Genomic DNA, 72,089 nt, shown 5'->3' with positions numbered 1-72,089 from the left:
TTACATATGAAAATTTACATTTGTTTGAAAATAAAGTTGTACAAGTGTTATACATAAGTATATATGAGCAAAAGTTAAGTCGTGTCTTCAACGCACTCCGTCTTCGTCAAAAGGATCATCGGGTACCTGTCTAATGCGGACCTGAGAATACAAGCATTTTAAAAATCAGCATAAAGCTGGTGAGTTCATAAGCGGTTTTGTTTTCTGAAAGTGTACAAGTTTCCTTTTGGTTTCTGAAAAAGTTACGAACCCAAGAAAATCCCATATTTTCTTATATGTAAAGTTTAGTTAACTGTTTTGTTACACGATTTTGGTTATGTACAATTGTTATCCCAGGAAAATCCAATATTTTCCTAAAAGTTGGTTACCGATCTGAAATGTAATGTAAAAGATGTATACTGAAAACCTGGTTATCCTTATGAAATGTATTAGTTTTAACACTTATATAAAACTAATAATTACAAAGTAAACTAGTTACTGAATCCATTATTACTAAATAGTAAATCTCTTGTAACACTCTAAAAATTTAAGCCAATTTTAAACTTTTCAAAAACATCCCAATTCATTAAGTTATTACAAAAAGGTTTTCAATACATTTATTATCAGAGTATCCCCAGGTCCATAGCATAAAACATAAACATGAGGAGCGGTACGATCACGCCTTCGCCTTGCCACAGTCTCCTGAAGAACCTGAAAAACATTAAACCACAACTGTAAGCCCGAAAGCTTAGTAAGATACCCCCAAAATACCAACCACATATACGCCCTTCCAGGATACGACCTTCCGGTCCGAATCATAATGCCTTCCGGCCCATAACATAGTATACATAACATAACAGAACATAGAACACCCATGCATATCGGGTCTACTGTGTGACTGGTCCGCCGTATCAGGCCTTCAGTCCACCGGGTCCACCCTCCGAGTCTAGTCATGTCCTTTGAGTCTGCAGTGTGGTTGGTCCACCCGCACCGGGCCTTCAACTCATCTGGTCCACTCTCTGAGTCTCAGCACGTCTGGTCAGCCCTCGTGGGGCCTACAGCCTATCCGGACCACTCATTGGGCCTTCGGAACAACCGGTCCGCCCTGGGTATCTTGGCCTACAGCACAAAGCATGACCGCCTCAACCCAACTCCAGTCCAAACATCCATGTGCACATAACATAAAATCATATAACAGTTCATAGTCAGCAAGCCGATCAAGCAGATCACATAACATATCATCATCCCAACCAGAATACCGACCTAACCGGTCACTAGCATAGCATCACCCTACATATCAGGAAACCTGTAACGACGTAAATTTTAAAAACAATTTTTCATTTTTGCAAACATCAAAACATCGATTAATATTTCAAATCCAAACGTACACAAGGTTGTCACAACTGAATACATCACAAAGATCATAAAATAGTTTTTCCCCGATAATGTGTACGATCACACCGGCGCCTTCCCACGGTCCTCGCTAGTACCTGAAACATGTAACACGACAACTGTAAGCATAATTGCTTAGTGAGTTCCCCAAAATACAACCTACGCACATACGCCTTTCCAGGCCCTGACCTTCCGGTCCATGTGTCTCAGGGGACTTCCGTCCCGACTGGGTAAACCTTCCGGTCCTACCCACGTCAACCTTACGGTCCATTTTACAACGCCTTCCGGTCCATAGCATATTCGCCTTTCGGCCCATAATATAATGCCTTCCGGCCCATATCAAGCATATCATACATGGCACATATAACGAATAACTTATCACACATAACACATATATCTCATAGCATATCCGACCTTCCGGTCACAAAGTCAAACCCTTCCGGGTACAGTATAGTGATAAAACTCACCTCGTGGGAAGTCTAAGATCTCGTTTCCTCGCTATCACCGAATCCAACGAAGGATCAACCTCGCCTAAGCATAAAAATATCATTCAATACACGAAGACTTCCACTACTAAAACTTTACCCCTTATCATCCTCCCTGAAAGGGTAAAAGACCATTTTACCCTTCCCTGACCTAAAGTCCTTATGTTGACCAAAACCCTAAAAGTCAACAAGAGTCAACCATGAGAGTACGCGGGGCGTACCGCTAGATGTACGCAGGGCGTACATCGCCAACTCCCCCCGGATCGGGGTCTCCACCCGGTACGCGGCGTGTACTGGAAGTTACGCCCTGCGTAACCACCATAATCAGCCACCCTCCATTTCTGGTCTTAATCAGTTAAGTCATTAATCCAACTTCCAGATTCGACTCCCTTAGTGTGTCTAAACCCATAAAGTCGAGACCTTTAAGCCTTGGCATGGCTGTAAAGGCTCCAACACCACCTAACAACCTTTTATTCAAACTCAAGGACCTAGATCTCATGCATGGTGCAATACCCACGTCCAAGATGCCATTTTTATGAGTCTACAACTCCAATAGATCAGAAATAGGAAGCATCTAAGCTTATGGAGGCCATTTGCACAAAAGTCTCCACCTTTGGGACTTAAACCCTAGAAAATGACATCTAAAGTATACAACAAGAACCAAGTGTCAAGATCCGAACTTTTTACCTGAAATTGAAGCTTTAACCCTTGCAAAGCTCAGATCTACACTTGAGCACCACTTCTTGTCTCTCCAACAAGCTCTTCTTCTCCTTTGCAACCTTAAAATGGCACTACCAAGCTTAGAATGCACACATAAAGGCTTAGGGACGATGGCACACACTATTTAGGGTTTCACTCTGAGGGGTGGTTGCTGAGAAGTCCAGCCACACATTCCTTTTATAGCCTCAACAAAGGAAATTAGGGTTTGGGTCTGAATGAGTTACGCCAGGCGTAACCTTGGGTACGCCCCGCGTACCTGAGGGGGAACGCGTCCAAATGAGGCGCGCGAGTACGCGCAGCGTACTCGCCTACCGTGAAAACCCTAAATCATTAACTTAATCAAAATGCAATGTCCAACAGAAGAATACCTGGATTTCGGGCTGTTACAAAACCGACCTTAACTAGGTCTCTAACATATACCATCCTAGCTACCATGATGCAGACATATCAAAGCAATAACATAACAACAAATATCTGAATCTCAATCCGATAAGGGCCGGCTTGGTGCCTTAGACCCTGTCGATATAGTGAGGATAACTCACCTTGCGAATGCCGATACTCTGAACTGAAGAAGCAGACTCTCGAACCACCAACTCACCGCAAATCCCGAACTAACCACATAACAAAATAAACATTAGGCCAAGCATACATCCACTTATCGGGCCAAGACCAAAGTTCAAATCTTATACAAAGTCCAATATTGGCCCAATTTACAAAATTAGGCCCACCTCACCAAATGGGCCTAGATCCAATAACCATAACAATACTTGGGCCCAAAATACTCTATCCATAAATTCCCAGTCATGGCCCATAAACCAACAACCCAAAAACAGCCCAAATTCTAAGGCCCAATTTGAAAGTCCAACAGGGGGAGTACGCTGGGCGTACCCTCCTTGGTACGCGGGGCGTACAGCATTGATTCGCAAATGGGATCGGGGCTTTGGCCCGCTACACGGGGCGTACTTGAAGGTTACGCAGGGCGTAACCCTGATGCTCAACAATTTCACATAATGACTTAATGGTTTAAGCTCTTAAGCCCAAACTTCAGATCCTTAGGCCAAATATGCCTAAGATTCATAAAGTCTCAAACTTTATCACTTGGGACGTCCATAAGCTCTTAATCCAAGGTCTTAATCCATTAATACCTATATATCTCACACATGGAACAACTACATGATGGGTTTTGTACATAAGAACATTCCTAAGTGCGCATACAAACCCTAATGCTTGGATCTAGGTTTCTCTATTAAACATGCTTTGAATCCAAGGCTTCTAATGACTTATTAGGTGTAAGAACAACACAAAATCAGATCTAGAAACATACCTTTGATTCTCTTGTTTGATCTTGTTGTCTTGGAGCTCTAGAGTCACAATTATCACTCCTCTAATGGCTTACAAACACCAACTAGCAAAGAGGATGATTTGAGAGAGAGGTGAGGGGACGGAATTCGACCAGAGTATCCTTACTATAGAAGATGTGTCGAATTCTCTATCCCATAGGGTCTATTTATACTTATAGACTCCTTAAGGGTTATAGCTTAAACCCTAGTTGGATAACTATTACTCAAAGCAATCCAAATCCTTCCAAGATAATGCCTTGGACGAATTTAGGACTTATCCTAGCCTAGAATTCGTCCAACCCTTTATCCAATAAGGATTTATAGTCTAAACTTTAACTATCAAACAATTGATAGTTTATACCCTCTTATTTAATTAATCTCCTTAAGTCACCAAATTAATACTAATTAATCTATGACTTATATTAATCAAATAACTATATTATTATTCCTTATATTATTCTCATAATATATTAATAATATATATTCTCTCATAATAAATCATCCTACCAAGTTGCTATGGTGAAGGCAACCCAAAAGGACCATGCACAATCAGGTCAAATACTTGCCTAATATAGTTGCAGCCTTAGACACTATTCCAACAGTCTCCCACTTGGATAAGTCTAGTAACTATATGCGCAGTTACACTCCGATTTGCAATCGTAGCACTCAAAGACGCTGTCAAACTCTGATCTAATCAATCTTGTCCTTCAGATAAGGGATCGTACAGTCCTCTGTTAGCTATCATGCTGACAATACTATGGAATAGTTAGTCCAGCACTTGGTTTCTCGATTTCCGATTTATTTGACATAGAACTTAATCGAACACATCAATTCAGTTCTGACCGGGCCCGACACATAAGTCAAATCAAATCATCGAGCGGCCGAGATATCGCTTTTTCCTTCTTAGGATAAAAGTTACAGATGAACTTCGACTTATATGCATTCACTTATTCATTAACCAACTACACACAACAATGCGTTTTATAACATCGAGTTACCAATGCGTTTTCGCATTATCAATGTACAATCAATTAACCAATAACAAACCATATATCTAGGTTTTAAGACTATATGATATTATCGTCTTGCGATCACCCATTTACTATCACATTCCATAAGGTGATTCCAGCAAGCGCGGGTTTGTTCCAATGCTCAAACCTAGTTCATAAGCACTCATGAACGTTGCAGCAATCTTTTGCTATGTCTAACACCATTTAGACACTCTACATACCTATTCATGACAAACTTCATTCATATCTACTTCCAACATATGAACGATTGTGGACTATTTGAACAATTCGATTATTCTTAATAAACTCAATTATTCTGGAAGTCAAAACATGCAAAGTGAAACAATAGTTAAACAATTAACATAAGATAGTAACATTACTTATAAATAAAACTCCTTTATTTAATCATCAAATGTTAATTACATTTATCTATTACACGTTTCTAATACTATCTAATCTATGCTAATATCATCCTTCAGCCCAATACTCCTAGCATGCTGCAAATGCTTAACCCTACTCAGTCCCTTCGTAAGCGGATCTGCTGGGTTGTCTTCCGATGATATTCTCTTAACTACGAGTTGTCTTTCTTCTACACGATGTCTAATAAAATGATATTTTCTGTCGATATGTCGTGATCTACCATGATCTCTCAGTTCCTTGGTCAAGGCAACCACTCCCTCATTATCACAGAAAATCTCCATGGGCTCCTTTATGGCAGGTACAACTCCAAGATCACTAATGAAGTTATTTAGCCATATTGCCTCTTTCGACGCTTCGCTCGCTGCGATGTACTCTGATTTGCATGTTGAATCGGCTACGGTTTCCTGCTTGGAACTCTTCCAAGTTACTGCTCCTCCATTCAGGGTAAAGACCCAACCTGACTGCGAACGGTAGTTGTCCCTGTCGGTCTAAAAACTGACGTCACTATACCCTCGCACCTTCAAGTCATCACTTCCTCCAAGGACTAAGAACCATTCCTTCGTCCTCCGAAGGTACTTAAGGATATTCTTCACCGCAACCCAATGGGCTCTTCCTGGATTCCCTTGATATCTACTAACCATGCTCAAAGCAAAGGCTACATCAGGGCGAGTACAAGTCATAGCGTACATGATTGAGCCAACTGCAGAAGCGTATGGAACTCGGCTCATTTCAGCTATCTCGGCTTTGGTACTCAGACTTTGAGTCTTACTCAACTTGGCATTGCTTTGTATCGGTAATTCTCCCTTTTTCGAGTTTTCCATACTAAAACGTTTTAGTACCTTCTCTAAGTAAGTGTTCTGACTAATTCCTATTAGTCTCTTACTTCTTTCTCTTACTATCCTTATTCCCAAAATATAGGAAGCCTCTCCAAGGTCCTTCATAGCGAAACACTTCCCGATCCAGGACTTAACTTCCTGCAGAGTCGGGACGTCATTTCCTATGAGTAATATGTCATCGACATATAGAACGAGAAAGCTTACTACACTCCCACTGGCTTTGACATATACACACGATTCATCTTCGCTTCGTACAAATCCAAACTCTTTGACTCTCTCATCGAAGCAAAGATTCCATCTGCGAGACGCTTGCTTTAGTCCATAAGTGGACTTCTCAAGCTTACACACTCTATTCGGATGCTTCGGATCCACAAACCCCTCTGGCTGAGCCATGTAAACATCCTCAGCCAACTTTCCGTTAAGGAAAGTGGTCTTGACATCCATTTGCCAAATCTCATAATCATGAAATGCGGCAATAGCTAGCATCACTCTAATAGATTTTATCTTCGCAACTGGTGAGAAGGTCTCTTCATAGTCAACTCCGGGAGTTTGAGTAAAGCCCTTCGCAACTAATCGCGCTTTATACGTGTGTACCTTTCCATCCATGTCGGTCTTCTTCTTGAAGATCCATTTTCACCCAACGGTCTTACGTCCGGGCACATTATCAACCAAATTCTAAACTTGTTTATCACACGTGGATTGGATCTCGCTATCCATTGCCTCTTTCCATTTCGCAGACTCCGGGCCTGACATGGCTTCCTTATAGCTATTAGGTTCATCAAGATTTATTAGTGTACTATCACTAATATACATGTCCCCTTCAGTAGTAATATGAAAACCATATAACTGGGGTTGAAACCTAACTCTTTCGGAATGTCTAAGAGGTAATGATATGTCAATCGGTTCAACCGGAGTTTCCTCCTCGGGTTGAGCGCCAACGGTTGAGGTTCCTTCATCTATCGACTCTTGAATCTCTTCAAGATCGATTTGCCTCCCACTGTCTCCTTGGCCTATGAGTTCTCGCTCTCGGAAAACTCCTATCCTCGTAACAAAGACAACATTATCCTTCGGTCTATAGAAGAGATATCCAAAGGATTTCTGCGGGTAGCCGATGAAAATACATCGCTCACTATGAGGTTCGGGCTTGTCGTGAGTATCTCGTCTTACGAAAGCCTCGCAACCCCAAACCTTGATATGTTCTAACGAAGGAGCTTTCCCCGTCCACATCTCGTGAGGTGTTTTGGCAACCTTCTTAGTAGGGACTCGGTTAAGGATATGGGCGGCAGTCTCTAAGGCATACCCCCAAAAAGAGATAGATAGCGAAGCACGACACATCATAGAGTGAACCATGTCCAACAAGGTTCGATTATGCCTTTCTGCCACACCATTCAATTGTGGTGTCCTAGGTGGTGTCAATTGTGAAACTATTCCACACTCCTTGAGATAATCGTGGAATTCAAGACTTAGGTACTCTCTTCCTCGATCGGATCAAAGCATCTTGATCTTCCTTCCGAATTGATTCTCCACTTCATTCTTGAACTCTTTGAACTTTTCAAAAGTTTCTGACTTTTGCTTGATTAAGTAGATATACCCATATCTACTATAGATATCCGTAAAATTCACGTAGAAGCGGTTACCATCCTTCGTGGTAGATCTAAATGGTCCACACACATCGGTATGTATGAGGTCCAATAGACCCTCACCCCTTTCGCACGTACCAGCGAAGGGTGACTTAGTCATCTTTCCAAGTAAACAAGACTCGCACGTGTCATCTTCCCTAAGGTCGAATGACTGCAACACTCCATCCTTTTGGAGTTGGGCTATGCGTTTCTTGTTGACATGTCCAAGACAACAATACCATAAGGATGCCTTATCCATACTATTGGAAGAATCCAAGTACAAAACATCATTTCCTAAGTTATCAACAATCATAACAGTTTCATCAATTCCATTACATGGTATAGCTTCAAAGTAAAAGACACCATTTAGATAAGCTAAAATATAACCATTCTCATTATTAAAAGAAAATCTAAAACCTTTTCTAAACAATCCATGAAAAGAAATGATGTTTCTAGCCATTTCTGGCGAATAGCAACAATTGTTCAAATCTAAAGATAAACTATTCCTAAGCACTAAAGAATACACTCCAATCTTGGTCACAGGCGACGATCTTCTGTTCCCCATGATTAGATTTATTCTTCCATGCTCCACATCTCTACTTCTTCTTAGTCCCTGCACATTAGAACAAATGTGGTAACCACAACCGGTATCAAGAACCCAAGAAGTATTTTGGGAATCATTAGATTTAATTGTATATATACCTGCGAAAGATCGCTTGATCTTTCCTTCCTTGATGGCTTGCAGGTATTCCGGGCAGCTTCTCTTCCAATCTCCTATCTTGTGGCAGTGGTGGCACTCTGCCTCCTTCGGGTTGGAGCAGGGCTTAGCGGGATCAACTTTGGTCCCACTAGAAGAGGCACCATCTCGGGCTTTCACCTTGCGATGGTTCTTTGGTGAAGCCTTCCTCTTCTTTCCCTTTCCTTGTCCAATTGCCAAGACAGGGGCAGCGGGCGGATTGGGAGTTGGTGCAACAGACTTGTCCTTGAAGTTGCTCTCAACGACCCTCAAGAGACCTTGGAGTTTGCTTAGGGTGACCTCTTCTTTGTTCATGTGATAGGTCATCCTAAATTGATTGTAGCTCGGAGGCAAAGAGTGAAGCACCATGTCGATCGCCAAGTCTTCCCCAAAGTCAACATTTAACTTGCGAAGGCGGTCGACATACCTTTTCATCTTTTGCAAGTGCATGGTAAGAGATTCTCCATGACCCATCTTAGCGGAAATCATGTTCGTGAAAATCTCATAACGCTCTTGTCTCGCGTTTTGATGGTATCTCTCCAATAAGTCTTGGTGCATTTCGTACGGATACATGTCCTCGTAGGACTTTTGGAATTCGGAGTTCATAGTCGCGATCATGATGCAATGCACTTTCGTTGCATCACGCTCGTGAGTTTCGAAAGCGGTGATTTCGGCGGGAGTAGCAATTTCGGGGTTGATTTTCGCAAGCTTCTCATCGAGGACATAGTCCTTATCCTCATAGCGAGCAATCGTGCGAATGTATCTTATCCATTCGTTAAAGTTCGTTCCATCAAAGGTGACCTTTTGACAAAGGCTCATCAAAGTGAAAGAACTCGCAGCAACATTGTTGGCGTTCGACATCTATAAATAGAAAGGACAAAGATAGATTATAATATGAATCCCTAATGTTCACCCAATAAGAAATTAGGGCTAGGATCCAACAACAATATTTACACATTAGAAAAAGGATGCCGTAATCTAACATGCAAACAATTTGAAGGTAAGTGAATGACGATTCATTAATTCTCCACCATGAAAAACATAACTTTAAGTCCTAAATGTATTGAGAATTCCTAGGTTCGGATGAGATTCATTGAAACTTTTCAATGGCATGTTTAAATCTCGATATGCCCCTCTTGTTTGTGATTGGGATACCGAGGATCGCAAAGCGGGTGTGAATTACCATGCAAATTCACATGGTGCCTTCATTGTAACGATCACCTATTCGATGTGCTGGTAAACCACACACGCTCCATCGAACTATGATAAACAATGAATCACCCTTTGCCACCTTCGCTTAGAACCAATTACTGTGCCGGTAAACCACACACGCTCCACTAACTTCTTAGCAAGGTGCAAAGTGTAATTTCATGGGATTGCATCAATTCACTTTTCCTAAAGTAACTAAGATTGGGAAATTTTAATAAAACATGTAGTTACTTTGTATTTCTTATTATACTTTTAATGAGAGGATGAGGTTGCCCTATCCTACCCGTTCGGCTAACGACCCTCCACCAATCAAGCGAGCGGTGGGTGTGAGTGTACACCCATTAAGCGCCATTTTATAGGCCGCAACCTTATACCCACCTTATAAACCAGCTTCGTGAATGAGGCCTACTAACGGTAAGACTAGCATTTAAGTTATACATATATACATATATATATGTATATATATATATATATATATATATATATATATATATATATATATATTAATCTTGTAATATCATATTACTATAGGGTTGTATTTTAAACTTGTAAAATTCTAGGGTTTGAAATTTAAATTGTCTAAATTAAACTTTTAATCACAAAACATAAATTTCAACACTTGAGGACTAGTTTTAAACATTTAAAACATAAAGGATCAAATAACAAATAATCTAAATCACATAATTATCCATATTTAATTAATAATTATCATATAAGGAAATCAAATATTTTATTAATTGATAATTATCTTCAATTAGATCAAAAATATAGTCATATATATCACAAAATCGGATTAGGGTTGATCTAATATGATTAAGGTAAGTTTCCATAAGATAAATATGAAAAAATCCCGTTTTTGGCTAATCCTGATGCTCAGGCCAACTCGCCGAGTCCACTATGGGACTCGCCGAGTCCATGAATCAGAAACATAAAAATCGAATTTTTTAGTTAAGATTCAAACATTCCTAAGTGCGCATACAAACCCTAATGCTTGGATCTAGGTTTCTCTATTAAACATGCTTTGAATCCAAGGCTTCCAATGACTTATTAGGTGTAAGAACAACACAAAATCAGATCTAGAAACATACCTTTGATTCTCTTGTTTGATCTTGTTGTCTTTGAGCTCTAGAGTCACAATTGTCACTCCTCTAATGGCTTACAAACACCAACTAGCAAAGAGGATGATTTGAGAGAGAGGAGAGGGGATGGAATTCGACCAGAGTATCCTTACTATAGAAGATGTGTCGAATTCTCTATCCCATAGGGTCTATTTATACTTGTAGACTCCTTAAGGGTTACAGCTTAAACCCTAGTTGGATAACTATTACTCAAAGCAATCCAAATCCTTCCAAGATAATGCCTTGGACGAATTTAGGACTTATCCTAGCCTAGAATTCGTCCAACCCTTTATCCAATAAGGATTTACAGTCTAAACTTTAACTATCAAACAATTGACAATTTATACCCTCTTATTTAATTAATCTCCTTAAGTCACCAAATTAATAATAATTAATCTATGACTTATATTAATCAAATAACTATATTATTATTCCTTATATTATTCTCATAGTATATTAATAATATCTATTCTCTCATAATAAATCATCCTACCAAGTTGCTATGGTGAAGGCAACCCAAACGGACCATGTACAATCGCGTCAAATACTTGCCTAATATAGTTGCAGCCTTAGACACTATTCCAACACTATAGCACTTGGGACCTCATTTTTCTCACTCAAGACCTCTCCAAAGGTCTGAAAGGATAGATAATCTCGGCCAATACAAACCATGAATCAAGATGAGAACTTTGGGACAAGTAAGATGCTAAAAACTCCACAACACTTAGATCTATGCAAAATAAATGGCAAGCAAGAAGTTTTATACCTCAAACAAGCTCCAAAGGATGGTATCTCTTCAGATCTATAAGCTCCAATCGTTCCTCTTCTTCTTTGACAACGTCTCCTTTCTCCTTCTAGCCTTTCTTTTTCCAAAATGCGCTTTCCAAGGTCAAACACACCCAATAATGGAGGGAATACGAGTTTCTAGGGTTTTTGAGGTTGAGGATGAGCTTATGGAGGCTAGGGTATGAACCAACATGTTCCTTATATAGTGGCTGACCCTAAATTAGGGTTTGGGGTTTCTGAGAGTACGTTGGGCGTACCTCTAGTACGTTGGGCGTACTCACCCGGCTACCCCGCACCTTTCCCTCTATTATGATGGGCGTACGTCCAGCTTACCCTGGGAGTACCCAGCCAAACTTCAAAATACATGCATGCATGGGATCTTTCCCACTTATTTCACAAAGAGCTATAACACTGATCATCTTCTAAAACACCGCAACTCCTCTACTCTAAACCCGCTCCCAAATAACTTTACATTCATATGAGGGTGACGAGAAGCCCAATTCTTCTAACAACATACACCAGCCCGAACCTCCTCGGATGAAACCCATTTCCTGAAAAAGGACCAGAATTACCCTTCCTCTTAAATCTCAGGGACTCCCAATCAAACATTTTAAGAACGGGGTGTTACATCTCTGTTATCCAAATTGCGAGTTCCATAACCATACGATAGACTAGATATGGCAATAAATAGTCCAAATCACTTTATGACTTTCACCCTTGAACCTTTCGGTTCGGCTGTAGCTAGCAGCCAGGTGCGGGGTAGTCAGCCCCGTATAGATCTATACACTCAAGTTACGCTCCCTATCTAAGAGATTCTGGTTATAGTGGCGGTCCTCCACACGCGTATCTCTGTGGAGTGTTCTCCGAAAAAGTGTCTCCAATTTATAGGAATAACAAATTTACTAGTAATAATACAAAAAGATCCTATTACAAATGACGATCCTCCACTCGCGTATCTTTGTGGAGTGTTACCGAGGACAAAACAATGTACTAAGTTTCATGTTCAAAGTTCAAATTTTATGCTTTTAACTATTATTAAGTGGAAAACCATTTGTGAAAAAAATATAAAGTACAACATTTTATAATGTTTTTCACAAATAATATGATAATGTGTTCTGCAAGTTTAAACGGTTATCTGTTATGATTCTCAATGTTAAAAGCATATGTGATATGAAACACAACACATATAAAACAAGTTTTGAGTACAAGTATTCCTTGCACTTTGCTTGTATTCCCCCCCCCCCCCTGAAAACAGTGAAAAACATTGAAAAAGAGTAGGGGTATGAACTCACCAGACGAGAAAACGTGACGGTTTGGATGCTAAGTATTGGTTCGAGGCTTGATGACGCGCGAGGTTCCTATGTAATATCAAAATGATATACAAATGTATCTATTTAGACGTTAAATCACTAATTAGATGTGATTATACACTCCAATACGAGAAAACACTTCAAATCAAGTGTTTGTAGTGACCCGGGTGACATCTACGGACGTATAGGGCTTTGGATAATGTGTTTTCTCTTCAACAGTAAACTCCCTATCGAGTTTTCAGCCCTAAGACCAACTCCACATGAGTTCACGGCCGTGAACTCATGGATGAGGGGTTTTATGTTGCTCAATGGTCAAATATCACTTGGGGAAGGTTGCTATGATTTAATATAAGGCATAGGAATGAATTTAACCATCAAGGACATTACCAAATGGAGTTTAAGGCTGTAAACTAGGATTTTATGGCCGTAAGCTCCTATGTGACCATTCCTTTCAAGATTTGATGGCCCTAGATCAATCACATGTGATTCAAACCAATTTTACAAGCCTTAGAATGAATTTAGGGCATCATTTGACTTGTGTATGTGAGTTTACAGCCCAGGAACCCATTCTTGAGGGGTTTACAGCTATGAACTCCTAAAGGGAAGGTTTTCATCATTTTTTAAGGCCCCTAAATCGATTGTCGTTGGTTCTAGACTTTAATCCAAGGCTATTGGTGTGTTTAAGTGGCATTTAAACACTTGAAATTGAGTTTACTACCCATGATAATGAGTTTACGGCCCAAGCATGCTCTTGGGAAGTAAACTCAAGTTTACACCCCAAAAGTTAAGTTTAAGGTGTTCTTAGTCCGTTCCATTAAGCCATTTAGCCATATCTAAGCTCCAAAGGTGGTTTGGGAGGGTTTTTAGGCTCTAAAATCCAACTTATATGTGTTCACGGCCCAAGAGCATTCCAGGTCCGTAAACACATGTTTATGGTCCTAAATCATAGATTGAACATGGATTTGGAAGCAAGAAAGGTTGTACAACAAGTTAGGAAGGTTACCTTGATGAAATGGAGCTTTAATTTGATGATTTTAGACCTAAAGCTTGGATTTGAGGAGAGAGGTTAGAGAGAGAGTAGTGAGAGAGTGAAAAAGCTTCAAAATGAAGTCTTTTGGGCTTTAAATATGTTCTAAGTTCGGGACACGGTGGAATTCTACCCGATACTGACGTTAGACGTGCCTTTGGTCGCACCCGATTAAGTTGTCGTAACCAGATATGGTCGATTCTAAAATCTTACCGGTTACTAAAATGGAGTGTTATTATGAGTTCTAAATGCGTTTGGACACCCATTAAGTCATAATATAAATCTCAAATTTATGACTTAATTTAATAACGAAACGGAAACAAATTTGAAACGACGAGTTTATTAACGGAACGGGTTACAATAACAGAAAGAATTTCGGGTTGTCACACTGTAAACCCCGAGTCTTCAATGGAATTGGCGGAATCTTTGCTCTGTCGCAATGGTTCAAAAAGAAGGAATCGATCTTTGAAATCTATTCATGTACTAAAGGAAGCAAATTTAAATTTGTTGCATGCACCTTCGGTGATAGAGCCCTGACATGGTGGATGTGACAAGCCGAATATTTCGTATATATAATTTCAGCAGTCTATAACTTCATTTGAAAATCAAATTCATTTCCGCCACCTTTTAGCCCAAATTAAAGTCCGTATTAGTATTCCGAGCAGACTACAGTTAAGGATCAAGTGTTAGAAAACCGCCACTAAAGTCCTAACATCAAAAACCATGCCATAAACTCCATAAGATGGAGTTTACAGTCGTAAACATGGGGTTTACGGCGGTAAACTCCGGCGGTAAACACACTTGGGCAGTAAACTCACCCTATATAAGGGTTGAGTGGCCTTCATTGAGCCTTTTTCCCACTCCTAAAGCTTCTCTCTCTACTCTCTCTCTCTCTCTCTCTCTCTACAAGTCGGTTTTTGATCGAAAAACACCCCATTCAAGCTCCAAAATCGTAAGTAATCCTTCCTAGCTTGTTGTTTAGCTTTGTATGCATGAAAATTCGTGATTGAATCATTTAACAGCCCAAAAAACTTGTGTTTACGGTTGGGGAACACCTCCCAAAACCGTAAACTCCCATAAGGGGGTTTTGAATCCGCAAAACCCCTCCAAAACCCTTCTAATGCTTACCTATGACTTAGAAACTTGCATGCATGAACTTAGAACCCCAAAATCATGTCTTTATGGGAGTAAGCATGAGTTTACGGTCCATGAACATTCATGCACCGTAAACACCTTTTTAAGGTGTTAAAATACCCTTAAGCACCTCCAAAAGCTTGCATAAGTGCCTAGAACCTTGTACCCTTTCATTTGAAACCCAAAACCATGCAAGAATGGGCCAAGCATGAGTTTACGGCCATAAAATGATGTGTTTATGGTAGTAAACTCACCAAGAAAACATTCATAAACCGTAAACTCTATCCAAGGGTCTTTCCAAGCTCCAAACACATCCATAGCCCTTGAATCAACCCTAGGACCCTCCTTTGTGAAGCATAAGACCTCTTAGCACCCAAAAACATCCCACCCATGAGTTTACGGCCGTAAAATCATGAGGGATATGACATTTGGGCCGTACACCCCTAAGGGTTTACACTTGAAGAGTAAACTCCTTATCAAGGCCCTACACTCCTTAGATGTAACCCGTATCACTTCCAACACTTGAGATAAAGTGTTTTCGCGCATCGGAGTGTACTATCTTACTTAATTAGTAGTTCATTGACTAATTAGATACAACTATGTATCACTTTATGTTACATAGGATCCTCGTGTGTGTTCAAGTCCTAAATTGGCACTTAGCATCCTACCCGCCACATTCTCGTCTAGTGAGTTCATACCCCTACACCTTTTTCCGTGTTTTTCATGTTTTCAGGGGGAATACAATCAAAAGTACAAGGGAACTTGTACTCAAAACTTATTATTTCGTATGAAATACTTATATGTTCAACATGCTTTTAACACAGAAAACTGATTAAGAAATTAACTTCTAGAGTTAGTTTTCAAAACCAAAACAAGGAAACTTGTGAATCTCATCATAACATATTATATTTTATGTTATATTTTATAGTTTACAAAGGATTCACACCAATCATAAAACAGAACTTTCCATACTATTACTTGTAAATTTGTTATTCTTAAGATTGGAGACACGTCCTCGGTAACACTCCACAGAGATATGCGAGTGGAGGACCGACCCTGTAACCAGAATCTCATGGAGGGAGAACGTGACTTGTGTGTATAGATCTATACGGGGCTGACTACCCTGCACCTTGCTGCTAGCTACAGTGGGACCGACAGGCCTACGGGTGACAATGTCATAAAATGATATTGGCCCCGTTACGCGCCATATTCAGTTTATCGTATGGTTATAGAACTCGCAATTTAGATAATGGAGATTTACTTATAGTAATAATGAACCTAGTGAACTAACCTCAAAGTAATAACTGTTTTGATTACTAGAGGGTGTCAGTGATCCCTTTAGGAATTAGTTCACTACCTACTTATTAGTTTTATATACGTGTTAAAACTAATGTACTTTTCAAGGATAACCAAGCTTTCAGGGAAACTTCACTTAACAATACAAGTATGGTAGATACTTGTACACTTCATTCCGGATCGATAACCAACCACCAACTTTTAAAGAAAATAAGGGTTTTTCCTGGGATAACTTTACTTTTCATGAACAGGTTGTTTAACAAATGAATAACCAGACTACTTTTATAAGAAAATATGGGATTTTCTTGGGAAACAACTTTTCATAAAACCAAAGGAAACTTATTCTTTTACCATAAACAACCTGCTATGAACTCACCAGCTTTATGCTGATATTTTAAAACTGCTTGTATTCTCAGGTTCTCATTAGACAAGTATCTCGCGTTCTTTTAGAGAAGACGGAGCGTATAGAAGTCTCGTCTTTACTTTTGTTCAAACTGATGTATATATATATATATATATATATATATATATATATATATATATAATATATATATATAACATGTATTTCCTTACTTTCAAACAAATGTAAATTTTCTTACGTAATGTAATGGTTGTGTTTACTATGCTTGCTATGTACATTGGTTGTGATACTACGCATGACGTCCTCCACCGCGGAACGTTTCCACTGTCGGTTTCGGGTGTGACAGTGGAATAGCCATGTCAAGTCACTAACTCTAATAATGGAAAATGTTATGGGCTGGGAAGCTCTTAAAGGGCTAATGATTGAAGAATACTACCCGAGGAGCGAGGTTCAGAAATTAGATCAAGAACTCTGGAGTCTGACCATGAAGGGCTCCAACATAGTGGCTTACTCTACCAGATTCAGTGATCCGGTGGCACTATGTCCCATTATGGTTCCCAATGATGGAAAGAAGATTGAGAGGTACATTTGGGGGCTGGTGCCTCCATTTCAGGGGAATGTCTTAGCTTCAAACCCCACTACTTTCGATAGTCCCAAGTAATTGGCACAACAACTCATCGATCACGGAATCCCTACCCCGACAACGACAACAACCCTGGCTATCTCGGAACCCTCCAAAGTCGTCGACAACAAGTGAAAGTTTTTGGATAACAAGAAGGGAAAGTCAGCGCAGAACTCTGCCAAGAAGCAGCAAGTTGTGGTTGTTCATGCCGTGATTGCGCCTGCTGCTACTGCACAGAGGAAGCAGTATACGGGGAATTTTCCCAAGTGCAACAAATGCACTTTCCATCATAATGGTGTCTACCGGGAAATGCAGTGCGCTAACTGCAACAGGAAAGGGCACGCTGCCTGATTCTACAAGGCTCCGGCGAGGCTAATAAACCAAGTCCCCGGCATTGTTGTGGGCCAGGCTTGCTACGATTGTGGCGAGGTTGGTCATGTTAAGAGAGACTGCCCAAAGGCAGGAAATGTTGGCGGAGTGGGAAGAATTCTGGCGATAGGCCACGAGGAAGCCGTAGCTGATCCTACAATAGTTACTGGTACGTTTCTCCTAAGTAGTTCATATGCTTGCATACTATTTGATAGTGGAGCGAAGAGGAGTTTCGTGAACCAAAAATTTGCTCATTGATTACATTGAGGAAAACTCACCTCAATGTCAGAAAGATAGTAGAACTTAATGATGCTCCAACTACCAGCTCTACGGGTCAAATGTACAACACCCAGGGACCAAACCTTAATCTACTACTCAAAATACCCCAAATAATCTAAAGTCAAACTTGGTCAAATTCAACCGTCAACAGTCAAAGTTAAAAAGTCACTCTAGTTGGTCGCCATGTCGTGGCCACTAAATGACAAAATAGACGAGTCTTAGCCCAATTACCACACTATGGCAGCCTAGGCCATGTCGTGGGCACTTGGCTCCCAACATCTTAATGGGTTAAGTTGTTTTCTTCACCCTTAAGGGATCCAAAACTCAGATCCGGTCCATTCTAAGGTCTAACTGGATGAAGTTTCCAACTTTATCACTTAGACCTTCCAAGAGATAGGGATCTCACTCTTAGGTCTAAAAAGGGCCAAAACATAATGTCTTGGACTCTTATTAGGTCAAAATGAGGGTTTTTTCACCAAAAATCCATGCATGATACCATAACTCACTATTAATCCAGATCCAAAACACCAAATGCCCAAAATGGCCTAGAGATTCATAAAGTTGAAAATTTTATGAGATCTCACCACCTAATAATCAAGAACAAGAAGATCTATGGACAAAACTCAAGATCTAACAACCTGTTATGATAAAAATCGAGTCTTGAACACTTACAAAGGTCCATAGATATACTACAACAAAGGATGGAGACTTGTTTGCTGAATCTTACCTCACTTATTCTTCTTTATTCCTTCAATGGCTTCAAAGAGCACCAAAACAAAATTTAACAAATGAGGAGGGGATTAGGGTTTTCACAAATCTCAAAGAGGTTGATGGAGGTTGAGGGTGAGAAAACCCTAGCTTCCCCATTCCTTTAAATATGGAGCAAAACATGGAAACACGATTTTGTCATTTGCTAGTCATCACGTCGTAGCCATACACTGCTACGTCGTGGTGGCTTAAATGAATATGTGGTTTTTCTTAAAGCGTCACGTCACGGTGCCTTCCCCACGTCGTGGCAAACCTGAAGATGCTTTAAAAAAAATTGGAAACCGAATTACCGCAGTTTAGGTTTTTGGTCAGCAGCAGCTAAGCCATGCGTAGATTAATAAACACACGTTCTTCATGCAGCATCTACGCCCTACGTAGGGCAAAACACCCAACTTCCCATTCAACTTTAAACAACCATAACTTCTTCGTTTCAACTCCATTTTTGTTGTTCTTTATATGAACGGAAAGGTATTGAAGAGCCCATCAAGTATATCTAGTTACTTTTGGCTTAACACATGTCAAACTAAAACCATAAGCCATTCAAGAAGCCTGACATATAACTTTTCCATATTAGCCATTGGTTCCAACACAAATCAAGGGCTTAGATATCATAACCAATATTATCAACCTTCAATAAGATCTAAACTTTACTTCCTCAAAGCCCAAGGCCTTTACATGACCAAATTTCAGTACACAAACCCTGAATTAAGAAATGTCCCAAAACAGTGTGTGTGACAACCCAAGTAATTCCGTTACATTACCCCGTTACCGTTAACGGAATTTTCCACTGTATACAAGTTCCGTTAATTAGAGGTCGCCAATTAAATAAATATTTCAATTATATATGTCGTTAAGTCGTGATAAAAGGAAATAAAAACACATAACACACATAGTCCATTATTCGGAAAAAGTTAGTCTTTATTATCACGACCACTAAATCGGGTGCGACCAAAAGCCCCGTTAAACGACAGTATCGGGTAGAATATCATTGAGCTCCAACTCCCACCCATATATAAAGGGGAGTAAACTCCATTTGCAGACTTTTCCACCCTCTCTCTCTCTCTATACTCTCTCTCTAGCTCATTTTCGACTCCAAAAACTAGGGGTGTCAATTTACGACACGACAAAAATACACGACACGAAACGAAATCGGGACGAAATCAAAATTTGAATTCGTTTACGTGTCGTGTTCGTGTCAAGTTTAAAAAACACGATGTCGTGTCGTGTCGTGTCGTGTTCGTGTTTACAAATCCACACGAAATTGACATGATTGAGCATGTATTTGTCGTGTTTTCATGTTTGTCGTTTTTATCGTGTTATATATGATTAAATATGAATTAAATAAAATAATAGTTATGTAATATTATCTTTGTCGTGTCGTGTCGTGTTGTCGTTTTTTAATTGGTTCGTTTTCGTGTTAGTGAAAAAAAACACGACATCGTGTCGTGTCATGTTCGTGTTACAAAAAACATTGTTGTGTCGTGTCGTGTCAGACAAAAACACAACACGACGGCCCGATTTGACAGGCCTACCAAAAACCGCGATTTCCGACCACTAAACGTAAGAATATCAACCCTAACTTGTTCTATGCGTGCATTATTGTCTTTTTAGCCTAAAAATCACAAGATTGAGACATAAAAAAAGGAGTTTACGGCCTAAGTGCCTCCTTAGACCGTAAACCCCCAAATGGTGGCCAAAATGACTCAAAAATGTCCCTAAAAGCTTAGAAACTAAATGGGGATTTAGCTTAGGAGTGTTTAAGCATCAAAACACAAGATTCTAGGGCATAAAAGAGAGTTTACGGCCCAAGTACAAGATTAGGCCATAAACACCTCTAAACCTTGCCTAAATGTCCCAAAAACACTCCCAAACCACCCTTAGGCTTCATACATAATTTAGGGACTTAGTATTTTGGGTTTAGACAATTTAAACACAATGAAAAGAAGGGGAAAAGGGATTTTACGGCCCAAGTATGTACCAAGGCCGTAAACACCCCTAAATGTGCCAAAAATGTGGTTTTTGCCCCCTAAATGGCCTTAGACTATTTCTATAAAATGCTACGAATGATTTAAGGGCATAAACTCCAAGATTTGTGGGTGTATGAGAGTTCACGGCCAAGCCATAGAGCTTACGGCTGTAAACTCTCAAGGATTGGTCTTTTGGACCATAAACTCTAAAGGAGTGCCCTCTTGGAACCCCAAACACCCCCTATAGCCTTGAATAATTACTAGAAGAGATATAAGGGCTTGAAACTTCACAAAACTCAAGGAATAAGAGTTTACGGCCGTAAACTCCCTTAGGAGTTGTCCCTAGGTCGTAAAATCCATTATGATGCCCTTAAAGACCTTAAACCCACTCATGCCTTTTGGAATTGGACCTAGAAAAATCCCACTATCAAGATTGAAGCCTTAAAACACACTAGAACCCATCACCATGAGTTTATGGCCGTAAACTCATGGTGAGTAGTCCCTGGGCCGAAAACATGGTGTTGAGGGTTTACTCTCGGAGAGTAAACTCCATTCCTAAGCCATACACACCCTTAAATGTTACCCGGGACACCCCAAACACTTAACCAAAGTGTTTTCCGCTCCTTTGAGTGCGTATACTTGTTTAATTAGTATTAAATATACTAATTGTATGTGAACATATGTTATCATATGTTAAATAGGTCTCTAAGTGTGTCCAAGTCCTTACTTGACACCGGACACCCAACCGGCACCTTCGTCGGATCCACTTACACCAGGTGAGTTCATACCCCTGAATGAACCTTTTAAATGATTTTACATGTTTTACAGGGGGGGGGGAATACAAGTTAAACATGCTAGTTATCATGTCAATCACATGTGATTGATAACTCGCATGCACAAGATTTTACCACACTGTATACTATTTTACCGAGTAGGACACTCTAATGACTTTCAAAAGGTTTTCAAACTATTTCAAACTCTTACTTATACTATTTTATTCAAATTCATTTCAAACCGATTTATAAAGTTTCCAAAGATTTCTAAAGGTTTTCACACTTATTTTATCAAAGAATACAAAATGTGATTTTCCTATATATAAAGGTTTTCCAAGGTTTTCACTAAATTCTCTTCCATGTAGAATACATTTACTTGCTAGTTACTGCTGCTTTACTTATACTTATTTTATATTCTCACTTGGTAACGCTTTCACTTCTCGAAATGCTTATACCTGTTATTGTCTCTATTTCACTTACACTTGTAGTCGCTCATACCTGATAAACGCTCTTACCTCACTTAATGTCGTCTCTACTTCGTGATACGCTTATACTTGTTCGACACTCTTATTTCACTTGCGACCGCTCCTACATCACTTGTTACCGCTTCTACTTTGTGATACACTTACTTTTGGCACACTTATACTTCATGACAAGAATCCACTTGTTACACACTCAAGCGTAGTTAAATGTATGTCTGTGCTTGCCTAGATGCATATAAGTAATGATTGAAGGACTTAGGAAGGCTTGTCCGCCCTATTTCCTTTTCTTTGTTGAGATGTGGTCTGGTGGGATCGGATGGCCGTCCGAAGGTCGTTTGATTCATTATTTATGTATTATGTATACGAGCATAGCCATATAGGAATTCTCTAGTCAGTTCAGTTAAAAGTCTCTACCTCTAGTCTACACTTACATTAGAAACACACTACCCACTATTTGGAAGTCTCTACCTCTAGTTCAGCACTTACACACTACCCACTATTTGGAAGTCTCTACCCACTATTTAGGATGCATCTTCAGGACACAGCCTTCTCCGTCGTCTAGTTGTTAACCAAAATCTCCTATAGGGAGAGCGGACATTGTGTGTATAGATCTATACGGGATTGACAACCCCACACCCAGACTGCTAGCTACAGTCCCGGCCTACCAAGCCAACGGGTGACAAATGTCATATCTTAGACGCTTGTAGGGCGTCTGATACTCTAGTCAGTATGGTTACGAGTATCCCGGGTTACCTTATAATTCATGGCCTTAAGGTAATGGTATTTCGCCAGCAATTTACACTGAATGCTGGTAATTCATTTTCAAAGTCACACTGTTTTGACCCTACAAGACGTATCTTTCATTTGATATTTTCTGGGGTCTGTCTCCTCTGTTTTGACCTTACAAGACGTATCTTTCATTTGATACTGTCTGGGGTCTGTCTCCTCTGTTTTGACCTTACAAGACGTATCTTTCATTTGATACTGTCTAGGGTCTGTCTCCTCTGTTTTGACCCTACAAGACGTATCTCTCATTTGATGTTGTTTGGGGTCTGTATCCACTGTATTCACTGTTTTAGACCTGGCTAGACGTATCTTTCATTCGATATTGCTTGCAGTCTGTATTCACTGTTTTGGGCCTTACTAGTTGTACCTTCCATTTGGTACCTTCTGGGATCTGTGTCTCTATTTGTTAGACTGAGCCGGGCGTGTCGTTCGTTCGATACTCTCTGGAGTCTATGATTCCTTTGCCTTAGTCAGCAGTCCTCACTGCTGAGGCATATGTTATTTCCCTGTTGTCTCTTGCTTTCTTTAATAATCAAATTCAGTATTTTGATAATGATAGCAATTAAGGGAAAACCACTTTTTACCACATAACACTGACCAGTCTTGGTAGAAGGCTGCTTTGATTAAAGAAAATATAGGATTTTCTGGAAAGAACTCTAATACACTGTAACACTTAAACTATTACTTTATGAAGTTATTTGAATGAAATGTCACTAAATACTTATGAACTCACCAGCATTTGTAAAAATGCTGATACTTGCTTTCCAAATAACTTGTATTCTCAGGTTAGCATTAGACAGGTTCATCTCGGCGCTGTTGGTGAAGATAGCTTAGTACTGCGTTGTATCTATTCGATTAATTGTATTACTTTGATGTATTGATGTAACCATGTAAAACTATTACTATTAATGCAATGTTTTGCTGTACTTTGATTACTATAATGCATGTGTTGTGATACTTGACATGACGTCATCCACCCCAGAACGTTTCCGTCGGTCCGGTTTTGGGGTGTGACAGATTGGTATCAGAGCATTGTTTATAGTGAGCTAAGTATATCAATTCATAAAAGATATACAACCTATAAACACAAAGGGATAAAACACTCGGACCAAGAATTATACTTTAAAATATAACCATATTTTACCAAAGTATAATAACATCCAGAATCTAAACACTTGAACACAAGTATCACAAGAAGAACAATAATAGATGTCTTCGGATGTTAAGCATTACCGTCAAACCTGGGCAGTTATGTAATCGTAAGCTGGGATAAATGTAACCTGATCAACTACATTTATCTGAGATGCGATGAACATGTGCTTGGGAGTGATAGTGGTGTACAACAGGTCTGAAACTTACCAACAAGGAATCCTAGAGCCAAACATAAAGTTAAAATGCTATAGGATTATTTTGGAACACTAAAAGATCCACACTAATCCCAGAATGAAACTCAGAAGATAAGAAAAAAACAAGAATTAAAATACCATAGGGGTATTTTAGGAACCATAAACAACCTTGCGTGAATAACTAAAAAGATCCTTATTGATATACCTACAACTACAGAGGGTGTACTCCCAAAGTTATATATAATAAGGATCCCATAGGCTAAGAATGCGTGGTTTCGCTCTACTTCCTTTTCCTTGTTTGGATGTGGATTCCGAGTAGTATCACATATTCGAAGGCCTATCGGATCTAAGTTATATATGATTTGTATACCATGTGTAATCGTAGCAGGACTCGATATGGATCATACAGTGAAATGTTAATAATCTCTTAGGATTCTTTAGACATTTCCATTCTCACACGAACCCTGTAGACAACCCTATCCACTTCAGTGCTTGACAGAAGAGTTGATGCAGACCCAGAAGAGGTTCATTGAGAAGATTTCCTGTTCGGAAATAAATGAACTGGGTTGAGACTATTGAATTCACCAAGTGCCTATATCTTTTAGGGACATCGGTGAGAAACTCGCCTAAACTTCGGAGATTCCCAGTCATCCATCATGAAGTGATGACACCCAAATTTGGAATCAGAAGGAAAGTTGAGTAGAAATTCAATATGTCCATACGAGAAGAGAACCCTAGGAAACTACCCGAAGGAAACCAACGTCGATTCCAGTCAAAGATACGAGGCAGACCGAGGGAGCTAGTACATGGAACTCGAGAAGTGTCTTTTCCTCGTGTTCGTCACGCTAATACACCCATAAAATAACACAATTTAGTGAGTTAGTGGTTACACTACTCACGCTATGTGTTAGGTAAAATCATCGTTTCCCGTTGCCAGATACACGATTAGGGCAGATCCCCGCATCTCTATTGAGAGAATTTAGTCATTTGCCCTTGTGAGCCTTTCTTTCTGCAGTTTCATTCCGAACCGTTCTCAAATCTCTCCAGGCCGGAGAGTGAAACCTTTCCTAGTATAAAGGTAACTTAGTAGGACCGAATCGCATCTTGTGGCCTTTTTCTGATACTCATACACCCACTTCGATTACCAGGACTACATCATAAGGATGTAGGTCGACACTCAGACAATCAGTACCCTAGGCACGGGAAAAATTTATGCCTAATACGTTTAGGATAGAAATGTCCAGGGTAACCATCGTCTCTCATTACCTTGTATTCCTTTCCGTGTAGGAAAACCATGCCACCGAAGAAGCGTAACCAATCCACAAGTAAGAAACCTGCTCTCTTATTCGATGAAGCTATGCTCCAAGCTGCTGTCTCAGCAGCCGTAGCAGCTGTCATGGCTCACCTGAATGCTAACACCGCCAATGTTAGCAAGGGCCCTGTCGGGATTTCCATTCCTGGCGATGGACAGCAGCAACCAACACTTTCATACCCAGTCACCCAAGAACCTTCACCGAACCCACTAAAGAGAGAACTCAAGATTGAGGAGGGAAGTACCTCGGCTCAAGGACCTTCTGAAAGGGCAATGAGCTGAGGCAGTCTATACCCCTATCAATCCTTCCCTCCTGACTCCAAGAAGCCCGTACCTAGGAGACCTTCCCCACTGCAGCAAGTGCAGCTACCATCATCATGGTGTCTGACGGGAGCTCTATTGTGCTAGGTGCCACATGTTGGGGCATATTGCTTGCGTTTGCAGAACCTCGGTTGAGTTCATTACATCAACCACCAATGTGACGACCAATCCCGTTTGTCACCTATGTGGTGAAATGGGACATTTCAAGAAGGATTGCCCAGCTGAAGGAAACAACAAGGACATAGGAGGAGCCTGACTCTACTGCTTAGGAAGAAGCGTCAAGGAACTCGTTAGATTTTGGTACGTCTCTCGATCTCAGGTAACTAAACTAAAAACAATAAAAGACTAACTCAAATGTAAATTCTTCTCCAATAAGGCGAAAGTTGTAGCACTGTTATAAAATTTAAAAATTCATTAGGTAAAACTATAATGGCTACACATATACGTTACGGCCATGTATATTTAAGATGGACAGACCTAGAGTGAGCGAATGCCGCCTCATTTCTTGTTCCTCGTTTGGTTGTGGATTTAGGGCGGGGTTGCTCAGTCAACAGTCCTCCCCACATTAAATATACATGACTAGTATATGTGAGGCGATTATAGAAATGCCTCGTGAGAATCCATTCATGAAAAGGTACTCTATTCGAAAACACTTAGAACTCTCTATAGTTCCGCGTCAACTCTATCAGTCCAGGTATCCGCGGTAGTGATACATAGGACGAAACCCGAGATGCTTAGAACTTGTGTGCCTGTTCGGCACATGACTCTATCGATCTTCATTATATATCATGTCAGAGTGTGCCAACTTCAACGACTCTATTGATCATGGTTCGACTTCGTGCAACCATGTGTACATCCTTAGTGTTGTGTAAAAAGAACTTTCTCCGTAGCCTCGTCGGCAAATAAAGGTTCTTCCGAACCTAAACATAACACAAATGATTAAACCTAATGCGATCTGTCAATCGTCTCTCTTATCTCAAACCTTCCGAAGTACCCAAGAGAGGGTACCACACGCTGTTAACCAACCCTCCTTAGACAGATAAGAACCGAAGCGAAAGACACTGTAGATACTTCAGAAGACAACAACCACCCGGAACATACTCAGAAGAATCCTCAGAAAGACCCTTCGCACCTCGCACATCAGGTTCGTGAACCTAGAGAAACGAACTCATGAGACTAACCACTATAACTAGGTATAAGCGTAAAGGTGGCATATGATTGAGATCAAAAAGATTTAAGGTGTGTGTTTCCTCCCTATTCCCTGTTCCTCGTTGGGTTGTGGGTTTGGGGTGGAGTCGCACAGCTGAACATCCTGCCGAACTCAATTATATACTGCTTGCATACACCCGGTATTTGTAGTTAGGCAAAGCATGAGCTCTACCACGAACCTCTTAGGAAAAACCCTTCACCCTATTCCATAACATAGGAGCAGGAGTCAAGAGAATCACTGCGGGTTGAGCTAGTAAAGTTCCGAGTGATGAGACCCTATACTCACTAGATTTGACCTAAATAGAGGAAACTCAGAACCTTCGGAAGAGTAGTGCGGTAGGTGCTCGCACTACTCAGGCACCTTGTCCACCCAGTTATAGACGAGCAGTGCCTATCATCCTCCACCCTCTCGTATGGAGGAAATCGTCGTCGCCCTGTAGACGATAGACTTCATTCTCCGAAGTGAACACTAGAATACCGAGAACCACAGGATAACCTCCGCAGACAAGAATCCTTGATCAAAGTGCAAAAGTAGTTGCGTTAAACCTCGTGACCTAGATCCCGAAGAGATTATCGACTGGACGCCAGCCCAGGTGTCAGTCGAGGGGTTGTGCAGGAACATGCGCTTTTCGCACTAAAATAAACCAAAGTCTTGGAAAATCCTTGGACTACTAGGTGTTCCATGAATACTATCTCACGCAGAGATAGTAGAACCACCTCCCAAGATAGTCCAGCACTCGTCTAGTGAAACCCTATCTCCCCGATCCTCAGGGTTTCCGTATCTCAAGATTCCTTAGTGCAGGTTCATTTTGCACAAGCTTGAGATAGACACTCAACAGCAGACAGATAACCGTAGATACGCAACCCATCCGATGACCTAGAAAGTCTCTATCAGCCAGTTGACAGGAAACGCGAAACCAAAGACCACCCGAGCTTTCTAAGAACCAACCTGAAGGACTACACCACTAGTACGGGAGAGAACGTTAGGAACTTCGGAATGGCGATCACGCCAGTGATGATCTTGCCATAGAAGTACACTATGTTCGAAGTACTGAAAAGCTCTACCATTCCGAGAGCTTAGGACCATATGGGAATCCCCATGGAGACTTGGTCCAACCCTTTTCAGGCCGCTACTACCTTCGGATATACCACAAGATTCACACCTGATCGATCCACTTCTTAGACTTGATATGTGATTTCCCGACATCACTCTTCGTGCCTCACTCATATTGATATAAACCATTGAAAACCCTAATCTCGTAGATACGCCAGTCATAACCCATTAGCTACACGAGACGGAATCCGCATCCCGTACGTGAAGGTCTGTTGGAGTGACAAACACGGACCAGAGTTCACTTGGGAATGCGAAGATGAACCGTATAGGAGGTACTCTCTTACCTCTACTTGGCCATTCATACTTATTTCCTTGCCTAGACCTGAATTTCGAGATGAAATTCCCTCTAACGGGGGGATGATGTGACAACCCAAGTAATTCTGTTACATTACCCCGTTACCGTTAACGGAATTTTCCACTGTATACAAGTTCCGTTAATTAGAGGTCTCCAATTAAATAAATATTTCAATTATATATGCCGTTAAGTCGTGATAAAAGGAAATAAAAACACATAACACACATAGTCCATTATTCGGAAAAAGTTAGTCTTTATTATCACAACCACTAAATCGGGTGCGACCAAAAGCCCCGTTAAACGACAGTATCGGGTAGAATATCACTGAGCTCCAACTCCCACCCATATATAAAGGGGAGTAAACTCCATTTGGAGACTTTTCCACCCTCTCTCTCTCTCTATACTCTCTCTCTCTCTAGGCTCATTTTCGACTCCAAACACCGCGATTTCCGACCCCTAAACGTAAGACTATCAACCCTAACTTGTTCTATGTGTGCATTAATGTCTTTTTAGCCTAAAAATCACAAGATTGAGACATGAAAAAGGATTTTACAGCCTAAGTGCCTCCTTAGGCCGTAAACCCCCAAATGGTGGCCAAAACGACTCAAAAATGTCCCTAAAAGCTTAGAAACTAAATGGGGATTTAGCTTAGGAGTGTTTAAGCATCAAAACACAAGATTCTAGGGCATAAAAGAGAGTTTACGGCCCAAGCACAAGATTAGGCCGTAAACACCTCTAAACCTTGCCTAAATGTCCCAAAAACACTCCCAAACCACCCTTAGGCTTCATACATAATTTAGGGACTTAGTATTTTGGGTTTAGACCATTTAAACACAATGAAAAGAAGGGGAAAAAGGAGTTTACAGCCCAAGTATGTACCAAGTCCGTAAACACCCCTAAATGTGCCAAAAATGTGGTTTTTGCCCCCCAAATGGCCTTAGACTATTTCTATAAAATGCTACGAATGATTTAAGGGGTTAAACTCCAAGAGTTGTGGGTGTATGAGATTTCACGGCCAAGCCATAGAGCTTACAGCCATAAACTCTCAAGGATTGGTCTTTTGGACCATAAACTCTAAAGGAGTGCCCTCTTGGAACCCCGAACACCCCTATAGCCTTAAATAATTACTAGAAGAGATATAAGGGCTTGAAACTTCACAAAACTCAAGGAATAAGAGTTTACGGCTGTAAACTCCCTTAGGAGTTGTCCCTAGGCCATAAACTCCATTATGATGCCCTTAAAGACCTTAAACCCACTCATGCCTTTTGGAATTGGACCTAGAAAAATCCCACTATCAAGATTGAAGCCTTAAAACACACTAGAGCCCCTCACCATGAGTTTACGGCTGTAAACTCATGGTGAGTAGTCCCTGGGCAGTAAACATGGTGTTGAGGGTTTACTCTCGGAGAGTAAACTCCATTCCTAAGCCATACACACCCTTAAATGTTACCCGGGACGCCCCAAACACTTAACCAAAGTGTTTTCCGCTCCTTTGAGTGCGTATACTTGTTTAATTAGTATTAAATATACTAATTTTATGTGAACATATGTTATCATATGTTAAATAGGTCTCTAAGTGTGTCCAAGTCCTTACTTGACACCGGACACCCAACCGGCACCTTCGTCGGATCCACTTACACCAAGTGAGTTCATACCCCTGAATGAACCTTTTAAATGATTTTACATGTTTTACAGGTGGGGGGGGGGAATACAAGTTAAACATGCCAGTTATCATGTCAATCACATGTGATTGATAACCCGCATGCACAAGATTTTACCACACTGTATACTGTTTTTACCGAGTAGGACACTATAATGACTTTCAAAAAGGTTTTCAAACTATTTCAAACTCTTACTTATACTGTTTTATTCAAATTCATTTCAAAACGATTTATAAAGTTTCCAAAGATTTCTAAAGGTTTTCACACTTATTTTATCAAAGAATACAAAATGCGATTTTCCTATATATAAAGGTTTTCCAAGGTTTTCACTAAATTCTCTTCCACGTAGAATACATTTACTTGCTAGTTACTGCTGCTTCGCTTATACTTATTTTATATTCTCACTTGGTAACGCTTTCACTTCTCGAAATGCTTATACTTGTTATTGTCTCTATTTCACTTACACTTGTAGTCGCTCATAACTGATAGACGCTCTTACCTCACTTAATGTTGTCTCTACTTCGTGATACGCTTATACTTGTTCGACACTCCTATTTCACTTGCGACCGCTCCTACTTCACTTGTTACCGCTTCTACTTTGTGATACACTTACTTTTGGCACACTTATACTTCACAACAAGAATCCACTTGTTACACACTCAAGCGTAGTTAAATGTATGTATGTGCTTGTCTAGATGCATATAAGTAATGATTGAATGACTTAGGAAGGCTTGTCAGCCCTATTTCCTTTTCTTCGTTGAGATGTGGTCTGGTGGGATTGGATGGTCGTCCGAAGGTCGTTTGATTCATTAGTTATGTATTATGTATACGAGCATAGCCATACAGGAATTCTCTAGTCAGTTCAGTTAAGAGTCTCTACCTCTAGTCTACACTTACATTAGAAACACACTACCCACTATTTGGAAGTCTCTACTGCTAGTTGAGCACTTACACACTACCCACTATTTGGAAGTCTCTACCCACTATTTGGGATGCCTCTTCAGGACACGGCCTTCTCCGTCATCTAGTTGGTAACCAAAATCTCCTATAAGGAGAACGGACATTGTGTGTATAGATCTATACGGGATTGACAACCCCGCACCCAGACTGCTAGCTACAGTCCCGGCCTACCAAGCCAACGGGTGACAAATGCCATATCTTAGACGCTTGTAGGGCGTCTGATACTCTAGTTAGTATGGTTACAAGTATCCCGGGTTACCTTATAATTCATGGCCTTAAGGTAATGGTATTTCGCCAGCAATTTACACTGTATGCTGGTAATTCATTTTCAGAGTCACACTGTTTTCACCCTACAAGACGTATCTTTCATTTGATATTGCCTGGGGTCTGTCTCCTCTGTTTTGACCTTACAAGACGTATCTTTCATTTGATACTGTCTGGGGTCTGTCTCCTCTGTTTTGACCTTACAAGACGTATCTTTCATTTGATACTGTCTGGGGTCTGTCTCCTCTGTTTTGACCCTACAAGACGTATCTCTCATTTGATGTTGTTTGGGGTCTGTATCCACTGTATTCACTGTTTTAGACCTGGCTAGACGTATCTTTCATTCGATATTGCTTGCGGTCTGTATTCACTGTTTTGGGCCTTACCAGTTGTACCTTCCATTTGGTACCTTCTGGGATCTGTGTCTCTATTTGTTAGACTGAGCCAGGCGTGTCGTTCGTTCGATACTCTCCTAGAGTCTATGATTCCTTTGCCTTAGTCAGCAGTCCTACAGCTGAGGCATATGTTATTTCCCTGTCGTCTCTTGCTTTCTTTAATAATCAAATTCAGTATTTTGATAATGATAGCAATTAAGGGAAAACCACTTTTTACCACATAACACTGACCAGTCTTGGTAGAAGGCTACTTTGATTAAAGAAAATATAGGATTTTCTGGAAAGAACTCTAATACACTGTAACACTTAAACTATTACTTTATGAAGTTATTTGAATGAAATGTCACTAAATACTTATGAACTCACCAGCATTTGTAAAAATGCTGATACTCGCTTTTCAAATAACTTGTATTCTCAGGTTAGCATTAGACAGGTACATCTCGGAGCTGTTGGTGAAGATAGCTTAGTACTGCGCTGTATCTATTCGATTAATTGTATTACTTTGATGTATTGATGTAACCATGTAAAACTATTACTATTAATGCAATGTTTTGTTGTACTTTGATTACTATAATGCATGTGTTGTGATACTTGACATGACGTCATCCACCCCAGAACGTTTCCACCGGTCCGGTTTTGGGGTGTGATAGTGTGTTTAGAAAATGTGGGAGTAAAAGAAAGAATGAGTGCATGGGAGTTGTATGGTTGATCATTTTGTCTAGGTGTAGGATTAAAGGTACAAACAAAGTAATGTCACACTTGTGACATAAAAAATGTCACAAAATGCCTTTCTCGATTCATGTGCCAAATTCCAAACATCCAATAATTTTTTCAAGGGTGGCGAATGATAGTCTCGGGTATGATGATTCCAATAACTCAGACGGAACCTACGGTAAAAGACGTTTAAAGTTTCGCTTCTAATTCGTCTTGATTGGACATTTTTCGCGACATTGATAAATTTATGGGTTAAAAAAATTATGATTATGAAATCAAATATTAGACATATGAGTTCAAAAACGTTCTCGGAATTCCCATATGATATGGGCAAGTACCTCAACGGATTAATTCGGTTTTCGTTTATTAAGAAAACCAGTATTATACTTAATACTGATTTGGTTTCTTAAAACAAACGTAACTTCTGCATATGACCTCTATTTTTTATGTTCTTTATATCTACAAATTCATGAGAGTATAATCAATCCAAATTTGATCACAAATTAGTCCTAGGTATACTCGATGCAAGAATTTATTTTTAGCGTCACAAATAGTATCAATTTTTGAGATTTTTGTTTCGATCCTTAGTGATAGACAGTTTGTTGAGCAGTTTGAAGCATTCTGAAAGTGATTATGAGTATTATATATTTAATATACTTTATTAACACTAAATTACATACATTAGGTTTTAATACAACAGGATTCGCGATGGTTCTGCCGACGAACTTTGACCTAAAATTGCTAATTGTTATAAATGGATACTACATCACTTACTAGGGTTGTGTTATACCTTCTAGTTTTAGGTACAGTATTTGTCTTGAGAGATGCAAAACCATAATGACACTACAACTTAGTGTCACTATTACATTGTATAAGCCTACTCTGTTACACACAAAACATAAATCAACTCTAACTAGCAATAACATCTTGTGGACGACTAGTCAAGAGATGGTGAATTAGTTAGAAGCTAATAACGATGAGGGGTTAATGTGTAATTATTTGAATTAGAATTAATCTAGAAATTTATGTAGTTATAAGATAATAACATTAATAATTATTGTTGTAAAAAATGATAACTCCTGTGCATTTAGTTTAAAAAAACAAACAAAAAACAAAAGTGGACTAATTTCTCTTTGGTAATTTTTTTTCTACTAATAAAAGGTAAGAAATGTTCTTTAACTTTCTTATACTGTCAATCAAAAGGAAGAATATACACATATATTTGTTTTTTTTTTCTTGCTTGGTGATTGGATTCACTCAGAGTTGAATTTGAGGAGCGGTGGTTATAGAGGGGCTCTATTATGGTGGATGATTGATTATTGGTGTTTATTGTTTATAATTGTGACCAAGATCCAACAATATATTCTAAGGGTAATTCTCTATAAGAAAAAGTTCTTTTTTTTAATTTAAGTTCCAAACTCCTCTGCTCTTAAAACTAATTTTATTTCTTATTTTGTTAAAGATTTGTAAGACGGCAAAAGCAAAGCCACATTTTGCTCTTCTGAAAGTTACAGAATTTCTAAAGGAATTTCCATATGGGTTAAGGATCATGTTCACTATGACACCTCAACACTCAAAATTGCAGTTCTATGTAACACAACCTAGTGTAGAATATAAGGTTGTGGGGTGTCTTAACACCCTTACCGCACCACTTCCTCCTTTTTACCGGGGGTAAAATGCCAACGGTATGTTTCCACCGTTTTCATTGAGACTCTTTCTTTCTCTATTCTATCTTCTTTACCCTCTTTTTACTCTTCTCTTTACCGATGGCACCATACCTTAATACATAAATTCATAGGCAGAGAATTGATTGTTGGGGAAGAAATCTAGTAGCATCAGGTAAAAAGTTTACCACACTTTACAGCTACAAGGGTTTGCATTTTTTACCAGCTACAAGGGTTTGCATTTGGTCCTTTTATTCTTCACAATTGATGAGACTAATAATGAACTTAAGGCAACAAAAAACCCAAACCGCATGTTTTCAAACACATAAAAAGATTTACTAAAAGCGTGGGCCAATCAAAGCAGAAAAATGTAGAATACATTAACCCAGAGAAAAAAAGATTATAATGGGAACAAAATTCGAAAAGTAACTAGAATTTTATCAATCATTTTCAGTGACAAAAATTCAATAGTTAATGATTTTATATCGAGAGTTTTAAATAATTGAAGTGATAGCGAAAATTAAATAAGACGACCAAAACTTTTAACTTCAATTTCAATTTTTCAGAGAACTAAACTAAGACCTACGAAAAAGACCACGTAACCACCCTGAGTTATTGAACAAAAAATAACACCAACACCAAATCATTAAGAGTAGTGGGCACTTTGCACAACAAACATGAAAATATATTCTTTTACTAAATTGATTTGTGGAAGGATACTGAAACGGATAAGTATTGAATGAATAGCAAGCAAACGTCACACTCTGAAAAAGACATAATAGCAACAGACACAGTTGATCCAAAAATCAAAAGCAAACGTAACATGCCATGCAACTAAAACTCGATGCAATCTATTTTTCGATTCCGAGCTCCTTTGTGATATCTCTTGTCAGGCTAAACTGCATGGTGTTGTGCCATGGGAATAATGTCCGCGTAACTGGAAGCTTCCTACGCAGATCCTGCGTCACATACAATTTGGAAACAAATCTTAAATGCAACAAATAATAACTTACTTTTTCCTCAACCTATCATCCATTTCCGTGCTATAATTACTAAAACTAGAATGCTAGAATTGAATAGATTTTTTAAAGTAAACGACTATGCTTCCCTGCCTTCATACAATTTATTATTTCTCACACTCCATTCAATCCTTTTAACACCACTAGTAATCCTGCCACCATGCACCACAAAGGCTTCCTCCTACTCCTACTCGAGCCATTGAACATACCATTAACTTACCCCTTATCCTTATACCCATTTGCATCAGAAAAAGATCCAACGACAAGTATTATCAAATGCTCAGCACAGTAAAAACTGCTTACTCATGCTTCTTGTTAACAAAAAAAAATTTAAAATATTAAACAGCAGTCACATGATTTGAAATACTGTGGTATAGCGGTTTTTTTATATTATGTAGCACACACATATATTGTTTTCTTTGACTATTATTGTTGGTAGCTAATAAAGTAACAGCATTCTGCAAACAGACAGGATGTACAATTACCATGTTTATATCCTCTTCTACCTTACCAAATACAAAATATATATATTCATCTTAAAAGGATACATTTATTTTTTCTAGGACCAAGTTCACTTAAGTTGGGTCTAAAGTCAACATCAACATATATAATATAATGAAACAATGTTTTTGAATAATGGTAAATAATAATCATATACCTAACAGAATAGATTAATGAACGCATAAATGAGTGAGTACCTTAAATGTGGAATCTGGCAAATTGGAATAAGATGTCTGCCAATATGCAAGCAAATGAAATGTCAGGAATAATCATGTTAAATGAATGGTAACTAAAGTAGGAAGTGAAGACCACCCACCTCAAGAGAACTCATATACTCCGTCTCATGGTGGCGAATAATGTTGGCCAATGAAAAAGAAGAATCGTCAGGAGACTGTAAAGACACACAGCAGGGCAGACGTTAACAGGAAGGATTTCAAGAAACAAACCTAATAATGATCACAGATAGTACTATAGTATAAATAAAGACACACTGCCATAGGGATCACATTTTGGGATATTTGATCTGACTGAAGAGAAAAAAGACATGCAGTTGGTCCATTAACATATTTATAAATAGACCGACACCGACAGGCAAATGAAAGCGCTATAACTTCCAGCTTTTCTGTAATCTCTTATTTGGTCAGTCGGTCATCAATGAGTGAAATTTTAAAATCAGATTCAGAAAGAAAAGCAAAAGGTTTCATTTGAATGGAGCAAGTAGGTTGTTGAAAGATGTTGTTTTTGGCAACCAGTATTTTCCATCAAGTTGGTGCTCTGGCCTCTTTCATAATTCAAAGTTCATTGCATATTTTGGGAACTAGCACTTGTTGGCGGCATTGTATTGTCTATGCCTCATGTTTTGGTTATGTAACTAACTTCTTTACTTCTTTACTCTTTGGACTTATACCACTTCCCCGGTGATTATTTTTATTTGTAAAATTCATCGCTGTTCTTAAAAATAAAAAATTAAAAATTAAAATTTAATGCGGAAAGTAAGAGTTATAAACCAGAGAAAGAAGGTTTTCTCCATTAAGTCCTAATCTTTTTCAAATTTGCTCTTAGTTTTTTGCCCCCAAATCTATTCAGACAACACTTACCAGGGCCTTAATCTGCTAAAGTGTTACTTAATAACACAATTAGATGGAACCCAAAGCAGTTTAGGAACTGATTATGTCTACATGGAGTCATGGACCCATCCACCCTTCATCTGCTCTGCTTTCAATAACATTGCATCCTACGGTCCTACCTACATTTTAGTACTGCATTCCACCCCACCTAGATTACTTTTTTACTTAATGCAGAAAGAATGACTTAACAGATTCTATGGTGATGCAGAAAGAATGAATCACCATCACCTACAACAACTAGCAGCATATAGTTCTTCAGCTGGACAAAGCTTTGATGAGGATGAGGAGGGCATTCAAGTCTTTTGCACAGACGAGCCCTTGTCCCATCTTTTTCCATGGGGACAACTTTTGTCCCGTTAGTCCAGAAAGGGGTCTTTATGGACTTAAACCCCAAGGTCAAGGTAAAGAATACCACATGCAGGTGAGGTGAGTTGGCATAGCAACCTGGAACATAGTTGAATCCTTGCATTCATGTTGTGCCTCTAGCTGGACATTCCCTTCTTCAAAATAGTGAGCACCCACCTGCATTGCATGCACAACATAACACTAAGCTACTGTTTCTTTCTAACTTACTTAATGGACTTATTAAATCAGAGAGCTATATGTATTGTACATGTTCCTTTTTTACTTGATGCAGAAAGAATGACTTAACAAAGAAAGTCAAGAATATCAAGCTTTCCCATAAAGTTCAAACTTTGTCCTCATTTATTTTTTCCTTCCATTTCACCACATGTGCGGTTATTTTCTCAGGAAAAAAAAAAAAAAAAAAAGCAAAAACCATTTTATCTTTTATGGACAAAGAATAACGATACCTGCATTTTTCCTCTTACTTCCACAGTTTGTAATTCATCCATGAACTCAATGTTCCATATTGAGCGCCAACTTCCATTACTAATAATAAGGTAAAAGATGAAAGCAGTAACATATATAAGATTAGTTTCCCAGATAAACAGAATCAAAACAATAATTAAGGGGAAAAAGCAAGAATAAAGAATTTAATTAATTAGAAGAAATAAGGTAATACGTGTTATGTACCAAAAGTTTTGAGGGCTGAGTCGAGTAGCTGTAATCAAGACGACAAGTTCAAAATCAGATCCAGGTTCTTCCACATCTTTTCCACTGATACAGTAAACCGAGCAGACACCTTTTGGGTAAGCTTCTGCAACGTACTTACACACTTCTGCATCCAGTGCACATCTGCAATACAAACACCATTTTGTACAAAACAACAAATCCTCAACAAACTTTGCTTGTTATTACTTGCTTCAGTAAGTCAGTCCACTACTGATCTTTACAGTTTCTAAGCACAAGGGAAATCAAAGATTGATTACTAACAATGAAAAGGCAAGTTCACACACGAGTCAAAGTCTAGTAACTAACCGAACTGGAAGGAGTAATATAAAATAACTGTGAATTACGAGACCATATACACTTCAAATAACAACCTATTTCCTCATACTGAAGAACAACATTCTACCATGTTTTTTCAACTCAAGGTTTAGGGTGGTTACATCACACATCTTTTTTGCACAATGACAATGATTGTGTACTGCTAACATCGTGTGGATTCATTTTCATGAGTCAATCAACACTACACTACTCAAAAAGAAAGGCGTATTCAAAGAAATCTAGACAAGAAGGTTACAGATATCTAGACAAGAGGTGGGTTACCGGTACTCTTCTATGTAGGGGGTTGGAAGTTCCTCATCTTTAGCTGGTCTTATATCTGTACAGATCTGAACCAATTTAGCATGTCATCATATATATTGCAAGTGAAGAACGAAACAAATAAATTACTTTCCCTAGGCATCAATACATATACATCATTTAATTCATCATGCTTTCGATAAGAGACGTATCACATAATTGGGATGAAAGAAGCATTACTTTTTTACCTTATGATATAGTAAGGGATTCAGTGTAATGTAGCACTTACATCTATTAAATTACTTCTTAAATAAATAGTGCCTGCAATTATACAGAAACCTCCCTCCCTCCCTCTCATACCAATATTTTTTGTATTTTTTCCAAAACAGAAACATATTAAGAGAGCATGAAAGAATAGAATTCACTGAATACAAAAATTCCGGAAATCTTATGCTACTAACTGATTTCAAGAACCAAGCAGAAAGTAACTGAGTTGCGTTTCTGCCCTCCACTCTAATCCTAATGGCAGCAGCTGATGACTTCATAACTATGCTAACAATAATAGCCTCTAATCACTCTAAATCTTATGCTACCCGACTGATTGTTTAGAAGGATCTAGAATCTGTCGTGGGAATTGGAATTTGAAGGAATTCCAATCTTTTGATTGGCAGAAACGGAAAGAATTTCAGTTTCATTCTATTTTATCTTTCTATTTGGTTTGTATCTTTTGTCAATTGATTCGGAATTTAAAATGTGACTTTGACAACATTACTATTTTCTAACTTTTCATCAAAAAAACTTTTTTAAATAAGAAAAGAGATATCTATAATATATTAACTTTTAAATTGTAATAACTACTTCTGGTTTAAAATTTTAGTAATAAACTAGGTAAATGTATACGATGACAAATTACAAAAAAATTACTTAAACAATAAAAAATTCAACACTTAATAATAAGAGAAGAAATAGATTTTCAGTCTCTGTTAGAAAGTCCCAGAAACAGCTGCTATTGTTCGTCATGTCAAACACTTTCTTAGCTGTTTTATTTAATAGGATGGACACAATTCCCATTTTTAAAACTCCCAATCTTGGCACCAACACGGAGCATCACAACCATAACCATTGTAGTTCTGCCTTGACTCAATCCTAGCCTCTTCCATCTTTATGATGCATGTATGGGCTTGATTTAGTGAGTAGGGTAGTGTTTAGGTAAATTAAGTTAGAATAACCACCACAAATGTATGGAAAGAAATTGATAGATTAGTAACTCAAGACCTATTAAGTTGTATACAGGTGAAAACAATCCAAGACCTATTGGATTGAATTCGTATCAAGTCAATAACACGTCTCAACTATGACAAATAGTGAACCCTAATTGTCAAAAACAGCTAGGAGGCTTTATGAAGCAAAAAGTAACGGTTTTTAGCATTAAAGATGCCTTAAAAACGTTGCCCTAGCCTTCATGCAACCCTAATCTGATACGTGGGTTACCACGTACAACCCAACCATTTAGCCCAAACCACCTTCTAGCCCATTAGTAATCAATAATCCACCACATTTTGGGCTTTCATGATCCATGCATTGATCACTTTATAAATTGAAAAAATTACAATCCAATTTGTGATGGTATGGAAGATTACAAAAATAGAGAACAAATCTGGAAAACAGAAGACTTTACGTCTGTATCAAAAAGATTAGAGAGAACCATATATATATATATATATATATATATATATATATATATATATATATTACAGTTGGTCAAGATTTTAGTGTGGGACGGGTGTTACCTGTATCAGAAAATCAGAGAGAACAAGTTGAGTTGAGTTGAGTTGAGTTGAGGGAGAACTAATGTAGAATAGATGATGCAGGGATTGAGTATGGGTTGGGTGACAACGATGGAAGTCACTTCTATTCTGAAATACTAGGTTAATACTTATTTTGTAATTTAATTTATTAGGTTTAATGGGTAACTGTGTGTGTGTCATTTAAAGAAGCTATATGATGATGGAATTTAATTTCATGGGTTTTAGGAAGAATTCTTGAATTCATTTTATTGGGTTATCTATTTCTTTGTATTTCAATGGAATTGAATTCCCCACGCCTCGCTGGAATTCATTGGAATTTAATTCCAATTCCTAAGGCCGAATGCAGGTTATAGATTGGCTTGGGCGGTACCACCAGTTTGTGGTTCCTTCTCCAGCGGGTAGAACGGGATGCAAGAATGATGAAGCTGGAACGGGTTCACAAACCCGTGAATCTTTCCCTCTCTAGTCTCTACTCTTTCTGTCGTATCAAAATAGAACAGCACAAATACACAATAAATACACTAAAAAGATTTACAAGACTAAAATCTCACTATCTAATAAAACGAAGAAGATGAAGAAATAGAAACCCTAAATCGCCAGAGAGAAAATGTGTATGCTGTTCTTTTTAAATGAATATATAATGTGATATTAGGTTATGTCATCCGGAAGACACATATGCATTTGGCCCATCTAGTTGCTCCATCCAATCTTCATGCAATCCATTCCGCAGCCCATATCATGTGTGTGTGTGTCTATATATATATATATATATATATATATATATATATATATATATATATATATATATATATATATATATATATATATAATTTGTATTTTTTAATTATTAAAAATAATGATGTGGCGGGTTGAGTGGGTTGGGAAAGATAGGGTTTCCATGTGTTGTGGGTTAGGAAAGATGGAAGAGAGAGGAGGGAGAAAAGCTGATGTGGAGCTGATGTGGCAGTGGGTTGAGTGGGTTGAGAGGGATGGACTCCCTCCACCCTTACGGTGTGTTTCAATGGTGTGCTTTGTTGCCAAATGGACGCAACTCAATTCCATCGGATCCTTCAGATTCCATGTTAGATGGATTTCACCATTTCTTGGGGAGCGTGGAAAGAATTCAATTACATTCTTTATATTCTATATTAAAAAACCAATATACCCTCATTATATATATATATATATATATATATATATATATATATATATGCACACACAATAAATGAAAATTACTTGCATATAAATAAAAATTCAAAATTTATTTGATTTTTATAATTAATTTCAAGCCATTTCCTACCAACCGGGCGGCTGACGGATTCCTATAGATTCCAGTTCCTTTTAAAAAATTCCAATCCTTCCAAAAACATTTGACAAACTAAAGACAGCCTTATTTTTTTTTAAATGGCTGAGTTGCTATTTTTTGCACTTAATCATTCTGCATTTGACTAAATGAACTATTATTGAAGTCAATCACACAATGTAGGAGGTAATTACCTATAGTTTTGATGAGAAGCCGAATATATTTGCTTTCATGCAAAACACTCGAGCAACTTAATTTGCTGGATATTTTGGCATTAATTTTTTTTAAATGCCAACTTTGAAACATATCATCAATATCTCTAACTTAGCAGCAAACAGATAATATTATGTTGCACTTACTTGTTTCACATGGTCAATTTTACCAACTTGTGCAGTCCTAGGATCAAGATATTCATCCTCACTGATCTCGCTAAACGAGGAAACCAGCACCTGCAAAGATAGTGTCACACAGAGTGAAAGTGAGAGTTGGCAGAGTGTCAACATCAGTAGCTATACTATGCTCTAAATGACTGCAAAAATATAACATCACCAAGTTATTTTTTATTTGTAAATAAATAATTCACAAATGGTATATGCTAAGTAAATCAATTCACACTAGTTACCCGCTCATCAAACTCTAACTAGAAACAAATTAGAGATCGCATTGCATGGGCATAATCTCCAAAACCTTATTCATTGATCACAAACTTCAACTTGTATTGAATATAAGAATGTCATTCAAGAAATTAGCTAGCCAAGAAGTTATAACTATTAATATCCCAATAGTTATAATGCAACAAACAAAACAAATACAAAAACAAAAGCCACACACCAACACAAACTAACAAAAAAGCATGAAACCGCGCCATGTTATTAATAAACGTTTTGCATAATTAGTGAAAGTGAATCTAGTGCATAATGTTGTGGAATGGAGAAAATAGTGCAAAAGCCTTATATTAGTAACATACTATCTCGAAACTATCAAAACACACATTAAAGGAACGATTCTCTCAACTAATGGAATACTTTGAAGCTGTAATTTAGAACACAATTCTTTTTTCAGGAAGTTGTGGACAAGTCAAGCAATGGTTGTCGTCTTACCTACTATATCACATTTTGAGAAGCTATTGGGCAAAATCCTTTTTCAACAAAGGAGTTACCTTGCTTCAAAACTTGGCTTAGGAGTCATTTTCGTAAAGTATCCGCTTTTCATAATCACATCACATGTACATGATATGTATGTGATTTTAGAACGAATAGGCAATTAATTATCTTAGAAGAATGATGTCAAGTTTCCAGCCATTTTAGCCTTGATTTTGAAGGGGGGGGGGGGGGGGGGGGGGGGGGGGGGGGGGGCAAGATCAAATATTAAAAAGAGACAAAAAAAAATTTGTCCAAAAGAAGATGCTAACTTTTTCTGAAAGAAAGATTGATGTTTTGGTGCAAGTTGCTGAAAACTTATTCTGAAAGAAAGATTGATGTTTTTGCTGGATTTTACTGTTTTGGTGCAAGTTGCTGCAAACTTATTCTGTTGATTATTGGCCAACTTTTGTGACAAATCTTTATCTTTTAGATTTGTAATTTGACCAGATTCTATATTTGATTTTTCTCTAAATATTAGAGGCTCCAGCCATGTATCAATCAGATTAAGATGATTATGAATTCGGAGTTATCTCTATTTTGCCAAAATCTTCATGTTCTTTACACACCTTTGATCTTGGTGGTTTGAAGTGTTCCCTTTGTCTTCAATCTTGATCAATTAATATCCTTAGTAGATTAGAGAGGTGGATTCCTGATTCCTTTATCTTTAATTTGGTGGATTTTTGTTCCTTAAAACATTAGAGTGGTGGAAATTCATATCTTGTATTTCCGTTTTACTTAAGCCCCATTAGAGTTCGTTTCCACATATCTTCTTCTTTCTTCAAGTTGCTGTCAAACACTTATAACGTCACATTAGTGTGCTGTTGACCGAGAACAAAGCACTATATATATATATATATATATATATATATATATATATATATATATATATATATATATATATATAGGGTGAGGTTCAATAGAGAACCATAATTAACCAAGGAACCAATCTTTTTTTCAACTTTTAGAACTTATTTTTTATCAAAAAAAAATTAAAAATACAGAAATTCATAACTTTTTATCCTTTTTTCAATGATATCAAATTCGATTTTTTTTTACGTCAAATTCACAATGTGAATCTTTCACATTCACAACGTTAATATATGAATTTAGATATTTTTAGATTTTTTTTCGATAAATAATAAGCTCTAGAAATTGAAAAAAAGATTTGGTTCCTTGAAGAACCAATAATTATGGTTCTCTAGTGAACTTTTCCCTATATATATATATATATATATATATATATATATATATATATATATATATATATCAAGAACACCAAACATGTCATCAAGAGGGTTTGTATGACCTTTTGGTAGTGGTTTTGCCAACAGATGATCTTTGTAGGGTGATGTGACAACTTCGAATACTTACAACTCTCATGATTTTTAGAATGAATTTTCTTTGAATTAAAGAAGTGAGTGTAGCAATTTACTTTTGGAATCATCACCAACAATAAGTATGTTGGCAGCATATAACAGCAACATTATTGTTTGTGACCATTTTCTTTCAAGAAAAGTACTGAGTGATCTATCATCACGGAAGTTTTTACGGTTTGGAGAAACACAAAAAACTAAACTCAAGACAACACGTCTTAGATGACTCATCCAAAACCAGAGGTTGTTATAACTTATGTCATTTTGGTAGACTTTTGGCGTGTGGACCAAGCTTTTCATCATAATCCTTACTATACATCCGAGTATATAGCCTCTGCCAATCAAACCTTATACGTACACAAACCATGTAGTTTCATTTTAATAGTATCCACCCACTTCCAACCAATACATTATGACACAACCATGCTAAATGAGCAAAGCAATCTATAGAATATGATAACTATCCATAGATCACATATACCGTATAATCACTAGAAGAAAGATGGGAATCGAATAGGTTAGAAAAAAACTAGTTATCTTTTGTTTATCAGTTGTCTTACGTTATGCTTTTCTTTCTGTTAAGTAATAGAAATATCACGGCAGAAATATTAGAGTGAGGAGTATGAGGCACATCTAAAGGAGTTGGCTTGACTAACAAATGCAATCAACAAAATGATTTTTTTCTTTCGGTACATTTTGTTGACAAATCAAATTAACATTTTAATGTCAAGCTATCATCTTGTTAAAGACTACAGCCCATGGCTGGAAGGTCTAAAGTTTAATTTCCATATAAAGGAGGTTTTCTGCATGATGCATGTGAACTAATTGAGCAAAATATGAGACACATTGGTTATACACCAAAAAACAACAGTTTAAGGATCTTCTTCAGATGTCATGTACTATTCAATTAGTAAGAAGTTATATTTTGGGGGACAATGAATTCTTGAGATTTAAGAGAAAATCATTAATACTCTAGTCCAGAGCCTTTTGTGAGTTGTATATCAGCTTCATTTGTTACTATAATCTCTCTATAGTAAGTTTCACTCGCACTTTTCTTCATGATGTTGCCACCCCAACACTCTACTTATAATCACAAAACACTTTTATTAGCAAAATTCTGGTCATTTTCATCATTCATCGTTAATTCTTTTGCTTTAGTTTGAAACTCAAACATTTATTGAAGTTCAAGCTCATTTCATGCATGGACCCTTGAGTATTAGATAGTGATAAACATAATGTTGAAGAGTTCTAGATTTAGTTGCATATTCTCTATGAGTTGTTTCAATTAGGTTTATCATGTAATCATCAACAAGTTGTTTATATCTTGGATCATGTTCATAACTTGTAAACTATGAGAATTAGGTCAACCAGTGATTTCTTTCTTTTTAACGGGAGATTTCAGAATTATTTTATGATGCAATATGGAATGTGAGGGTTTTGCGGAAAAATTATCAACTACAAACATAGAAAAGACATACATCGCCACTTCGATCTGGGAATTGGAGCGAAATAATATGCGTTTTGTTGTAAAAGGGGAATGCCTCTGAAGCCGCCATTTGATACGCATTGTCATCCCTTAAAACCGATCTTAGATCTACAAATCCCCACAGAAAAGAATCAGGAAGGATATTGTACCAAAGAAACTGTAATTATTAGAGGAAAAAAAAAACAGAAAATTTGTAGTACATGTTTGAGATTTAAAGGAAGATATTCAGTACCTTTAGCGACGTATTGGATTTCACCGGGGGGAGAATTGAGGAGAAACCATTTGGCAATGTCGATTTTCTGATTATCGCTGAGCTCTGTTTCTTGATGTTCTTCTTCATCTGCCATCGTTGACGATGTATCTATGTGGGAGATTCGTCGATTTTCTGATTGAATTGGGTACTTGTCTGAAGTCAGAATGGGGAAAATTAGAGTGGACTTTTTTTATTGCTGAGGCGATGGAAAAAGTTGTGATGGAAATACAGGTGCGTAGGCGCTCGCTTCTCCCGTGCTCGCACAGTTAAAAATCCTAACGGAACGTCGAAACACCTATATAACCAATATAGATATAGATATATCTTTCCTTTTTTAAATATAATAATAAGGTTGTTAAATTTATATAATAATTTTCATAATAAATTGATATAATATATTGATTATTTTAAATTATATGATAATATATACATTTATTATAACTTCATAATCTCAATCGTTTGAATAATTTCTATCCGTGAGTTACAAATGAATAAAATTAAATATAATATATGGTTTAATGTTGATTATAGTTGTTGATATTATTAATTAATTTTTTAAAAATTTATTTTCTTAATGTTTTAATTTTTATCATTATAATTATTTAAAACATCAAACATTATTTTTTTATTTTAAAGGTAACATTATAATCATTTATATACAGTTATTTTTAAATACATTTTGTAAGTTATTTTAAACTACTTATTTGAAAACTTTTAACAATTATAAAAATACATTTAGGAAATATTTTAGTTAAATTGAGATTACAATTTAGTTTTTATTCATTTATCACTTTTAATTATTTACAAAATATTCTTTGGTTTTTTTAGTGGAACTAAAATTTATATTAAAGTTGACATTGTGTCACACCCCAAAACCGATAACGGCGGAATACGTTTCGGGGTGGATGACGTAGTGTACAGTATCATCACAATTGTATAATAGTAAAAGCAAGAAACATACAACCATTTCATTTACACAGTAAGTGTATTTACAAGTGTGTTTTGTAATGTTTGACCAACACCAAAAGTAAACAAAAATAAGAGATGGGTCTTGCATCCTCCATCATCTCCAAAATGCTGCGGCTGTACCTGTCTATCTTTGACCTGAAGATACAAGTTATTTTGAAAAGAATATCAGCATAAAGCTGGTGAGTTCATAAGAGTTTAGTGTGAGTACTTGTATAAAAAGCATTAGAGTCATTAGCATGAAAACTGAAGTTTGAAATTGTAAATAGTGGTAAAACCTAGAAAATCCCGTATTTTCCAGAACTGTATAGTAAATGAAAATCTTTAAGAAATATGTTATTTCTATCTTTGAATGCCATTTATCATAGAAGTGTTATAGTGACTCACCATTAAGTAATGTAATATAGTGAGTTATTCTTGGAGTATATAATAGTGGTGCAGCATCCTTTAGTATTAGATACTTATTTACTTCGGGATATTACTTCATCTTTCTTTTAGTATTTTAGTGCGGTTATAGTGTCTTTCTTGTATGTTCCCAATAGTGTGAGTAATAGCGGATACCCATGACCTTCCCAGTCATGCATAGTGTAGTAGAGTAAAGGCATCCCTGGGCCTGAGCGGCTCGGACTGAAGTTATCAGTCGGGATGTAATAGCGTCTGCCCCGTATAGATCTATACATATAGTGTCGTCTTCCTATCGGAATACTTCGGGCATAGTGTGTAGCGTATAGAGTATCCCGTAGTGGATTAGTGAATTATCTCATGATTAGTGCATTCTCTTGTATTATAGTGTAGTAATCTTTCGTATAACTTGTATTGTATTCTCTTATTAGTGTATTGTTTCATAATAGAGAGAATTATAGTAGTGTAGAGTAATAGTTGAAACAAGGGATAGAGTCCTTAACTATACCCATTATAGTTAATTTAGTGTGTGTGGTTCTAATCAAGTTAGTGATTCAGGTAATTAATGAAATAAAAAAATACTCATAATCCGTACTAATATACGAGATATATAATTAAAAAATCAATGACAGTCGGATGGATAACCACTACCCTAAGCCCACAATCAAACAAGAAACAGGAAATAAGGCGAGCTATCGGTCCTAAGTCCTTCAAGTCTTACTTATATAAATATATTAGTATGATTACATTCTTATAAAGAGTTATATTAAACAAAAGTGTTGTACGAAAGGAACATTCAAAACTTGTTTGTTAATCCAAGATAGTTTTGAAAACAATTGATTTATTTATAAAGCATAGTGATAAATCACATGTGATTTGAACTACAGGTTGTGAATCACATGTGATTAATTATGAAATCTGAAAAATAGTCTTGTATAACTTTTTATAAACATGTATATTCAACTTGTATCTCCCCCCTAAAACATATAAAACATTTGAAAGGTTCATTTAAGGGGTATGAACTCACCTGAAATCGCGGAAATCGGGTGAATCGGGTAAATCGGGTAAAAGTGTCGATTGAGTGTTTGGTACCCAATAACCACTTGAGCACCTCCTAGGACCCTAATGTCATATGAAATATGTATTTTATAAGAAGTTAATCATCTCATGCTTTTCATTATAGTATTTGGACATTCTAGCATCGTTTTCGGGGTTTTAAGGCCTAGAAGGGGTTCCCGGGAGTGGTACAAAGTCATGAATGATTTACGGGAGGGTTCACGAGCTCACTCCTTTGGAGTTTATGGCCCAAAGGCCATCCTTTGGGAGTTTACGGCCGTAAACCCCCTAGGCTTGGCCGTAAACTCTTGTGGCACTCCATAATGTATGATTAGGGTCTTATTTCACTTCCTTAATTTAGTGGTATGTGTCTTGGTCTATTATAAGGGATTAAACATCATAATTTGTGACATTTTTGGGGAGTTTATGGCCAAGACTTGTTCTTGGGCCGTAAACTCAAGTAAACCCTTCAAGATGTATGTTTTAATGGTACAACAAAGTCTCATACACCTTAGATAAATCCTAGAAGGCCCTATAGTGAGTTTGGGACAATTTGGCATACATTTTTGGGGAGTTTACGGCCCAAGAACATCCTTGGCCGTAAACTCTTCATTTTGTGCTCAAATGTGAAGTTTAATGGTACAACACACTTCCAAAGGCCTTAGCTAAAATCCTTACATGCATTTGAGGGGTTTTGGGACTTGTTTGACACAAAAATATGGGTGTTTACGGCCCAAGCTTAGCCTTGGCCGTAAACTCCTCTTTTTGCCATCAAATGATGTTGTTTGATGCATTTAAGCCTTCCTTGTTGTCAAGTCTAAATTGCCAAACACCCTAGATGAGTTTTTGGGACATTAAACAAGTGTTTTTGGGGTGTTTGAGGTGTTTACGGCCTAAGCACATGCTTGGGCCGTAAACTCCTTTTTACATGTCAAATCCTTGTGTTTTAGTGTCCAAAGTCCCCTAGGTTTATGCCTTAACTAGTCCATAAGCTTAAAGGAAGGAAAAACAAAGTTTTTGGCATGATTTTGGGGGTTTACGGCCTATGAAGCTTCTTAGGCCGTAAACTCCTTTTTGGTCCTTGATTCTTATGATTTTGGACTCTAAAAGCAGTAAAGTATGTTTAGATTAAGTTAGGGGATGAATCCTTACGTTTGGAAGTCGGAAATTCGCGGATTTGGAGTCGATTTCGGGTCTAGAGAGAGAAAGTAGTGAGAGAGAGAGGTGAAAGTGTGGTAAAAGAGTTCAATTGTAGTGTTCAAGCATTTTTATATGTCTCGGGTATTGTACCCGATACACGGCTACCCGATGCTAAAGTTTAACGGGGTTAAAACTTTTTACCCGGGTGAAGTGGTTGAAATAGTAATACAACTCTATTAGGTTAAACTAGGTTAACACGTACGAGTTATATTGCTTATAATGATCTTAGGACATGCATGTAATTAGTATTCGGATATTGACGATTCCAAATATAACATAAAATAACGTATGTTGACGCATTCCGTTAGTGAAAATGGGATTTGTAACGGGAATAGATTTGGGGTTGTCACACATTGTAATGCGCAGAAACACCTATACAGTTGAAATCTTTACAAATATATGTTTTTTTATATAACAATAACGTTGTTGTTAAATTTGATATAATAATTCGTATACTAGATTGATATAATATATTGATTATTTTGAATTATATGATAATATACACATTTATTATAACTTTATAATCTCAATCGTTTCAATGACTTCTACCCGCGAGTTACACATGAATAAAACTAAATATAATTTATGGCTTAATATTATTTATAGTTGTTGTTATTGTTAACTAATCTTTTAAAATTTATTTGCTTAATATTCTAATTTCTATCATTATAATTATTTAAAACATCAAACATTGTTTTTTGATTTTAAAGGTAACAATATAATAATTTATATAGAGTTATTTTTAATTATTGTTATTGTAAGTTATTTTAAGTTACTTATTTGAAAACTTTTAATGATTATAAAAATATCATTAGGAAATATTTTAGTTAAATTGAGATTACAATTTAGTTTTTGCATTTATCACTATAATTTATCATTTTTAACTATTTACAAAATATTCTTTAGTTTTTTAAGTGAAACTGAAATTTATATTTAAGTTGACATTGTAATGTTATATTTATATTCACAATTTAAATATTTTTTTTCAAACTGTTCAAAAGTTGTAATTTTAAACTGATAATGGTTTACATTTAACATCATATTAAATGTAGTAAATTAAGTATAATATGTTAAAAGTTAAAGACATAACTTTATAAGTAGAAGTAAATATATTATTTTAAAATTGAAATTTAGTTTATTTAACCTTATTAAACAACTTATAATAATTATTAGAAAGACACTACAATTTATCATTTTTAACTATTTACAAAATATTCTTTGGGTTGTTTAAGTTAAACTAAAATTTATATTTAAGTTGACCCGGTAATGTTATCTTTAAATTAATAATTTAAGTATTTTATACAAATTGTTCCAAAATTGTATCTTTAAAATGATAATGATTTACATCCAACAATATATTAAAATTAATAAATTAACTATAATATGTTATATGTTACAAAACGTAACTTTATTAGTAGAAGTAAATATATTATTTTAATATTGAAATTTAGTTTATATATGATTACATGTTAGGTTTGATATTTATTTAACCTAATTAACCAAATTATAATTATCATTAGAAAGAAATTGAAAAGTCATGGGAGTTTCAAATGAATGTGGTGAAAGGAAAAATAGATGAGAGTTTCAAATGAATGTGGTGCAAGGAAAAATGCTAGCTTTATAAGTATATAATGATAGTGGGCCAAACGGATTGAACCAGAGATGCAATTGTTGGTCTCGAATAAGTTTCAAAACATCCCTTTAAAAGGAAATGTCTCGATTTTTTTGATCGGTCCAGTATGGTCTTGGGCCAGTATTTTTAGGTCTAGTATTTTTAGGACTTGTTCCCCGAGTTTAACAAAAGAGGAGAAGAGAAGAGAAAAGAAAGTCATGAGAGAAAAGAAGAGAAATGAAAGAAAAACAAAATTTTCTTTTGTGCTCCTGAGTTTGAGAGAAGTGGAAGGAAAATGAATCATTTTGTTCTTTCTTTCCAAATCCTCCCAGATCAAAATGAAAGTTAGGAGGAAAGTGATCCTCCCATTTCCCTCCGCTTCATTCCACTTCCCTTCTTTAATGAAACTCGAGAACACCAATTTCTTTTATTTTCTTTTCATTTCCACTCATTTCCTTTCCTTTCTCTCGTTAAGTTGAACTCAGGAACGGGGTGTTAGGGATTGGTCTTTTTCAGTCCGGTCTCACGGTCTTTCCGTGTGTCAATTCGATTCGGTCTTGGTATTTTTTGGTTTTGTATTCCGATTTCGAGTTTTTCATTAATAAATATGTGATTAACATCAAAATGATAGAGTAAGATTTATTAAAAATGATACAGGTCGGTTTAATAAAAGAAAAAATTTGATAATTCATTATTAAAAATTGTGTAATTAACATAAAAATAGGTTTATAAACTTTGGCTACCAGTCTCGAGTCTGAGAAGGGTCGGTCTGAGACTGGTCTTGTGTCGGTCTCGGAATAGTTCGGTTTTTTTCGACCGATCTCCGGCCGATATTTTTTTGGTCCGATCTTTTTCGATTTAGTCTCGGTCTTTTTTTTGGTCTAGCCCATAACTTTGTGCATGTGTAGATCGAAACCACACTGATAAATCCTCGGGATGATTGATGTGACCTTGGTCTCAGATTTCTGTGAACTTCGGTACCGATGGTTTAATCGTTCCTGCAAGGTGATATATGTTTGGACCTAGATAGCCCAATTAAAAATGGATTACTAGCCAAGGAGGTATGCTTTACTAATTTAGGCTTTGGAGTGTGCTTGATTTCGTGGATTTCGGCTTAAAATGGGCTGGGCCGATTTGTTTTGGCTACATGGAAGTTGTAACCATGTTTTTTTGGACTTGTTTGTGCTCATGGAAGAAATTTGAACTATTTCCTAGTCTTGTGTGTGGCGTGGATGAAAATTGAAAATTTTTGGGGAGTTTCTAGTAGTTATTGGACAGTAGTTAATGAACTAGTTAAATAAAAACTCTTAATGATGAGTCTTTTCACTTTTGTAACTCATGCCTCTTAATGATGAGCCTTTTCACTTTTGTAACTCATGGCTCCTATTAACTATATATAGGGCCGAATTCTATGAATAAAAGATCACTTGAACTTGTTGCAATTTGCTCTATTTCTCGTATAAGATAGGTTTCTTATCGTGTGTTGTGTTGTGTGTCAATAGGTCTTGTCATTCAACCTAATTCTTGCTTCAATAGGTCTTAAGGTAAGAATTGGGATCCTCTTCTCTACCCTCACAATCTCATGTACTACCTCTCTCTGTCTCTCTCCCCCATCCAAAAATAGCCCCCCATACACGCATCATAAGTGGTATCAGAGCCTAATTTCTATTGGGTTTTGTTGAGTTCTTATTTAAAAAAATCCCTGCTAAGTTTGTTTGATTTCAATTCCTGTTCAGAAATTGTTCTCTAAAAATGTTGCGTAAGTTGTATGATGAAAAAGACATTAAGGAGGAAGAGGAAATTGAAGAAGATGAGGAAGAAGATTCTGATCCTATCTATAACACCGATGGGGAAGGGGAATTTGTTGTAAGAATCAACTTAGTGCCTGGAGAATAAATTGTTGAAGAGTCTAGCCCTATCTATGACACTGATGGGGAAGATGATTATGAAGAAATTGAAGAAGAAATAAATTTCATGGCTGGAAACGAAATTGTTGAAACAATTGTGAAAGAAGTAGATTTTGTTGTGACAAACAAAATTGTTGAAGAAAGGGTTGAAGAATCTGAAGAGGTGGAACAGGTTCTTGACCACGAAAATGTGGTTGTGGTTAAGAAGGATGATACCTATCTTATAAAAAACTCTCTTTCTAAGAGCCTAGAAGAAGGAGTAACCCATCAAGTTCCAAGTTCCAAGCAGTTACGAGGGCGGGAGTTCATAATGCTTGGATTCCTATTCTTGTGGTGTACCTTCAGTTGGGAAGCCATGTTATTGGAACAGGTTGTTCATCAACCCACAAGTCCTAATCTTGTTCTTGGGAAAGTACAAAAATGGAAAAAGTAACATGGTGGCGGATGCACTATCTCGACGTTACGCTTTACTGGCTACACTCAATGTTCGCTTGCTAGGCTTCGAGGCGTTGGAAGACTATTATGTAAATGATGTAGATTCCTGAGGCGCACGGGGGACTGGGGGGTGGGTTAGCAGGACACTTTGTAGTAGATTCCTATTTAAAGGGAACCGTCTTTTCATCCCGAAACACCCCATTAGGGAGTTATTGATTCCTGAGGCGCACGGGGGTGGGTTAGCAGGACACTTTGGAGTAGTAAAGACTTTGGAGGTGTTGAAAGAACACTTCTTTTGGCCCAAGATGTTGGGGGATGTAACTAATATCGTGAGCAAATGTTTGACGTGCCACTTGGCTAAAAGCTCATTCAAACCGAGCTTATATACTCCCTTACCCGTCCCAGTTCTCCCCTGGGAGGACGTATCCAGGGACTTTATTGTGGCTCTGCCCCGAACTCAAAGGGGTAAAGATGCAATTATGATAGTTGTGAACTGGTTCTCGAAAATGGCCCATTTTATTGTTTGTCACAAAACCGATGATGCATGTATGGCTGCTGATTTATACCACCGGGAGATCGTCCGGCTGCACGGGATTCCCAAAACAATAGTTTCTGATCATGACTCCAAATTCTTGAGTTAATGTTGGAACACATTGTGGAGGAAAGTCGGGACAAAGCTTTTATTCAACACATCACACAACCTACAGATGAACGGCCAGACCGAGGTCACGAACCGAACCTTGGGCACTTTACTACATGGGTTGGTGAACAAGACACAGAAAAATTAGGATGTGAAATTAGCGCACGCCGAGTTTGCTTGCAATTGTTCTCCTACCTACGCAACAAGTCGTTCTCCCTTCGAGGTTGTTTACGGCGTGAATCCTTACTTATCATTAGATCTAATCCCTTTGATCAAGGAAGAGTTAGTCCACAAAGACACAGATGCCAAGTTGAAGTCCATGATGAAGCTACACGCTCAAGTTCGTGATCGTATCGAAGCCATTAATGCCTCGTACAAGCAGAAGTCCAACAAGAACAGAAAGGCTCGGATATATTTAGAAGGTGATATGGTTTGGGTTCATCTAAGGAAAGAACGGTTCCCCGAAAAGCGCAAGAACAAGTTAATGCCCTGAGCAGACGGTCCTTACAAGATAGTCGCACGTGTGAATGACAATGCCTACAAGGTGGAACTCTCGGGAGAATACGGAGTGCACACAACTTTCAACGTCGGAGATCTCTCCCCGTATCTTGATGATGATGACCTTACGGAATTGAGGTTAATTACTTTCAAAAGGGGAGGAGATGATATATGTATGGACCTAGATGGCCCAATTAAAAATGGATTACTTGCCAAGGAGGTAGGCTTTACTAATTTAGGCTTTGGAGTGTGCTTGATTTCGTGGATTTGGGCTTGAAATGGGGTGGGTCGATTTGTTTTGGCTACATGGAAGTTATGACCACATTTTTTTGGACTTGTTGGTGAGCATGGAAGAAATTTGAAACATTTCCTAGTCTTGTGTGTAGCATGGACGAAAATTGAAGAGTTTTTTTAGAGTTTCTAGTAGTTATTGGCTAGTAGCTAATGAACCAGTTAAATAAAAGGTCTTAATGATGATCCTTTTCACTTTTGTAACTCATGGCTTTTAATAATGAGCCTTTTCACTTTTTTAACTCATGGCTCTTAATAATGAGCCTTTTCACTTTTGTAACTCATGGATCCTATGAACTATATAGGGCCGATTTCTATAAATAAAGGATCACTTGAACTTGTTGCAATTTTCTCTATTTCTCATATAAGATAGGTCTCTTATTGTGTGTTGTGTTGTGTGTCAATAGGTTTTGGCATTCAACCTAGTTCTTGCTTCAATAGGTCTTGAGGTAAGAACTAACCCTATCCTCTTCTCTACCCTCACAATCTCGTTTTCTACCTCTCTCTCTCTCTCTATCTCTCTCTCTCTCTATTCCATCCAAAAATAGCCCCATACATGCATCACAAGGTCACAACGGAAAGAAGGTTGTCAGCCGTTTCCCAGGAGGAGCTCCCAGAAAGACGCTCTAATGGTCAAATCAGTTGAGTGAATTAGGGTTTTGGGAGTATTACTTGGAGAAGGCTACTTACCTGTCGGGGCTGTGAGCGTAGCCTTTTATACAAGGCGCTCCTGATCGTCTGTACAAGACAGGATCGCCAGAGGCAACAAGATCAGGGGTGTTGATTGGAGGATCGTGCTCCTCTATCTATCAGAGCATTGTTATTGGTTTTGGAAATAGTGCCTTGGTCATCTGTTTTGTCATTTGACCGTATCATTTGTCTTTGTCACACCCCCAAACCAAGGATGGCGGAAACGTCCGAGGTTGGAGGACTTCATGTGTAGTATCATAACAAGTATCATAGTGGTCAAAGTACAAACAACCAACATAAATATAATTGAAAAGGTTACATTATAGTATAAGTTTACATGTTTCTAAATCAGTTACATTATGTTGACAAAAATACAATGTTTGACGTCTTAGCGTTCTATCCTCAAAAGCGGTCGATTACCTGTTTTACGGATTTCCTGAGAATACAAGTCGTTTTGAAAGAGTGTCAACAGTTAAGTTGGTGAGTTCATAAGCTTTTGAAGGCGATTTTAAAATCCTTTTCTTTGTAAAAGTGATGTTTGTTCAAGAAAAATCCAATATTTTCTCTTATAAAATGCATTGTAGTCTTAAAAGTCAAGACCGAAAGGTACAAGTGTTTTTCCATACTTAAAGTAATTTCTGCAAGTTTAAATCAACATAAACTCGTTTAATTTAGAAGTAAAACCCGTAAACCTTATGTTTTCTTAATACCTCATGTGAGTTATTATAACCATACTATGACTCAGACGGCCTCGTAATACGACATTCTTCAGGCGTCGCAAGTTAAATGACACTTGTCACTCCATACCTGTCAGTCTAGCTGTTGCATGCAGCTCGGGTGTGGGTTTGTCAGACCCAATATATATATATATATATATATATACACACACACACACACACACACACACACAACTATCACGTTCTCCCTACAAGAGACTGTGGTTACAATTTACAGGACTTTTGACTTTGTTACTTGAAGGTAACAGGAAGCGAATGTCTCACAATTTTTTTCATTAACAGATTTACATGAACTGAACTGAAAACCCCTTGGTAAATGAGTTTGAAAGGTAACTAAAACATAAACTGTCACACCCCATGTCACACCCCCAAACCAAGGATGGCGGAAACGTCCGGGGGTGGAGGACTTCATGTACAGTATCACAACAACGTGTATAATAGTGCTCAAAGTAAAAACAACCACCATAAATATAATTGCAAAAGTTACACCAAAGTATATGTTTACATGTTTCAAAAGCAATTACATTATGATGACAAAATAAATTTGTTGACGGTTTAGCGTCCCATCCTCAAAGCGATGAAGTTTGCCTGTTTCACTGACTTCCTGAGAATACAAGTAGTTTTAAAGAGTGTCAACACAAAGGTTGGTGAGTTCATAAGAGTTTTGTTTGAAGTAGAAACCGTTTTTCCTGGTAAAATCGATTTAGTTTGATTTCCAGAAAATCCAATATTTTCTTAGTTAAGTATGAATAGAAATAATCCTACATGATGCTGTAATGAACCCTAGAGTAATCCGTAGAGTTCCTCTATAATCGTCCAACATATAAAGTTATATAAGGCTTAACTTAGATAAAACGTTGAATATAGTGGGTCTGCCCTAGGTCCACAACCCAACGAGGAACAGGAGATGAGGCGGGCACCACCAATTCTAGGCCAATCAAGACTAAATTCTTATATGACTCAACATATACGCTCAGCGACTATAGTTGAAGTCTAACAATTTTAGAGGATGTGTAGTTTTAATATCATAATAGCTTTGTATAGAGACCCGGTACTTCGTATTTGTACCCATAGAGATAAAAGGTGATTTTAAATCGACATAAAACTCATTTAGGTTTTAAAAATAAAATCCCGTAAACTTATGGATTGTTCCCTATGTGAGCCGTTATAATCATACTATGACTATGTGAACCTGCCACGACGTTCTCAGTGTCGCGAAAAATGAAATGACATTTGTCACCCGTAGACCTGCAGGTCCAACTGTAGCTAGCAGCAAGGTGTGGGGTGTCAATCCCAATATAGATCTATATACAAGTATCACGTTCTCCCTCAAGGAGATTCTGATTATAACTACCAGGAATTATATCCCGCACTCGGACGTACGGGGAGATAGAGAGATAGAGATCGAAAAATAGAGAAACTCACAATATAGGATAACAAGTTTATTGTTCCCTATGTGAGCCGTTATAATCATACTATGACTATGTGAACCTGCCACGACGTTCTCAGTGTCGCGAAAAATGAAATGACATTTGTCACCCGTAGACCTGCAGGTCCAACTGTAGCTAGCAGCAAGGTGTGGGGTGTCAATCCCAATATAGATCTATATACAAGTATCACGTTCTCCCTCAAGGAGATTCTGATTATAACTACCAGGAATTATATCCCGCACTCGGACGTACGGGGAGAGATAGAGAAACTCACAATATAGGATAACAAGTTTACGTTAAATGTGTGTGAATATAAATATTTCTTGTATGGATGTACCCTTCTTGTACGAGTGCGCAGAGTGATGTATCATAAACTATACCTATTATAGTTTATCTAAAATGTATGTAATATGTATGAATCCTTTTATGGAGATGTATTAGTGTTGTAAATATATTCAAACTATACTTTTTATAGTTAAATAATACGTGTTCCAAAATGAATGGATAATATTTAATATGAATGTCTTAGTTTCAGTTCATAATGATAAACTAACTAGGAAAACACATTCAAACATTAAAACTTATGATTATACACTTTGCTCAACATAATACAAAGTGTTATGATATTTACATGTTGTTGGTAAAATTTAGCAATTCTGCCCTGTTTTGGGAAAATCATAGAAAAATCATACGAAGTCGAAAACTAGATCCGTAAATTCTGAGAGTTCACAAAATGTGTCTAGTTTGCTCATAATTTTTATCACAATTCATAATGACCTCTAACTTGGGTGAAAAAGTCCATAATCACAGACTGGTCCGGATTGTTGTTTGAAGTGATAGGCAGTTTTGTAAAAATCGCCATAAATTGTAGAAAAATCGTATGGAGATGTGCAAGTAGCCATTTTAAAGCTAAAAACTTAAACTATTTGCACCTTGTACAGTTTTGAAAACAAAAATGTTTAAGATGTCCAAAACAGTCCGTGAATGGAGTTGAACTTTTCTGATGAAGGCTGTTAGAAAAATCTAGTTATGTTCTTAGTGTTTTAACTTGTATTCCCCCCCTGAAAACTTGAGAAAACATGAAAATGTAGGGGTATGAACTCACCTTGAGTGATTTCAGTAGATAAGTGTTGAAGAAGGAAAGTGTTCAACCTAAGAACACTTGAGGAAACACTTGAAGATTCAAAGATCTAACACAATTATGATGGAGTTTGCGTAAGATATTCATGATTTGAGTAGAATGAAGTGAAATAATCATAAGGAGGATGAATTATACTTACTAAGAGTGGAAGAACACGTGAAGATCAGCCTTGAATCTCGAGTTTGGAGTGGGAAAAGTTTGAGAGAGAAAGCGGTGTTTGATACTTAGTGAAATGAGGGCAAATGAGAGGAAATGAGGAGAGAGGATGAATAATCAGCCCTCAAAAACGTGGGAAGAGGGATAATTGAGTGTAAGGGAACATTGAAGTGACATAGGTAAGGTGGGGAGGTATGGCTGGTCATAGAGTGGGTGTGGGGTGGTTGCTTGTGATCATACGTCTTTGGACTCAAAAGTCAAGAACAATGTCTTATAATAGTCTATGTGTGTGTATCTCTTTAAAAATTCTGCAATTTCATCATTTTATGACCCCCATTTGCGAAGTTGAGTATTTATTTCCAAAAATGCGAAACTCCAGGGACAATATTTGAAATCTTCTGTTTTCTTCCCCAATTCGCATTCTACTGTGAAATACTTCGCATCTTCATTCTTACACCCTTCGCATCCCTTCGCATTAATCACCTTCGCATTTTATGACCCCCATTTGCGAAGTTGAGTATTTATTTCCAAAAATGCGAAACTCCAGGGACAATATTTGAAATCTTCTGTTTTCTTCCCCAATTCGCATTCTACTGTGAAATACTTCGCATCTTCATTCTTACACCCTTCGCATCCCTTCGCATTAATCACCTTCGCATTTTATGACCCCCATTTGCGAAGTTGAGTATTTATTTCCAAAAATGCGAAACTCCAGGGACAATATTTGAAATCTTCTGTTTTCTTCCCCAATTCGCATTCTACTGTGAAATACTTCGCATCTTCATTCTTACACCCTTCGCATCCCTTCGCATTAATCACCTTCGCATTTTATGACCCCCATTTGCGAAGTTGAGTATTTATTTCCAAAAATGCGAAACTCCAGGGACAATATTTGAAATCTTCTGTTTTCTTCCCCAATTCGCATTCTACTGTGAAATACTTCGCATCTTCATTCTTACACCCTTCGCATCCCTTCGCATTAATCACCTTCGCATTTTATGACCCCCATTTGCGAATATTAACCCAATTGACTTTGAATTGACCAGAATATGACGGTTGTCACATCATCCCCCCGTTAAAGGGAATTTCGTCCCGAAATTTGCACTTCGAATGGGGATCCAGGAATTTAGAGGAAAGATGGGGATAACTTTTCGTAGTACGAGAATTTGATTATGGTAAGGAATAACTCGCCCGATGTCACATGATTACTACTATGCATGCTTTAATCGATGCTAGATTTAGCATATAAAGAAATTCGGGATTTAAATGTCGATGTTAGAAACTCGTACTGATATTTGCGGGCAGTTCCGGAGTGGTTTCTCCCTCGGTGACATTGTTCTGTCATGAGTTTGCAAAAGGAAAACTGATCAGATGGTAAGTTCCTACTAGTAAAGACAAGTCAGTTGTTATAGAATTTGATTTTTCCAGCATTTTTCTTCGATTTAAGAATTCCTTATATATAGTTCATAAAGGAAGTCCATATGAATGAAGTTCACGAGTTAGTGGGTTTTGTGGTCTCTCTTAGATTTTTCACGAGTGTGCTCAAGGCGATTGGTGCGGATCGTATGTATTCTTGCATTTCTATCAACCTCTGCGATACTATAGAGAGTTGTTCTACCCTGAATCTCGTTTCGGGCAACTCTATGGACCAGGATTTGGAAAAATTGTATCTGCTGAGCTTCCTTCGTTTATGTTGTAGAAACTTCGTTCTCTATTAAACAACATATGTTGGTCTTGTTCTTTGCTCCCGGTTTCCAAGCACTCTTCCCAAGGAGGCGTCAGGCCTTGATAGCCGGTCGAGGGTTGGGATTCGGAACAAGAGTCATCGGGGTTAAGTTCTCCACTTCAGCGTCGGAGTCAGAACCATCAGCATAGCCTTCAGCTTGGTGACCATCTACAGGGGTTGGGTAATCATTCTCTGGCTCCTCTCCGAGCCATTTGGTATTGTCGTGGTTAGGGTAGTACGGTCGTCGTGTGGATGGAAATCCAACCATGATATCTTCGCGAGAAATGGGGATATAAGAAATAATTAAGCAAACGTACTAATTAGCTAATTATACGATGATCTTTATCAGGTACTTCAACAAATTGTTTAGTGCATACTAATTATATGTATTCGGGACAGGATAGACCTTCGAATAAGCGACCCTAACTCTAAATCCCCAATCCAACGAGAACAGGAAGTAGAGCAAAGATCCACAGATTCTAAGTCTATGACGTCCTGGATACATAAAATTTTAATGTATCCACTAAGCAACTATTGACCTATTGATAAAGATCTATTTAGTTCTCACATATGTAATTTTAATAATGCCAAAATACCCCTATGGTATTTCATTGTGGTAGTGTTGGTAAATTTTTAGACTTGTTGCCACATCACAACCATTCTTGGGCATATGCTAATCACTCCTCGGACCAGCATAGTTGATCAGGCTATGCTATTCCCAAGACTGATCATACATCCCCAGGCTTACCTGTGATGTCCAACAATCTTTACTTTTGTTTTGTCCTAAAATGATGCTGACCTTAGTATGTATGCATGCATGTATACTTTTAACAAAAGTTATTTATTCTTAAAGGTATAGTGGTTTTGAAATCTTAAAATCAGAGACCTTAGTCCCAATGCATTTATAGTTTGTATATCTTATGTGGTTCGATATACTTAGTTCACTATAAACAATGCTCTGATACCAATCTGTCACACCCCCAAACCAAGGATGGCGGAAACGTCCGGGGGTGGAGGACTTCATGTACAGTATCACAACAACGTGTATAATAGTGCTCAAAGTAAAAACAACCACCATAAATATAATTGCAAAAGTTACACCAAAGTATATGTTTACATGTTTCAAAAGCAATTACATTATGATGACAAAATAAATTTGTTGACGGTTTAGCGTCCCATCCTCAAAGCGATGAAGTTTGCTTGTTTCACTGACTTCCTGAGAATACAAGTAGTTTTAAAGAGTGTCAACACAAAGGTTGGTGAGTTCATAAGAGTTTTGTTTGAAGTAGAAACCGTTTTTCCTGGTAAAATCGATTTAGTTTGATTTCCAGAAAATCCAATATTTTCTTAGTTAAGTATGAATAGAAATAATCCTACATGATGCTGTAATGAACCCTAGAGTAATCCGTAGAGTTCCTCTATAATCGTCCAACATATAAAGTTATATAAGGCTTAACTTAGATAAAACGTTGAATATAGTGGGTCTGCCCTAGGTCCACAACCCAACGAGGAACAGGAGATGAGGCGGGCACCACCAATTCTAGGCCAATCAAGACTAAATTCTTATATGACTCAACATATACGCTCAGCGACTATAGTTGAAGTCTAACAATTTTAGAGGATGTGTAGTTTTAATATCATAATAGCTTTGTATAGAGACCCGGTACTTCGTATTTGTACCCATAGAGATAAAAGGTGATTTTAAATCGACATAAAACTCATTTAGGTTTTAAAAATAAAATCCCGTAAACTTATGGATTGTTCCCTATGTGAGCCGTTATAATCATACTATGACTATGTGAACCTGCCACGACGTTCTCAGTGTCGCGAAAAATGAAATGACATTTGTCACCCGTAGACCTGCAGGTCCAACTGTAGCTAGCAGCAAGGTGTGGGGTGTCAATCCCAATATAGATCTATATACAAGTATCACGTTCTCCCTCAAGGAGATTCTGATTATAACTACCAGGAATTATATCCCGCACTCGGACGTACGGGGAGATAGAGAGATAGAGATCGAAAAATAGAGAAACTCACAATATAGGATAACAAGTTTATTGTTCCCTATGTGAGCCGTTATAATCATACTATGACTATGTGAACCTGCCACGACGTTCTCAGTGTCGCGAAAAATGAAATGACATTTGTCACCCGTAGACCTGCAGGTCCAACTGTAGCTAGCAGCAAGGTGTGGGGTGTCAATCCCAATATAGATCTATATACAAGTATCACGTTCTCCCTCAAGGAGATTCTGATTATAACTACCAGGAATTATATCCCGCACTCGGACGTACGGGGAGAGATAGAGAAACTCACAATATAGGATAACAAGTTTACGTTAAATGTGTGTGAATATAAATATTTCTTGTATGGATGTACCCTTCTTGTACGAGTGCGCAGAGTGATGTATCATAAACTATACCTATTATAGTTTATCTAAAATGTATGTAATATGTATGAATCCTTTTATGGAGATGTATTAGTGTTGTAAATATATTCAAACTATACTTTTTATAGTTAAATAATACGTGTTCCAAAATGAATGGATAATATTTAATATGAATGTCTTAGTTTCAGTTCATAATGATAAACTAACTAGGAAAACACATTCAAACATTAAAACTTATGATTATACACTTTGCTCAACATAATACAAAGTGTTATGATATTTACATGTTGTTGGTAAAATTTAGCAATTCTGCCCTGTTTTGGGAAAATCATAGAAAAATCATACGAAGTCGAAAACTAGATCCGTAAATTCTGAGAGTTCACAAAATGTGTCTAGTTTGCTCATAATTTTTATCACAATTCATAATGACCTCTAACTTGGGTGAAAAAGTCCATAATCACAGACTGGTCCGGATTGTTGTTTGAAGTGATAGGCAGTTTTGTAAAAATCGCCATAAATTGTAGAAAAATCGTATGGAGATGTGCAAGTAGCCATTTTAAAGCTAAAAACTTAAACTATTTGCACCTTGTACAGTTTTGAAAACAAAAATGTTTAAGATGTCCAAAACAGTCCGTGAATGGAGTTGAACTTTTCTGATGAAGGCTGTTAGAAAAATCTAGTTATGTTCTTAGTGTTTTAACTTGTATTCCCCCCCTGAAAACTTGAGAAAACATGAAAATGTAGGGGTATGAACTCACCTTGAGTGATTTCAGTAGATAAGTGTTGAAGAAGGAAAGTGTTCAACCTAAGAACACTTGAGGAAACACTTGAAGATTCGAAGATCTAACACAATTATGATGGAGTTTGCGTAAGATATTCATGATTTGAGTAGAATGAAGTGAAATAATCATAAGGAGGATGAATTATACTTACTAAGAGTGGAAGAACACGTGAAGATCAGCCTTGAATCTCGAGTTTGGAGTGGGAAAAGTTTGAGAGAGAAAGCGGTGTTTGATACTTAGTGAAATGAGGGCAAATGAGAGGAAATGAGGAGAGAGGATGAATAATCAGCCCTCAAAAACGTGGGAAGAGGGATAATTAAGTGTAAGGGAACATTGAAGTGACATAGGTAAGGTGGGGAGGTATGGTTGGTCATAGAGTGGGTGTGGGGTGGTTGCTTGTGATCATACGTCTTTGGACTCAAAAGTCAAGAACAATGTCTTATAATAGTCTATGTGTGTGTATCTCTTTAAAAATTCTGCAATTTCATCATTTTATGACCCCCATTTGCGAAGTTGAGTATTTATTTCCAAAAATGCGAAACTCCAGGGACAATATTTGAAATCTTCTGTTTTCTTCCCCAATTCGCATTCTACTGTGAAATACTTCGCATCTTCATTCTTACACCCTTCGCATCCCTTCGCATTAATCACCTTCGCATTTTATGACCCCCATTTGCGAAGTTGAGTATTTATTTCCAAAAATGCGAAACTCCAGGGACAATATTTGAAATCTTCTGTTTTCTTCCCCAATTCGCATTCTACTGTGAAATACTTCGCATCTTCATTCTTACACCCTTCGCATCCCTTCGCATTAATCACCTTCGCATTTTATGACCCCCATTTGCGAAGTTGAGTATTTATTTCCAAAAATGCGAAACTCCAGGGACAATATTTGAAATCTTCTGTTTTCTTCCCCAATTCGCATTCTACTGTGAAATACTTCGCATCTTCATTCTTACACCCTTCGCATCCCTTCGCATTAATCACCTTCGCATTTTATGACCCCCATTTGCGAAGTTGAGTATTTATTTCCAAAAATGCGAAACTCCAGGGACAATATTTGAAATCTTCTGTTTTCTTCCCCAATTCGCATTCTACTGTGAAATACTTCGCATCTTCATTCTTACACCCTTCGCATCCCTTCGCATTAATCACCTTCGCATTTTATGACCCCCATTTGCGAATATTAACCCAATTGACTTTGAATTGACCAGAATATGACGGTTGTCACACCCCAAAACCGAAACGGCGGAATCGTTCAGGGGTGGAGGACGTCATGTTTAGTATCATGAGATATGTATATGGGAAGCAAGTAATGAACAACCATTTCATTTTGAAAGAAAAGTGTTTACAATGCCTGTGTTCACAAAACATAGAATTCATACACAAATAACAAAACAAGACTTGAAGCTTTATGCTTCATCTTCTGAATCCCCAGCACGAGTGTAACATCCCGGAATAGCAAGAGTAGAGTAAAAGGACTAAAAGTGTACATTTTGAAGGGCAACTCGGTGAGTCCATGGATGGACTCGGCGAGTAGGGTCGCGAGTCAGGTGGCCTACTCGGCGAGTCCAAAGATGGACTCGGCGAGTAGGTGCTGAGTGGAGAAAACCCTAAATCCGGGGAATGAGCCCTATTTAAAGAACATTATATCCTCTCCCCATGCTCTTTGATCCCCCTTGAAGTCCAGAAACCCTAGAAAGCGTGATTGAAGAAGATTGGAGTGCATTTGGAGCTTGGGGAGGTGTTTGTTGAAGAAATCTTGAAGGAGAAGAGGCTTGGATCAAAGGGCTTTGCTTGGATTCGAGTTTCATTGAAGTTGGGGCATTCTTTTGAGGTAATATCTCGTTCTTGGGCTATCACTCATATGGATTCATCATTTTGGGGTTTGTGGGGAGTATATCTTGGTATGTTTTGGAGTTTGGAGGTTAGATCTGAGGTTGCTACCTCAGATCTGGAATATTGAAGGCCTAGAGTGCATTAAAGTTCCTGTGTTTGAGTGCTTAGTGAAGCCATCATGTCCCAAACCCTAGCTCTAAAGTGAATAAGGCCTAGATCTCTTCGGATTCACGTAAAGTTTGCCACTTTACGTGATGGATGGGTTGTAGGAGGCTAGATCTATGTTTTGGATCAATTGCATGGTTTGGAAATACTTCTGTTTGGATTCAGACCGGTTGTACTCGGCGAGTCACAAGGGTGGACTCGATGAGCTGTTTGAAGATAAGCTGGAACTCGACGAGTTGGATGAACAACTCGGCGAGTAGATTGAAGATATCCTTAGACTTGGCGAGTCTGTTCTTGGACTCGGCGAGTCTTGTCGAAGAGTCCCAATATTTTCTGGTTGAGTCGAGAATCGGTGAGTCAAGGGATGACTCGGTGAGTTGGGTGCGAGTGGACTCATAGTTGTTGGACTCGACGAGTCTCGGGGTGACTCGGCGAGTTAGGTCGCGAGTTGAGGGAAGTTCTGAGCTTGGGGACTCGGCGAGTAGAATCAGTCAGGGGTTGACTTTGACTTTGTCCAAGGTTGACCAGTTGTCGTCCAGGGGTATTTTGGAAATTAAGGATATATATTGAGTTGAGTGTTTTGGTGTTCAGTGGAGGAGTTCGTGTCAGAGTTCGGAGCAGCGGGATCTTATCTTTTCAGCTGACAGTTCGAGGTGAGTTATCCTCACTATATCAATTGGGTCTACGGCACCAAGGCCGACCCTTTACCGGATGGAAATCTGGGTAGTTCTTTGTTATGATATTGCTTGATATGGGTTGGAAGGCATTATGATATGGGCCGGAAGGCATTGTACGTTATGTGGACCGGAAGGTCATGGCCTGGAAAGGCGTATGTGTGTAAGTAGTATCTTGACTGAGACGTAGGGTGATATATGCTAGTGATCGGCTAGGTCGGTATCCTGGTTAGGGTAATGATATGTTATGTGATCTGCTTGATCGATTTGTTGACTGCGAACTATTATATGATTGAATGTTATGTGCACAGGGTTGTTTAGACTGGAGTTTGACCCGATATGCATGGCTGTTCTATGTTCTGTTATGTTATGTATGCTTTTTATGTTATGGGCCGGAAGGCAATATGTTATGGGCCGGAAGGCAATATGTTATGGGCCGGAAGGCAATATGTTTTGGACCGGAAGGTCTTGGCTTGGAAGGGCGTATATGTGGTTGGTATTTTGGGGGTATCTCACTAAGCTTTCGGGCTTACAGTTGTGGTTTAATGTTTTTCAGGTTCTTCAGGAGGTTGTGGCAAGTCAAAGGCTTGATCGTATCGTTCCTCGCGTTTATGTTTTATGAAATGGACCTGGGAATATTCTGATAAGTAATGTATTGAAAACCTTTTTGTAATAATGTTATTAAATGAATTGTTTGGAAAAGTTTAAATTATGTTGAAATTTTTGGTCGTTACAACGAGCACATGTCTAATAGTCTCCTGAGAATACAAGTTATTTGAAAGAGTTGATCAGCAATTAAGCTGGTGAGTTCATAAGATTTTAGTGATGTGAGTAAGCTGTAAAATGTTGTTGAAAATGTATATGTAAAAGTGGTGTAAGCTGTAAGTTCTGTTTTTGAAAAGTTCGCTTGTTCCTCTAGAAAATCCTATATTGCCTACTTGAATGAAAGTTAAGTAAAATGACACTACAAGCCTTTCTATGGGTACTAAGTGGGTACAAGTTATATAAGACTCAGAGTAAACAAACAATCGATTGTGCGCATCTGCCCTAAGCCCACAAACCAACGAGGAACAAAAAGTAAGGCTGATAGCACACATCCTATTGGTTGTTAGATCGTTGTCATATTTAACCCTGGTGTATTCACTTGTTACTCATGGAGATAATTGTAATGGTTCCTTATATATCTAATGAAAAGTTCTTTAAGAAAACCTATATTTCTTATAGTAAAATAGTGACTACTTTTATAATAGCTTAGTTTATACTGCTATATATAATCTGATATCGGATAGAAAGTTAATTGAGTGAATCTGCCATAAGTCCACAACCCAACGAAGAACAGGAAGTAAGGCGGAAAACACACATTTAACTACCTATTGGGTATTAGCTTTATATATATATATATATATATATATATATATATATATATATATATATATATAAACATGGTGTATAAACTAAGATATTATAGAGTTACTCACCTAAAGTCTTTAAAATTGTACCAGTTTAATAAAATGGATTAAACCCTTTTCTGGGAAGTTTCTAGTTTTGTATACCAAAAGTACTAACTTTGGAAAGTATGTTTTGTACTAGAAAAAGTGTGCTTCGACTCCGTGTGTTTCAACCTGACCCATACCTGGTACCCTTAAGATGACTTAATGTATACGAAGCATAAATGTATATAGAATCGGGTAGATAATAGATTAGGTGAATCCGTTCCAAGCCCACAACCCAACGAGGAACATGAAATGAAGCAAAGAGCACCCATCCTATTAGCTGTTGGAACCTATTGGTATATATGTATCTTGTGGTGTATACATTAAGGAATCATAAGACTAGCATTATACTCCTAACTTTTAATCGTTGCCTTCTACCAAGGCATCTTCTGTTATGTGCTAGACTCGACTATTCCGATTGTCGAATGTAAAAGTATATTCTCCCTAGTTTATAACTATCTTGACTAGAAAATAGTTCAACTTTCAAGTGGTACTGTCACTTTATGAAAGTAATGGGAGAAGTAAGTACACATATGTCGTTTATAATGACATGCGGATGTAATGATAACCTAAAAACATATTTGTTTTATTACGATCATAATGTGAGGGCTAGAACCCCTACTAAACACTCTCCCTGTCTAGAGATTAAGGGAACCAAACGCGACACCTGCAAATTCTTGCAAGTCGTGTAATTCACATTATAGTTATATTATCATGTATACCCAATATAACTATCACCTTTTGTTTAAAACAATGAGTTAGTGATTCATTGGTATAGTTAGATCTTGTGTGTGTTCTCATGCTATAGCAACTTAACTTGTTTGTTATGTTCTGTCTGGTGTTGTTTGATTCTCTTCACTGTTTGTTTGACTCTTGTATGAACTGACTCCTTGAGTGCCTCATTGTACTAGAAGTAATGAATCGTATTCTCCTAAACTATACCTATTATAGTTTACTAATGTTCTACCTGGACTGTTGCTGAAAAGACTCATTTATCTACTAAGTTATGCTTGTACCTTAAAAACAGAGTTCTGTATAACTATAAAGTAACATAACTTTAAAAGAGTTTTGAAATGTTTTGACAACTTATAAATAACATAAGTAACATTTTGAAAGATGTTTGTAACAAACAATTACACAACTATCATTGTGTTCAACTTGTATTCCCCCCCTTAAAATAGTTAAAACAGTTAAAAGATTCATTACGGGGTATGAACTCACCTGATGTGGGTGATTCAAACGAGTATGCATGTAAGGATGAGAAGTTCCACGAATAAAGTCCCGAGACACAATAAGTCCTAAATGACATATAAGGACACATATTGACATGAATATAGTGTTTATAAACAACTATATGAAAAGGAACACCTTCCTGGACTAGGAAACACCTTGATCAAGTGTTGGAATCACATGTGATTCCTCAAAGGGAAGTGAAATGGCACTAAAAGGTGTTTACGGTTTTGAAACCATCACCTTTGGAGTTTACGGTCGTAAACCCATGAGTTTACGGCCGTAAAATCATTTTTCCTTGACTATTTTGTGTTTTGAAGTCTTACAAGTCATTCTAAGCATTCCTACTTCATGTTTAAGCCTTAGGAAGTGAGTAGGGCAACATTTCACCCCTAATATGGAGTTTCGGCCTATGGACCACTTCTCCATGTGTTTACGATCGTAAACCCATATGGATTATGGTATTTTGATGTTTTCAAGTACTAAACACATCAATGTAAGGGTCTAGGTTAGTTTCCAAGGCTTGTAAGGAAATAGGGCACACTTTGGCACCATTTTTAGGGTTTACGGTCCAAGAACATCTTGGACCGTAAACACCTTTGATCTTGACTTTCTTGGGTGTTTTCTTGATGTTTAGAAGTGTAACAAGTCTTATAATACTCTAGGATAGAAGTACTTACTAGGTAGAAGCTTGAAAAGGTGCTAAAAGTCCAAGAACACTAGTGTGTGTTCTTGGTGAAACTTGAAGATCTACACTTTTGGAATGATTTCACGGATGGAAGTGTGTTAGATCACTAGATTAAGGTAGATATCAACTTATTAGGGCTAGAAACACTTACAAGTTGAAGATCAAGAAGGGAAATTCGGATGCTACTTGAGAGGATTTGAGTTTGGATCTTGAATTTGTGAAGAAGTGATAAAATAACTAAGTCTCACTTATATAGTCATTAGGGTTTACGGTCCAAATACCATTTGGGCCGTAAACTCCACACTCTTGGAGTTTTTGGAACTTTGTTGATGTACAATAAACCCTAGGGCATCCTCTCTCCTGTTAACTTCTGAAGCACTAAATTTAAAACATTCAAACTTATTCCAAAAAGCTTGAAAGTTAGCATAAAATGTTCTGACTTCTATTGAATTGAATGGATGTATAGAATAAAAATTTCAGGTTGTCACATCATCCCCACGTTAGAAGGAATTTCATCCCAAAATTAGCTATCTTAGCATTACTATTGGGGTTGCTGTCTTCTGATTGGCAAAATACTCACTCGTAGAGTTGGCAACTTTGCCCTTCCGTTCATGATAGGATTCATACTTGGTCCATCTATCATTACCTCGTGTACACAAGTCGTATATAATTAGGGTTAGTTAGACGGTCGAATGTGTGACTCTGCTCCAGGTCCACAACCCAACGAGGAACAGGAGATAGGGCAGAAACACACATACTAAATCTGCGTAATCATAAACATATACTACCCTCGTGTATACACTAAATTGTAATTGTAACAGACCGAAATCTAGGTACTCTTCTATTTAGCCCTTCATCTTTGATATATTGCCATTTAGGGTTTGCATGTTAGGCGAGTACACTGGGCGTACGAGGAGTACGCTGCGCGTACAAGCGTGCTTCATTTGGATGCGTTCACCCTCGGGTATGCTGGGCGTACCCAAGGTTACGCTGGGCGTAACTGGTCCAGACCTAAAAACCCTAATTCATTCGGAGGGCTATAAAATGAATGTGTGGCTCGACTTCTCAGCCACCATCCCTCAGAAAGAAACCCTAAAGAGAGTGTGCATCCGTTCTTAGGCCATTTGTGAGTATTCTAAGCTTGGTGGTGCCATTTCAAGGTAGCAAAGGAGAAGAAGAGCTCATTGGGAAGGCTAGAAGTGGTGTTCAAGTGTGGATCTGAGCTTTGCAAAGGTTGAAGCTTTATTATAAGGTAAAAAAGTTTGGATCTTGACATATAGTTCATGTTATATGCTTCAAGTACCATTTTCTAGGGTTTTAGTCCCAAAGGGGGAGACTTTTTGAGCAAATGGTCTCCATAAGCTTAGATCCATCATATTTCTGGTCTATTTGAGTTGTAGACTCATAAAAATGTACTCTTGATCGTGAATGTTGCACCATGCATGAGATCTAGGTCCTTGAGTTGGAATAGAATGATGTTAAGAAGTGTTGGAGCCTTTACAGCCATGCTAAGGCTTAAAGGTCTCGACTTTATGGGTATAGATGCATAAGTAAAGCTGGATCTAAAAGTTGGAGTAATGGCTTAACCGATTAAGACCAGAAATGATGTATGCTAAAGTCTGATAGTTACGTTGGGCGCAACTCCCAGTACGCGCAGCGTACTGGGTGGAAACCCCGATCCATGGGTTGGCGATGTACGCCCCGCATACAGCAAGCAGTATGCCCCGCGTACTCAAAAGGTTGACTTTTGTTGACTTTTAGGGTTTTGGTCAACATGAAGACTTTGAGTCAAGGAAGGGTAAAATGGTCTTTTACCCTCGGAGGAATGATGATAAGGGGTAAAGTCTAGTAGTGGAAGTCTTTATTAATGAAAATGATATTTATTATGTTTAGGCGAGGTAGAGTCGTCGTTGGGATTTGGAGTTAGCAAGTATACGAGATTCTAGACTTTCCACGAGGTGAGTTTTCTCACTATACTGTACCCAGAAGGGTTTTTATTGTGTGACCGGAAGGTCGGATATGTTATGAGTTATATGCATTGTATATGATAAGTTAATCGTTTATATGTGCCATGTATGATATGCTTGATATGGGCCGGAAGCCATTATGTTATGGGCCGGAAGGCATTGGGATGTGGACCGTAAGGTTGACGCAGGTAGGACCATGCCACAGACCTGGTACGAGCGGTGTGAGTGTCGAGGAGC

General features: G+C 37.8%; 1 protein-coding gene across 1 annotated transcript; it reads right to left on the bottom strand.

Annotated features, from left to right (window-relative positions):
- Positions 1 to 34,757: 34,757 nt before the first annotated feature.
- CPA (Subunits of heterodimeric actin filament capping protein Capz superfamily) lies at positions 34,758 to 45,944 on the bottom strand. The gene is made up of 10 exons (XM_078963184.1): positions 45,718 to 45,944; positions 45,478 to 45,593; positions 41,844 to 41,933; positions 38,398 to 38,462; positions 37,762 to 37,923; positions 37,539 to 37,617; positions 37,171 to 37,248; positions 35,916 to 35,990; positions 35,797 to 35,832; positions 34,758 to 35,038 (listed from the first exon to the last, which is right to left on the bottom strand). The coding sequence occupies exons 1-10, from the start codon at positions 45,830 to 45,832 to the stop codon at positions 34,931 to 34,933; spliced, it is 924 nt and encodes a 307-aa protein (XP_078819310.1). The 5' UTR covers positions 45,833 to 45,944; the 3' UTR covers positions 34,758 to 34,930.
- Positions 45,945 to 72,089: the final 26,145 nt, after the last annotated feature.

This window comes from Lactuca saligna, chromosome 7 (assembly GCF_052625555.1).
Source record: "Lactuca saligna cultivar CGN05327 chromosome 7, ASM5262555v1, whole genome shotgun sequence".
Lineage (NCBI taxonomy): Eukaryota > Viridiplantae > Streptophyta > Magnoliopsida > Asterales > Asteraceae > Lactuca > Lactuca saligna.
This window is presented reverse-complemented; position numbering and strand designations above follow the sequence as displayed.

Bases quoted from the DNA above. Each gene is read 5' to 3' on its own strand.
- CPA (XM_078963184.1), bottom strand. From the start codon at position 45,832: ATGGCAGATGAAGAAGAACATCAAGAAACAGAGCTCAGCGATAATCAG. The intron at 45,594-45,717 runs GTACTGAATATC...GGGGATTTGTAG, and splicing joins AATCCAATACGTCGCTAAAG to ATCTAAGATCGGTTTTAAGG. The intron at 41,934-45,477 runs GTATGTCTTTTC...CTATCTTTGCAG, and splicing joins TCCCAGATCGAAGTGGCGAT to GTGCTGGTTTCCTCGTTTAG.